This window comes from Chenopodium album, chromosome 5, assembly GCF_948465745.1.
Source record: "Chenopodium album chromosome 5, dcCheAlbu1.1, whole genome shotgun sequence".
NCBI classification, from domain to species: domain Eukaryota; kingdom Viridiplantae; phylum Streptophyta; class Magnoliopsida; order Caryophyllales; family Amaranthaceae; genus Chenopodium; species Chenopodium album.
The window spans coordinates 60,549,156-60,621,244 of NC_137838.1; the positions used below are offsets into that span (position 1 = coordinate 60,549,156).

At 34.1% G+C, this 72,089-nt stretch overlaps 5 protein-coding genes across 5 annotated transcripts; 2 read left to right on the top strand and 3 right to left on the bottom strand.

Annotated features, from left to right (window-relative positions):
- Positions 1–17,971: 17,971 nt before the first annotated feature.
- Positions 17,972–22,178, bottom strand: LOC145632962 (replication protein A 70 kDa DNA-binding subunit B-like). Its single transcript, XM_081685280.1, has 13 exons — positions 22,173–22,178; positions 21,861–21,914; positions 20,774–20,860; positions 20,495–20,587; positions 19,798–19,941; positions 19,452–19,713; positions 19,260–19,359; positions 19,044–19,174; positions 18,893–18,971; positions 18,650–18,761; positions 18,400–18,578; positions 18,256–18,319; positions 17,972–18,109 (listed from the first exon to the last, which is right to left on the bottom strand). Exons 1-13 carry the CDS (start codon positions 22,176–22,178, stop codon positions 17,972–17,974), a joined length of 1,449 nt encoding a protein of 482 aa, XP_081541406.1.
- A 9-nt stretch (positions 22,179–22,187) lies between these two features.
- On the bottom strand, positions 22,188–27,664 carry LOC145632963 (uncharacterized). Its single transcript, XM_081685281.1, has 7 exons — positions 27,627–27,664; positions 27,397–27,521; positions 27,037–27,214; positions 26,866–26,939; positions 26,572–26,631; positions 25,605–26,474; positions 22,188–25,516 (listed from the first exon to the last, which is right to left on the bottom strand). Exons 1-7 carry the CDS (start codon positions 27,662–27,664, stop codon positions 22,188–22,190), a joined length of 4,674 nt encoding a protein of 1,557 aa, XP_081541407.1.
- A 10,490-nt stretch (positions 27,665–38,154) lies between these two features.
- LOC145630810 (uncharacterized) lies at positions 38,155–45,404 on the top strand. Its single transcript, XM_081682965.1, has 13 exons — positions 38,155–38,303; positions 38,734–38,946; positions 40,166–40,242; positions 40,499–40,658; positions 40,879–40,903; positions 41,421–41,510; positions 42,133–42,304; positions 42,426–42,499; positions 43,174–43,243; positions 43,967–44,038; positions 44,239–44,372; positions 44,457–44,530; positions 44,993–45,404. Exons 2-13 carry the CDS (start codon positions 38,736–38,738, stop codon positions 45,070–45,072), a joined length of 1,239 nt encoding a protein of 412 aa, XP_081539091.1. The 5' UTR covers positions 38,155–38,303; positions 38,734–38,735; the 3' UTR covers positions 45,073–45,404.
- An 18,144-nt stretch (positions 45,405–63,548) lies between these two features.
- On the top strand, positions 63,549–64,481 carry LOC145630811 (dirigent protein 18-like). Its single transcript, XM_081682966.1, has one exon. The coding sequence runs from the start codon at positions 63,552–63,554 to the stop codon at positions 64,290–64,292; it is 741 nt and encodes a 246-aa protein (XP_081539092.1). The 5' UTR covers positions 63,549–63,551; the 3' UTR covers positions 64,293–64,481.
- Positions 64,482–65,262: 781 nt separating this feature from the next.
- LOC145630812 (hydroxyethylthiazole kinase-like) lies at positions 65,263–68,311 on the bottom strand. The gene is made up of 3 exons (XM_081682968.1): positions 67,848–68,311; positions 66,474–66,813; positions 65,263–65,902 (listed from the first exon to the last, which is right to left on the bottom strand). The coding sequence occupies exons 1-3, from the start codon at positions 68,286–68,288 to the stop codon at positions 65,850–65,852; spliced, it is 834 nt and encodes a 277-aa protein (XP_081539094.1). The 5' UTR covers positions 68,289–68,311; the 3' UTR covers positions 65,263–65,849.
- Between the last annotated feature and the right edge of the window lie 3,778 nt (positions 68,312–72,089).

The following is a 72,089-nucleotide window of genomic DNA, read 5'->3' on the forward strand; positions in this document are numbered from 1 at the left end:
TTACTTGATTGAATTTATATTGGATTGATTGTATTGTTTGCATATGAGTCATCACCAAGTCTAAACCTTTAAATCACATAAAGTGCAAGATGGTTGAGCAATAAAACTCTGGATTGGTGCACTTCTGGAGTAATGACAATAAGGGGTTGGGGTACACGGGGTATTAGCCGTGTACTTTTATCGAGGCCGTCTGATCTACGAGTCTCATATTTCAAATATTTTTCAAAACTAGGAGTTAGGTGAGATCTCATACTAACTACGGTCACGGAGTCGCGCCCGTGGTCGTTAAATGTTTATTGATGTTTCCGAAAGAAGGCATGGGGTTTTTCTTTTATTGATGTTCCAAATGGGACATGGGTTGGACAACCTTGTCTATTGCTAAATCCAATGAAATAAATAAATGAGTCAGTTAATATCAATTAGTGAGGTCTTAATAAATTGATAATTGAGTCGTGTGTTGAGTCTATAATTTAATGATGCATGATGATTGACTATTAGTAGCGTGTTAGGGATTTCTTTTATGTTTTGCAGCTTGTATGTACTCAGCTTTGCTGATTGCGTGCTTTTGTGTGTGTCTTCCTTTGGTCATGGCCTTCGCCTTTCAATGACCCTGTGACGACCCAATTTTTACACTTGTAATATTGGGGAGCAGATTAACCACAGGTTCTTACATACGCAGCATTCGCATCAGGGTTGTGGGATTTTGAGTAGAGAGTTGGTTATTATTCGCAGTTTATTTCTTTTCATAAGTTTTAATTTATTTAAACTATGGTTTTATTTATTTATTACTTGTTGACCTTAAGTTTTGATGATGACTCAAGGAACCTAAGCAAATCCATAGGTGTTTTAACCTTTGTCTATTAGCTTTGATTTGCTGACAGGTTTATGCAAAGAAGTTCTAGAGTCAGAATGGAGCATGGAACAAGGTAAAGGATGAGCTATGGATGAGTATAGAAGACAATCAGAAGCCAAGTTCCTTGAGTGAGGAACTGAATCCTCAGAGTCGAAGCTTCACAGTGTGTCAAGGAGTCTAATGTATCTTTATCTTTATCTTAGGCTTCTTGTATCTATGTTAAGTACAGTGTTAATTGATAGGGTTTAAGTGGATTTAATTTTATTTGATAAAGATTTTATTTTTCCATATTTTAACTTGTTTTTAATTTTATTTCGAAAAATATCCTTTAAGTTAAAATATCTTGTTGGTTAAAAAGATTTTCTGTTTTAATTCTATCCTATTATTTTGGAAAATCTAATTTGGAAAATATTATTTATAAACGACTGTTTTACCTAGTCAAGGAAGTTGAGAGATTTAAGGAAGCAGTAAACCACTTCCTTGGAGAGTGCTTCATCTTGTTGCCCAAGTATCCACGAACTATACTTCCTAATTTCATGGAAGTAGTGGCTTAGTGGGAATTAAGGCAAACGGCAATATTTCAACTTCCTGCCTCTAATATAAATAGGATCGGTTTTCTGTTTTAAAAGACACACTTGAGCATTACAGCCTTTAAGCTTTTGAAAAAGAGTCATAATCCACTTAAGTCCTTGAGTGTCTTTGTACTTAGCAATTTAGAGTTTAATCTTTAAGTTGTATTGGGTTAGAGTTTGGGGAAACTCTAAGAGTGTTTTATTGCTTTGAGTGAAGCAAGGAGAAAGAGAGAGAGTTTGAGAATTCGACTGATTGAGGGATCAGTTGAAGGGAGCTTAAGTTCATAGAGGAACTTGAGTTTAGAGTCTTAATTTGTAATAGGTTGTTTGCCCTATTATTATTAAGAATTGAGTTTAAAATCCCTTGTGGTCGTGTTTTTTCTTCTTGATTAGGGCCAAGAAGTTTTCCACGTAAAATCTCTCTTTGTACTTTTAGTTTTTATTCGAGTTCCTTTATAAATTCCGCAAAAATTACCCTAGTTCCTCTACAATACAATTCACCCCCACCCCCTCTTGTATTGTTCATTCGAGTCAACATTACTTTTGTGGGGTTTTGAATAAGGGCCTTAAGGGTTCCAAGATGTAAGATTTAATTTGGTTTTGATTGTTGGTTTTGAAACTTATATATACTTGATTTAGTTTTCCGCTGCTATTTTCTGATAGAGCCTTAACGTTTGAACACGTGGCGGTAGCACACCAGTAATTCTCTTGGATTTTGTTTAGGGTATTTACAGGTTTTAAGAGAGAATTATTGGGGTGTTACAAAACATATTTGCGGATGTCCATCTTGTATCACTCTAGAACTTCCTAGAGTTTAGGGTTTATTATTCTCCAAGGAAACTCTATCAATTATTGTACTATATATATATGTATACCTCTATCATATGAAATACAAGTAGAATACACATTTCAATTCCCTCTCAATCTTTATATTTCTCCTTATTTTACAACATGTTATCAGCACCAAAGCTCTAATCAATATGTAAATTTTATTATTGATTTCTTAGGTTAATGATTAATTCGTTGTATACTGAATGTGCTAAATTATATTCATTATTATCTTGTTGTGTCGCATCTTGGGAAGAAATTAGAAGGAGATTAATCTTGATCATGGGTTTTGATCTTTTAATAATGAAATCACACGTTTCAAGAATGTCATATCATTCCCAATCCTCATTAATTAATTTGGGACTAGTACAAGTAGTCTCACGGTATTAATAATTTGGAATGTTAATGGTAGTGCCGCTTTATTTAATTACACATAACTCTCGTATTATTTTTCGGTTGCATTGGTTTGTTTAGCTTGAATTATTGCTATACTTTATTTTCTTTTCATTGACTTTTTCATGAGTTACAGGCTAGCATATGACGTTGACAACATGAATTTGACGATAAGGCTGGTTTTTATAGTGGGAAAGATTTTGATATCAGGAAAATTCATTCTAAACTATCCTGTTATTGTTAATTTTAAACCTTTACATAATATGTTTATATTGTTTCCCAAATTTTCGTATTTTTATTATTCCTATAGTTCAATGAGCAATTTGGAAATAGTTGGATTTGATGCAGACAATAACTAATTAGTAGTTTTGTTTTGACTATGAGTTTTGTTTAGTTTGAATCTAAAAGGGTATTTATAATTATTATTGGTGTTAATTTTATGAACATATGGTTTTCATGAACTTGTATTACATATATTTGCTAGATTTTGGTATTACTTTTCCTATTCGTAAATGAGTTTGGTTATTTCTCTATGCTTCATAGTAAATATGAATGGTTTGATTTAGCAATTATTTACCCATATAATTTGTTTGTGAAATCCTATGTCTAATGCCTTGAATGTCTGTAAATTGTACGAAGTAAGCCTAAGGCACATGTGAAACTATTTATAACTTATGTATTGAATTATGTTTTTATATTTCAAGTATGATATGAACCATGTGGTTTTCCACTAACGTGAATGTGTTAATGTTAATTTGCGTATGATTGATTTTGTTTATATACCTATATACATGAAGTTGAATTGGATTATATGAATAATGAATAAATTAAACATGAAATACTTACACATATATATGGACCTGAAGTTCCTTAAATTTATAAAGGTTTTAAAACCCTAAAAATGATATAAAGATACGTATATGACCTAGAAAATTCTATTAGTTTCTAATAAAGTATGTTGCTAAAAAGCATCCACGATACAAATGCGTCTATATATAGGCACAATTCCATGAGAAAGAATTTACAAAAGGTTTTGAATGTATTTTAGGTATTGAACTCTAAGTGAGTATTGAAGATACATAAATTACTATATTTATTAACTCCATAATAAGTGAATGAGAGTTCATGTGATTAAAAGGAAGCATATTTTCATTATGTTTTTGTAATTACAAATCATTGAAAAGCTTAATTAGAATTGCAAAGATGATTACATATTAACTATTGGACCAAGAAGCCCATAAATATAAGAGGTTTCGTTTTTTTTAAGATGAATGTAATTGGGCATGAGGAACATGATAAGTGTTCTATAAGTATAATTTTATATAAGCATGTTTTTGCTAAAAGGAACACGTTACTTGATACATGACATTGCCAAAGGATTTTAAAGGTTGTTGGATTGATTCATTCCATACCCCCATATGCAAGGATTAGGGGGAGATCGTATGTAATTCTTGCATATAAATAATAAAATATATTGATGGTCAGTTTGGAATAAACATTAACTCAAATATTAACTATTTACTTAATAGAAGTGGCCACATGCATATTATTTAAATATTTTTAAATGATACCATATTGAAGATGGATATAAATGATTGATCATATGCTAACTATAAATGCTCCAATTAAATTATTGTCCCAGAAGGACAATATCGGTTACTAATGAACCTAAAGCACGTCTGAAGTGTTGCAGTCTAATAGAGTTAAAATATAATAACTTTTGGAAAAGGAATGGAGCATCTATTGACAATGATGACAAATTTGAGGAAATGATATCATTACATTTTTAGAATAAAATCCCTTTTAATAAGATTCATATGTTCCATGATTATGTAAAAGACTCCAGAAGAGTATGAAATGTCCAACAAGATTAACATGTATCAAGATTATTGTCAAAACTCCAGCAGAGTATATATAAGTAATTATTAGATAAAATATAATTTAGTCAATTGTCTTGCCAATTGTATAAAGAAACACATGTTGATGTTCTAATATCACATCACATTCATGGTCATGCACATAGTAAGTTTAATAAAGTGATTACTAGTGTTGAAAACTGACCAGAGTTCAAATTTAGAGAAGTGATTGGATGTGATAATTAAATTAGGCCATCCGGGTTTAATAATAATTACCCGTAATGGAAACCTGAATTTTCATTTGATAATGTGCTAATGCTTTCTCAATGTTAAATTTGAATTGAATGGCAAGACGTAACATTGAGTTTGAGTTATATTTGGATTGTGAGTTATGATAATTTGTATTGATGAAAATTTCAAGATTTAATATGTTTTGATTTTTTTTATATAAAAGAGTAATGGCTGACCAGAAGTTCACCAAAATAACTTATATATTATTGTAAACTATCAAGTGATAAGAAGCTCACCAAAATACGCTATTTAAGTCTTTAAAGATCCAGAAGATCATCACCTACTAGAATTACGAGCAAGTGATTTATGTTTGTATAACAATTCTTTTGATTGGGGCTATTATATGTCATCACATATGAAATAGGAGAAGAAAGAAAAACGTACAACTGCACAACATATGTCTCCCCATTGACATTGATCTCCAGAAGAGAAAATATTATTGAAAATTTAATAATAAATACACATGAAATATAAAGTTAATGAACAAATGATTCTTCATCGAAATTGTTCTCCAGAAGAGATAAATTTTGATTGTGATCCTCCCAATGAAATGAATTTTAATGCAAATTTATATACTAAGTTGGTATAGAATTAGACGCCCCTATAAAAGAGATATTTTACCAACTTAGGGGGAGAAGAAATAGCAAAAGTTGGGAAAATCGAAAAAAAAAATTAAATAAATAAAGAATATTTATGATCCCTATAATGGTAGTTTGAAAAGTTATATATATGCCAACTTTTGTATATATATTATCAAGATATGTTGCACATTTATGATTTGATTTGTATTCAGTTATGACTCATGTTGTATAGAGTTGAAGATACATTTTGGTCATATTAATTATGTGTATACATTGAGATAAAATCTTGCCAATTGTAGTTGAATCACTACACCTGAAGTGTAGGTTGTATATGATCAGTTCCAAAATAAAGATATGTGTAATAGATATGATATTTGGCAAGATAGTGCAGTTGAAACTAATAGTGTAATAGTATATAAATACCATAGTGTATTAAATACCCTAAAAGTGGTATAGATATCTAAGTTATTATAATAGATGGCCTATGATGTAAGAAAAGTTATGATGGTACCAATGAGAAATGTATTCAGATATCATAGTAAAATAGCATGCGGAATGTAAGTTAAAGGAATTTTATGATACTGGTACATAATGGAACCGATAAATAATATACATATGATAATGGAATAGACTAATAAATAAGCTAAGGGATCTGAAATATATGTACATTTTGATGTCGTCATAATGATAATGATCATAAGTTTATCATGGACCCGAAGTTCAATGAAATATGGAATTTTAAATCCACACTGTATAGTGTCTTGTATCATTTTGAGTCTTATATTCATGTGTATGTGAGTCATAGGTTAATGGTTTATTGCATATATAGGAAGTTAGATGCATTACTCATTGTATAATTTGTTTATATGTTATCATGTTTTATATATCTCATATTGCATGGATTAATTTCTTACAATGGCTGTGGTGTATGTGAATGTTCATTCAAAGTATAGTAAGACATATTTACAACTTTGATGAAAAATTAGAAAGAGATATATATATTCCAATGGGTTTATAATTGTAATGAAATTATCGATGACACTTATTTAATAACATGTTATGAATCATGTAAAAGGAGTTCCTGAAAAACTTATATACGACGTATTAAATGCCCAACCCTACAAATTTTTATGTCTTGAATATTGCAATTATTATCAAACTCTTGAAAAGTCTATGTGGCTACATTATTGACATCTCAACCTGAAGTTTGAGCATGTGAGAGTTAGTAAGATTTACTATTTGTATTTACAAGATAGTTATCCTGTCAATCATAAAACATCTAAATAATATCAATGGAATACTTATGAGCGAAAATGTTTTCTCATGGTCCAGAAGAACCATGATTAGCGTACATAATTACATATGTTATATTATAATTCATATGAGATTGAAGAATGACATTAATATTATCAAGTTTTGTCATCAAATTATTATTAATGAATGTTAAATCAAATAATGATCACCAATATTTATTATTAACGACTTCCAGAAGAAGTCATAACCGCATGAGTTTAGCCTTTTTAATCAACTATTAAATAGAGATTTGGAATGGTGATATTAGAGATAAACACATATATGGTGAAATGAAGACACTTTACATGTCCACATAAAGACTTGAAGATGCAATTTCAATTTAGGAGGATTGAAGATCAACAAGTGATATTTTAACCAACTTATTAGAAGATATCCAACATATTGGATTCATTGTTGCGGCACTAGAAGATCTCAAGTTATGTATTCATCAGGGGGAGAAAATACGCGCTGCACTCTTTTTCCCTTGACCATGGTTTTGTCCCACATTGGGTTTTCCTGGTAAGGTTTTTAATGAGGCAGCATCTCGAGCGTATTACGAAGAATGTTGTACTCTTTTTCCTTCATTAGGTTTTTATCCCACAGGGTTTTTCCTAATAAGGTTTTAACGAGGCACAGTCTTCGATAATGGACATCCAAGGGGAAGTGTTATGAAATATCGTGTGGATAACCATTATGCTCCTTATATCATTCCGGAATATTCTAGATATATGATTTATTCTTATCTAAACATATTTGTGGATGTCCATCTTGTATCACTCTAGAACTTTCTAGAGTTTAGGGTTTATTATTCTCCAAGCAAACTCTATCAATTATTGTACTATATATATATGTATACCTCTATCATATGAAATACAAGTAGAATACACATTTCAATTCCCTCCCAATCTTTATATTTCTCCTTATTTTACAACATTAGAACTTTTTTTTATTTAAAAATACGGATAAAAATGAAACACAATTCTTAATTAAGATGGACTTTCATTAGTTTATTGTAATTAAGATGGATTAAAGTTAACCTAAAAGTATTATTTAATGTTACCCTTATATATACAAACGTTACCATTATCCTAAACATAAATTTTATTCTTAAAAACCACTTACAATGTGTTAGAGTAATTGTATTAGCTTTCAATAGCATGCATCCATTAGAAATTACACATTAAAATACAATCAAGTTCATTATAAATTACTAAATTAGAGTTAATGTTATGTGAGTTAAAGTTACCAAAAAATTTATTAAACTTACCCTTATATTGACCGTCTTATAATAAAAGTAACGTAATCCTGACTTCCACAAAAATTATTGAATACAATAATGAGTACGTAGAAGTTAGGAAAATGAAGGACAGATGTTGCATATGGTCATGCAACTTGCCAAATTTTGGTTTGGGCATGTCTAGTTTACCTTCCCACTATACCAAATTGACAAATTGTATACTTATGTAGCTCTGACTCTCTAAAATAGTTGGGCTCATAGAGTCATAGATGGTGGTGTCAATTCGGATGTTCAAATCGATTTTAGTAAAGTCGAGTTAGGCTAGGTTAATTTGAAAATTTGAGTACAGTTATGCTAAATTATTGTGTTCACTCGAGTCGAAATCTGAATCAAATATTTTACGGGTCGATTTTAAATCGTGTCGGATCGGATATGATTTTGAGACCTTTAGTACTCACTCGTAGATGTCTTATGAATCTCACTACAAAGAAATAATGAATAATAGGCCAACACCACCAATTTCAACCAAGGATACTACACTATAAAATTGATGACAAAGGGTACTGTGACATGACTCATGACTGACATCAATAATAACCATTAATGATTCAAATTCGAGGATGAAAGATTGAATTAAGCACCAATTACACCAAATGCTACAAAAACAACAACCATCTTGACCAAAATTTTTGAGGTTTGAAGCAATACATTCACAAGGCAAGGCATTAACTAGACACGTAAATTTATTCATACTAGGCGGACGTTATTCATACTAGCAACAACAACCATCATGTCGTATGTTTTTCTTGTATATAATGAGACAATGTGGGCCTTTTACGTGTTAGTTTTTTGAATTTGTGTTGAGTTTAGATTAAAAATTTGTGTGGCTGTTTTAAATAAGTAATAATAATGATCCTTTGTGTGAAGTGAAAAGGTGATTTGGTTGAATGGACTTTGATATATTATTTAATTTATAATTGTTTGTTTTATTTAGAAAAAATTATAGCAAGATTGTATATTTTTATTTGTCATTGTGGTATGGGCCAATGTTTGGGCTTTTGCAAATTTGGAAGGTAAATTTTGAGATGAATTGCAAAGAGTGTGGTTGCCAATTGTAATGTAAGGAAGTAATCATTGTTATTTTAGTCAATTTCTGTATTTTAGTTTCGTAGGTACTAAATCATTGTTATTTTAGTCAATTTCTGTATTTGAATCAAGTGTAGACTAAAATACAGAAAGTTACGAGACGTATGCCAAATTTGTTGTTATCTAATTCTAGTCAATTTGTTGTTATCATTTTTTTTTTTTTCATTTTTGGAGTTATATAAACTATATATTATAAACATATATTTTTTTGTGATAAATTTATAGGTATGCCTTTAACAAAGTATTTGGTCAGATAGGTGTTTTTGCATACCATAAATGTAGTGGAGACTATTGTTGTCATTATAAAAAAAACCAATTATATATATCTTATATGATATACAATATGTTATGATAATATTGGTAAAAAAGCCATTTAATTACACTATGATTTTATATATGATATATGATATGTTAGACTATTTATTTTAAGTGACACAAAGTGAAGTAGTTTTGTTTTAAAAAAAATAAGCCTTTTATTGTTATGGAAAGGAGTTTTTTAAAAAAATGAGTGCTTTAAAGTTGCTGGGGAAATTATAATTTGTTTAAATATAGTTTTGTTTTTTATTTTCTTATGCGCTAAATTTATTGTAACAATTTTTAAAATCGTTGGAATTGAATTATTTATATGTAAAGTTATAATCCGAATGTATTCTCGTACACGTGGGTTGTATGAAATAGTGCAACTTATTTTGTGCTTCTGCATGTTATGATAGACAAATGAAAAGACATGTTAGGAAGAGTGAGTGACGGTTTGCAGGAAGAATTGGAAGAGTCGTCATTATCTTCATATATCCCCAAATTCATTTTCCTTTCTGTGAAAGTTGAAAAGGTTTTCTTTCCTCCTTTATTTTCTTTCTTTCATCCTCAATTGAAAATTAAGTTTTACAATGGCTGGAAATGGCGATAATGATACGATCTTTGATGATTGGTACCGTAATGTTCTGCTGAAGCGCAAAGATAGTCTCCGTGGTCAGTATGTGGCTTGGGCGGAAATGCGAGCACAAGCGTCAAAGAAGATGGATGAAATGTTGGATGCTACGAAAGATTGTGATGCACAGATAGCCAAGTGTGATGAGGTTGCTCGAAAGAAAAGCAAGGCTGAAGAGGCAAAACTCGGAAGTAAGGGTAAGGAACCTGAACTCGGAAGCAACTACGATACTCCAATTAAAGTCGATACTGACAGTGATACTGATGAAGAGCCTGTGAGAATGAGAAGGATTGAAGGGGTTCAAGGTGAGCCATCTAAGTTTAGGGGTCAATGTAGCGGCACAAAGTTGGTGTTTGGTGCTGGGGTTGAATCAGGGGATGCTGATATGGATATCAGGGATAATGAAAGCATGGTGAAGCATGTGATTGATGTTACGGTTGGTGCACTTGTTGAACCAGCAGAAGATGAGCCTGCTGTTGGGGGCGAGGGTGCTGGTGCAGGGCAGCAGGGGCAGCAACAGGTGCAAGCAAACGAGGAACATGAGTCTGAAGAGGAGCAAGAAGATGAAGAGGGAGAAGCTGAGGAGCAGGGCAATTCATCGGACTCTACTGACATTTATGGAAGCGATGATGGATATTACGGTTTTGATTCCGATTAAGCATTTTTAGTTATTTTTAAAAGTACTTTGGCTAGGTTGATATGAATGTAGGGGTTTTAAAATCTGTAAAGACAATGTTACTTGTTTTTAATTTTGATTAAGTATTCTAGCATGTTTGATTTTATGATCGTGGTGGATCATAAGTATTTTGGCTGAATATTTGTTAATATTAGAATGTATGCTTTTGGTTGCTAATCTTTGAATTTTTAATTTTTTGGTTCCTCATTTTTGCTATTTAGTTTTTGTAATTTAGTGTGAGTGACTGTGATTACTTGTTTGTGTCTAGGTGTTATTGAACAATGCAATATTGGATGTTATATGTTAGGCAAAGGTTTGTGGGTTGGCTTTGATTCAGCCTGAAAATAGGAAACACTGGCTAAAGTTTTATTGCAGAGTGTCCTTTTCATATGCAAGTATTTCAGAAGAAATGTCATTGTTTGTCCTATAGCTCTTGTTATCTCAATGGATTATTTATGTTTGGTGAAAAATCTTTCAAGTTGTATGATTTGAATTCTTGTACAACATTTGTGTCTAGAGATGTCTTCTTCTTTGAGTATACTTTTCCTTATAAGTCTGAAAAACAAGATATTCTTATGTGTCCTGTTCTTGCTCATATTGTTGATTTTGGTTTTGAGAGTGTGACTTCGCCTTCTGTCACATCTCAAGTTTCACAAAATTCTTTTCATGCTGATCTTGAGAGGGTCATGAAGAGCAGCACAAGTTCTGACAATAAGTGTCTGCCTATTGTGCAATTAAGCAGAGCACAAATGCACAGAATTGAAGGTGCTGAAAATGTTATTGTAACTAATGATAGCCAAGATGATATGTTAGCTGAGAAAGATGAAGAAGGTGGAGCTGTCAAGGGGCATTGGTGGTGGCCAGGGCTAATGAGATAGGTAGACCTTTTGATGGAGGAGACTAAGCAAGCACACTGTGCTAATATGTTGCAGTATCAGTAGTTTCTGTTAGAAGTTGGGTGTAATAACTAAGCTGTCTAGGTTCATGAAATGGAGGCTTGTTTTGAAGTGTATGTGCTGTATTGAATGGTTTAGTTGGGTAGTGTATGTTGCAATTAGGTAGCAGCTTGGCTGTATTGTTTTTTTATAATGAAAATTGTATTTTGATGTCTGGAACATTCGCCTTTGGGTAACTGGGTTTCAGATTGCTGACAAACTCGTCTTTTTAAAAGAACTCTGGTCTTTCAGCTGAAGCTAAGCTTTAGTAAGGCTTGTTCTTCAAAGACATGAGTCCATGGACAAATCTGGGATATTGCCTTAGCTGAGCCTTGTATCCTAGAAAGCCATTATCTGAAATATTGCCTTCAGTTGGCCTTGTGTTTCAGATATCTATTTTTAAGGATAGACAGAGAACTGAAAGTAACAGTTGTTAGAATTTTTTTGTTCAGAACTTGTCTGAAAATCAGAGTGGCCTATCTCAGTAATCCAAAGACTTAGGCCTTCAGATTACTGAAGGGGGGGCAAGAAGTACTATCAGTGCAAGGCTACCTTCAGCAGAACTCTTCAAGCTGAAGCTTTGTACTTAGCAAATTTTTGCGGATTTTCGAAGAAGATTAAATTTGTTTTCTAAGTTAGAAACAGCAAAGCATTCAAAAAAGACAAAGCAATTGAAGAATTGCATTAGATTTAAAAGATAAAGGCTCAGAAAACGAGCTAAAGTACATCAGATTGTTCAAAGTATAATGAAGTATCGGCAGCCGCCCACAAGCGGAAAATAAAGCTGCCGAAGTACAATACAATAACAAAAAAAGGAGTTTGTACATCAAGGCAAGCTGAAGCAAAAAACAAGGCAAAAAAATTTCAGAAGCGGCAAGTCTAAAGTTGAGCACATGATGACCCGCAAGATTCTGAAGACGACTGCCCGAGTTCCTATGCTTCAGCCCGAGGATCAGAGTGATCAGCAATGCTGGCTTCAGCTCCAGCAGCAGATGAAGCAGGCTGTGCACCCTGCTGAGCCTCTTTCTCTAGCCGTTCAGCTTCGAGTTCCCTCCTCTCTTCTTCTTCTTCAGCTTCCTCAGCTGCAAGAAGCTCAGCTTCGGCCTGAGTAGGGAACTTCATATGAGGATCTTCTGGATCCTGGACCCATTCAGCACATTGGGACCAGTCCAGATTTGGCTCAGCATGGAGACAGAGCCTTCGGCATACTCTGAACCCGTTCTTGAAACCCATCTCATACTCTTCTTGAGTATAAATGCGGGTCTTTAGCAGGGCTTCAGCATCTGCTAGCTTCTTCTGTACCTCCTCCAAGCTTTTCTTGGATTGATTTAGCTCTTCAGTGAGCTTGGAAGAGGCACTCTTCTGCTCGGTCAGCTCTTGCTGAACCTCTGAAGCTTCAGTCTTCAGCTGAGTCAACTCGTCATTTTTTATTCTTAGCTGATCCTCAGCCTCTTGGAGCTTAACTCTCTCAGCCTCAGCAGCAGTAGCAGCCTCTGAGAGTTGGACGTTCTGGGCTTGGAGCTTCTCTTCAGCAGCCATTCTACTGGCTTCCAAAGCTTCCAGCTTCTGTTGCACCTCAGCCTGTGCAGCAGCTCCATCCCTAATTCGGCTTTCAATGGCAGCCTTGAATTTGGTGACGTCCAATCCCATGTGGTCTCGGAGGAAGTTCTCCCCTTCTATCAGTGGGGGGAAAACCTCCTTTTCCATAGCTGCGCAAAAAGTTTGGAGGGCTTCAGCAGCTTTTCTTTCGTATTCCTCTCCCTCTTTCTGCTTGTCCTCAGCTGCTGCCTGCTTCAGCTGAGCAAGCTTCAGTTCTTCGAGAGCCACCTTCTTGGCGTGCTCAGCATCATCCACCTTATTTTGTAGGGTGTCTATCAGCTCTACAGTAAGAGTCTGATTGTGCACAAACTGAAACAGAGGCACAACTCAATGTTAAAAAGTAAATAAATAAATAAATAAATAAATTTGAGCTGAAGAGCTGAATAGAAAAATAAAAGCAAGTGTAAGGATTTACCTGCATCATCAGCAGTTGATTCGTCCTTACAGGGTCTGGAACAGATCTGCTGGATTCGCCCATCCCAGCAGTGGCCTTCAGCGACCAGACCCTTGCCCTGTCTACTTCGGACATCCCAGCAAAATTGCCGAAGTAGGCTTCTGCACCTTCTCGGTTCTGGCCCCATATGATGTCCCAGATGTGATCTGGAATTGGAATGCGGGAGGCCGAGAACCCCATATCTCCAGAGTGCAGCGTCTGGAATGAAGGGAAGGAAGACTCAGCAACTTCCTGAACCCTTTGAGGTTCAGCTTCTTCTTCTTCAGCTGTCTTCTCTTCCTTCTCAGCAGAGTCGATGATGATGACATCTGCTTCTTCTTCGGGGTTGAGGACGAAAGCCTCAACCTCTCTAGCAATATCAGCTGAGAAACCCTCAGTAGCGGGTTTCTCAGCACCTTCAGCACCGTGCCCCTCGGCACTAATTTCAATCCCCTCAGCTGGGACCCCTCCCTTGGGATCGGGAGTCTTTTGGTCCACCTCTATCTCAGGAGGTGGGGAAGGGGTCTTCGGCGGAGATTGTGGTAGTGGTGGGGGAACCCTCGGCAATTCGCCGCCTTCCTCGGGCTCCTTGATGCTAATGCCGACAGACCTCGGCCCCGTTTGGAAGTCGTGAGGGCCGATGATGGCCATCCGTCTCCTCCTTTTCCGAATGGGCTGTTCGTCCATATCCGATTCTTCGGAGTCTTCCCGAAGGACGAGAGTTTTCCCTTCTCTCTGTTTTTGGCTCTCTTCAGACTGCAAAAAACAGGGGGGCAAGAAGAGTGTGAGTAAAAAAAAAAAAAAAAAAAAAAAAAAAAAAAAAAAAAAAAAAAAAAGAGAGAAGAAAAAATTTTCAAAGCTAAAAAGCTAAGTGTAACTCACCGAGGTCTTCAGCAAAGCCTCGTCTTCGTCCTCAGCAGCTCTGGAGGACCCTTCTTCTCCTTCCAAAGCTTCAACAGCTCGTGCAACCTCTTCGGCAGTACGGGCAGCTTCAAGCTCTTCGTCCAAGAGCTGACTCCATAGATCTCTCTTCTTCCACCAAGGCTTCTGCCGCAGATAGTAGTCTGAAGATTCGATCTGAGAGTGAGTGTAGCTCAGATGAACGGCTCGGTCTTTGGACGGAGTAATAGAAGGGGCTCGGTCCAAGATGGTCCTTTCTTGGTCAACGCCGAGGCGATTGTAGTCAACCTTGGCAGTGACCTCGTTCAGCACTGAACAAAGAAAATGAACACGAGTTAGTTCAGCAACATCAAAACAAAGAATAAATTCTAAGTGCGAAAGCGAAAAAATAAAAAAAATAAAGGGCTTCGGCCTCAGCCGACATAGCTTACCATCTCTGAAATTTCGGCTGAGGCCGACAGCAGCGAGCATGTGCTCCTGAAAGATATAATGATAGTCAGGGAGCCAAACTGCTGGAATGGTCTTCAGGCGACCTATCCCAGCTGGGTTCTCAGTCTTCCCAAAGATGTTGGCCTGATCAAGGTTTCGATCACCTTGGCCATCGTTCTCTAAGGGACTCAGGCTGAGCATTTCTGGGTCAGGGTTGGAGAGGTATCTCGGCGCACTGAAGACATGAGGGTGGTCAGGATCTGTGGGTACCCTAACCCAAATCCATTGGCCTCTCCACTCTTTGTCTGAAGAGTCATTCGGCCACATTGTCAGATGTTCTGGCCGAGCCTCGATCCTAAACCACCCAGGGCCGTGGTCTCCACGTCCACTCTGGATGTTCGGCACCAGCTTGTGGATCTTTTTAAAACAGTGCAAGTTGGGGATGTATCTCATGAACTTGCAAACCCAGAGGTATGTCATCACCCTTCGGATGCTGACAGGAGTTAGCTGACATAAGGAAATCTTGTAGTGTATCAGCAAATCTCGGACGAATATGTCCAAGGGGAACCTCAGCCCATACTGAAGCTGTCTAGTGTACACCCCCACATACCCCGGGGGTGGACGATGAATCCTATCTGATGCAACAGGCGTTCGGCACCAGTATCCATCAGCTTCCATAATGCCGTAGTGCAGCTCAATCTGCTCTGCGAACCGATATGTTTCGGCACGCTTTACCCACCAAGAGTAAGGAGTATTCTTTATCATGGCCGAGGCAACCTCGGGGTCCTCCCACTCCTGATACCCAGGGAGAACAGGCCAAAGACTGGCGGGAACTCCTTCGTCCTGACCAGAGACGCTGGGCCCCTCCGATCCTTCGGGAGGTGCCGATGATATTGGGACCGCCGTATTCCCCTCAGCAGGGTCAGGTCCCACTCTCTCTCCGTTCCATGTTCCCGTCCCGTTCCTAGGGTCGGGAAGCTGCCGTGCCCTTCTCGGAGCACGGGTTCTACCTCTCTGTCCTCTCACCATTGTTGATGTTTTTGAAGAAAAAAGTCGAAAAAGAGGGGGAAAGAGTTCAAATCGAAGAAAAGCAAACTAAATTCGAGATAAATTACCTTGTTCTGAAGCGGAATCTGCCGATTTACAAGATGGTAGTGACGAATTTCAGTTTCCAAGTTCAATGCTCGGGGAAATTAGCGAAGTTTTGATGCGGATTTTTTGAGTTCTGTCGAGAATTTTGGGTTCGTGTTTGTGAAGAAGTGAGGAGAGATAGTGCGCTTCTTTGTTTTTATTTCCAGAAATGGGAATTTGAGGGGCCGCGCTTTTAATTTCTTCTTAAATACTTCACTAAGTAACCGTTAAACACACGTCCCAATGATTAACTACCCATTATCCGTCCAACTTCCACAATTATCCATCCAACAGCCGTTATCTCATTAATGGCAGTTTAAATTTAAATTGTTTGAATTAATTAAATCATTTACTTCCCTCCATTTTCTGATTAATTAAAAGCCCAACGTCAAGGTTCATCTCTCCAAATAGTGCTAAAGTCAAGATCATTCCACAAGGCAAGTCAATTGGGCGAAAGCCCATTTCTCCCATATATGCAAAGGTATAAATTATAAAAGCCATCAATATTACATTTGTACATTCATTCACACAAAGCCTCAAGCAATTAATTCTCTTGCATAGCTCTCTCTCTCTACACATTGTACTAACTTTAGCATCGGAGGGGCCTTCCTCGGCAACACCCCCGAGGCTAGTTTATGTGTGTTTGCTGTGCAGGAAATCCCTGGCCCAACATTACTTGGACCGAGCCTAGTCTTCACCACCTTATTGGACCTTCGGCAAGGTCCCAGTGTTTTTACCCGAACTCTCCCCTTTCTTTTTTATTTTTCTTCCTCTCTGAAATCTCAATCACTGGGTGTAGGGGATTAGCAAATTAATTTTCTATCTATTATAATTTCAGTTATAATTGCAATCTAAAAAAACGCATACTTTTTATTATCAAACTTTGTCTAAGCAACAATGGCAGATGGGATGGAGTTGCGGGATGCTGAAGCGCGCCTTGATGCGCTGTACGCAGAAATGGAGGCAATTGCAGAACAGGAAAGAGTCAAGAGAGAAGAATTGGCAAGTTTAAGGGCAGCGTATAGAAGTAAGCTTGAAGAAGCAAGAATTCTGTCTGATGAGGTTCAGAGGGTTCGTGTTCAACGAATGTCTGGGTATGTAAAACTTGCTGATGTTGAAGAAGACAGGGCCAGTGGTGTGGTTGGGAATGTTGGAGGTGGTAATGAAAGGGATGTTGGGGGGGTTGGAGGAAGACTTGCTGGTGGTGATGCAGAGATGGAGGAGCTGAAATAAGGTGGAGGTGAAGAAAAGAATACAGAGGAAGGGAATGCTGAGATTGGGGTGCAGAATGAGGAGCAAGATATTGCTTGAGTATGAGATACATAGATTCTGGAAGCAGTTGTTGTTACCTTATTCCTAATATGCATTTAGTGACAGTCATAGACAGGATATTGATGCATTTAGTGACTTAATAATCTAAATGGCTGACTAATTGAGGATAGGTGTCTAATATATGCACAAATAAAGCAATTTAAATGATAATCATAATAATCATTTTTGTGATAAGGAAACCAGCAAAATTCACACAGTAAGCAAGGCTGAACCATAAGCAGATATTGCATTCTTGCAATAATCTAAAGAACAAAGTGTTCCGTAAAAAAGGCATTAAGTTTGAATTACAGACAATTGTTTAATCCATTGAGCAAGCAAAAAAGGCATTGTTTGTAAGCCTAATTCTAAGCAGATTTAAGCTGCTCTATATGACCAACATTAGCAAAAGAAGATATAACTTCAGAGTTAAAGAGACAATGCTTGTTAAATTGCTTGAGTAGCAAATATGAGCGAGGATAATCAAGCATGCCTCAAATAAGAACACATCCAAAATGATAAGCCAAAGCTATCGCGGATGATGTGTTCTGATTTGAAGCTGCAGATCGGCAGAACAAGTGTTCAAGAAGAATGAGAAACTGATTGGACCACCCACCGCAGCACCCCTGCCCTGTTCAGTGCTTGGGATGGGTGGAGGATTATGTGCATTGGTGTGGATTTCAGAGTTGCAGCAACACGATCGAAATCTTTCCAGTCATCCTGAAATCAAAAACCAGTGCTGTTATACCCAGGATAGCTAACTGCATGGCATAATTTTATGTAGGGTTATGATAGGTGTGGATGAGAACCTTTATCTTTCTTTCAAAAATTTCAAGTGTTGTGAGCTTGAATATCTGCTCACATACTTGGCCAAAGGCAGTGAGGCGACATGTTCCAGTGTCATCTTCAGCATCAAAGCTAAAGTTGACCCTGCATTTGTGGTATGAAATCATGGTAAGTGACATTACGACTTGGTTAGTTGGCTGTCAACATAAGAATGCAGAACGAACCTCTCATTGGAGGTGCATTTTTTGTCAGGGCAATGTGGGCAAAAGAAGGCCACATTTGCAGCAACGCCACAACGCTTCCCACAATTATCGCAGCCAATATAAGCAATAATATTGTCTAGCTGTGCATCTGGAATTGTGACTGTTACTGTGTATATTTCTTCCTGGATAGTATTGTCAACCTGAATGAACCTGTGTTAGTATATAAAACCAGATAGCAAGTAAAAGGATTTGTGTGTGTGTGTGCACTCACAGTTTTGCCATTGATGTTGTCAAGTGTGGTTGGAACCGGTTCAGCACCAATAGTCATGAATTCGAGTTGCCTTGACATGTAATCACTAATTATGTCTGGATGTGCATGAGCCCTAGCAATATACACAAAGGAAGACATAGCTGATTAAGCATAGGAGTTTAGACTAAGCTTGAATTAGGTACAATAAAGTGTGAATGTGTATTGGTGTAAATGGTCTTTAGCTATTAAAAGTTGTTGGATTACCAAGCTCGCAAAGCTTCAGCTTTTTCACCATTGGGGGCTGGGTCAATTGTTGTGGACATGCTTGATTGCAATGAGAAACCTGTGAAAAGTTGCATAAGGATACTTGATTTTCACATGATGTAAACAATGATCAAGGGTGAACAAATTATACCTCTGTGGGTAGCAGGCTTCAGTGAAGTTAAGCTAACAACTAAGAAAGTGGTTGCCCAGTCTTTGAGCTTCTCACAGTCAGAAAGGGCCAATTGTCCCCATGCAGAGATGATCATTGGGCGAGAACCAGTGCTGCAAAACAAAATGTAAGTCAGTGAATGCAGGTTTTGATAATAATGCAGGCAACATTTGGGAGCCTTAAAAGAGTAGTAGCAACCTTTCATCGACTATGCTGATATCACGTACATCAGCTACTCTACCTGACTTGTATTCCACTTGTCGGGGGTCTTCCATGTGGACTACTACTCCAAGCAAATCTGTCAGTTAAGTGATGGATAGGCACATTATTGTCAAGAGGCAGATGTGTTTTTAATTATTATGTGTAGATTAGATAAGGTTTAGATGATACCAAACCGGTCTGATGGTCCACTTGTCTTTGGTACATCAGCTATGGAGATGTATTCAGGTAAAACAGGTCCCTCTGTTCGATCAATAGGTTGAATTTTAGTCATTCCGCCGAAAGTAAGTTCACATTCTCCTGGGAATGAACTAAATTTCGGGTTGATTGTTCGCACTGGAGCATTAGCTATCTCATACTTCTTCTTGTGTTCAAAGACTTTCTGAAAGTGGTCGCATTCAACTCCGAACAAAGTAGCTTTCATGTTGTTACCCTGTATTATGTAAATGTAAAAATCATGTATAGGATTTGTAAGCATTCAATAACTATGAAATGATGAAGAGTGGTAAGGTTGCACCTCTTCATCTTCAAAAACCAGCTTTTGAAATTTTTTCTTGTTTGGAGGAGTTCGGATAGGAGACTTTTCTTTCACTGTCACACGTACTTTGTATGCTTTGCTTACAGGTGACAGCTTGTTCAAAGGCGTGTAGTCGGGTTTCATCTATAGTATACAAAGACAATTAGTTTAGTCATTTGTGCTTAAACTTGATTACAACAAATTTGGCATAAGTCTATGCATGTAACTGACCTGTATAATATTATAATATTATATAAACAAAAAAGCATAATATTATTATTTTATGATATTATAAACAACCTTGGCATAAGTCTATGCATAATTATAGTATTATATGGTGTACATGCATTTAGAATTCAATATAATAAAATATTAAAAGGAATCTTCAATGAAGTGACTTGTAATTACAAATTAAGTTTAGTGCTAATATAGTTAATAACAGTAGGTCAACCACAGATTCTACCAAAGTCCCTTTATAATTTTATGTCCATGTACCAATTTTTTCAAAGACATGTTTTTTGTCATATAATATACTGAACATGGTCCTTTCAACTCATGGGTAACAAATATAAGGGCATAAGTCAAAATAACTGCTGTACATGTGGCCTAGTAACTGGTAAGATGATAATAACCTTAAAAAGATAAGAATTTTCTATATAGGCAACAATATAAGGCATAATACAAAATAAGTGTGTACATGTGGCTTAACTACTGGCAAGATGATAGTAAATTTTAAAGGATGAGATTTTTCTGTGTAAAGAACTGCATGTAAAATAGCTATATAGGTTGTCTGAATGCAAAGCAAGCACAAATAAATAGCTAATTAAAACATGTGTGATATGCAATTCAGATTAACAGAAGGCCACATGAAAAGCAATTCAGATAGTTTTATTGCATGCAGGTAAATAAATGAGAAGAAAAGAAGTTAATGCATAAGTAGATGTTAAGTTCAGCAAAGCATCATTAAAGTGCTTACCTTCTTCAACTGGAATGGCAGGCAGAATTTGGGGGTAGACGGGAACAACAGAGCAAAACAGCAGAGAATAGAAGGAGAGTAAATGCTCTGTTGAAGTATAAGAATCTTAAATAGCAAATAGCCTATCGACAAGTTAAAGCTGAAGGGCCTTTATAATTTAGTGGTTATTAGAATGTCCTGATACAGCTTACTGTCTATTGAATAAAAAGATGTAGTAAGTAATCTCTCCCAAGGAAATCTGCAGAGTAATAATTATACAAGCAAAATCTAAAGTGATATTATAAGTAATAAAAGCATAGGCACTAAAACATAGTTGTGTCTAGTGGTTAATAGGCTGTTTGTAGTGAAATAAACTAAGGTTACATGTGCAAGTAGATAATAGAGCAATCAATCACTGATCTAATTTAGCTATAAAAAGAAAGATGTTATGTGAATTTAAAATAGGAGAAGTTTCTTTTTGGAAATCATCATTGTGGGCCACATATAAACCTAGGATTTAAGTATTATTTGTTGTTATTGTGATGCTTGATGGGTGCAGCTGAAAAAGAAGTGTTGTTATAATTATAGTTATCTAGGGAAAAAGCATTTTTTTAAAGCTTGAGGATGACTCGTTTGAAAGACTAAGAAAGGGTTGCACTAAAAGTATTCATGATTTGAATCAATGTATTGTCCACCAGTTAATAAGGTTATTCTGTTAAGTTGAAAGTATGTTTCTTTACTGTCTTGAGGGTGATAGAATGAAGGGGCACTATATACAACAATGTAATAAGGGGAAAAAAAAAAGGGGTTTTCAACAAATGAGATTGTAGTAGCTATTCTAGGCCTACTGTAAAAAAAATTGAAATAAGACAGTATTTGATCCTGCTGTTTTTTTTTTCCCTAGTATTTGTAATTTCATAGAAAATTTTAGCTCATTATTTACTACATCAGCTCAACATCTAGTTTAATAACAATTATATCCAAATTATTTTTAAATTCTTGGTAGTATGTTTTGTTTGCGCTGAGCATTATACAATAGATGTGCATTGAATATCATTTTTTTGCTTAGTCAAAGCATGTTTGTGAATCAATAATTGCAACAGAAAACAGAAATGTACATGTAAAGTATGTTCCTACCAAGTAACCCTGTCCAATAGTGTTGCTGCAATTTGAATAGAAGCATGTAAATTAACAGAACAATAGTGGTTCTAACACACTGCAAGGCATTTCAATAATATTGCATATTTATATATCAATAATGATTGTAAAATAAATATTTAAAAAAAAAAGCTTTATATACCAAAATGATGTTCTAAAGATCTACAACATCAAATCTGCATAATAGGATAGCAAAATTAAATTAGTAAAAAGAAAAAGCTGTTTGTTTTTATGAATAAGTATAGAAGCAATCCCAGAATACCTGCATTATATTATATCATGTTATGCCAGATAGTCGCAAGACATCATAAGCCACAATGTTTTTCAGAACTGGTGTGTTGTGAACTTCAGCAGGCTGGGGTGTGATCACAGTCACTTTCTCCGATTTCTTAGCCCTTGACAATGCAACATACAATTGACCATGTGAAAAACATGGTTGTGGGAGATAAATCATAACTTGGCTTAGTGTTTGCCCTTGAGACTTGTTGATAGTCATTGCAAAACTGAGCTTCAGAGGAAATTGTATACGCTCAAACTGAATCGGATATTTTGCTGATGATGGAGGCCGGAGGTTGACACGATGGATGAATACAAGCTCTCCTTTACGATGACCAATTGCTATTGAACAAACAATAACATTTCTTCTGAAATACTTGCATATGAGACGTGTGCCATTACACAGGCCATCAGCCGGATCAATATTCCTCAGCAAGATTACTGGACTGTTAACTTTTAGGACCAACTCGTGTGGTGTCATACCACCTGGGGCAAGCTGGTTCAAGAACTCTGTTGGGTAGATAGCACAATTATCATCTAGAATGCTATCAAAACTTTTATAAACAACTGCTTCTCCTGGGAATTTGTCAATCAGGAAATTGTTGATTGAGTCTACTGCATCATTTAATGGGGTTAGGATTGCTCTTTCTGTGAAAATATCTGGTGTAAAGGCAGGATGTTGCAATTCAGGGAAAGCAGCAGCAGCTAGATAACCAATAGGTTCCTCGGTTTTTTGATAATAATTGACAATGTGAGGAGGAACCTTCACAAAAGCATTCTCAGTTGCCTGAAGCTCGCCATTTCCCAAACCCAGCAAAAAAGATGCATATGGGGGATCTGCTTTGGCTCTAATGTTTTCAGTCAGATGTAGCTTTTGTAACCAGGGCCAAATATGTGAAGTAACCAGGCTTGTTGCAACAGCTTCTCTTTGAGTCTTGTGAGGAACAACTGGTAAAACCTGCCTGAAATCTCCACCAAAGACTACAACTTTTCCACCAAATGGCTGATCTGGATCACAGAGATCGCGGAGCAGGAGCTCAACAGATTCAATGTTCTCTTTTCTTGCCATTGAAGCTTCATCCCAGATAATCAATGTTGTCTCTTTAATCAAAGCAGCTAAGCTGCCTTGTTTAGGAACATCACAAGCGAGCGATGTTTCTGAATCAAGTGGAATTTTAAATCGTGAGTGTGCTGTCCTGCCAGAAGGTATATTTGCTGCAGCTATTCCTGATGTTGCCGTCGGAAGCACAATTTTCCCTGCCAAGCGCACTTCTGCATACAGAGCATTGTACAGAAAGGTCTTTCCAGTCCCTCCAGGGCCATCAACAAAGAAACAACCAGGCTTTTGTGCTTGAACATGAGAAATGATTTTGTCAAAGGCAATTTGTTGAGCTGAATTTAGCTGATCTCTACAATCAATTGATTCTTGAGGAATAGGTGCATCCAAAGCATCAATAATATCTTTTGTCCTCTGTAGTTCTTCTGGCATTTCTTCTTGTAGATGTTCAAGCTGAAAATGAGCCAATGACTTGCCCATTGACTCTAAGTGTTTCTCAACTGACTGTACTGTCTGCAGCAAAACTTGCCTTTCATTTTGTGGAAAGGTATACCTAAAGTCATCAGATAAATCATTATAGAAGTGCTGCCATAGTGTACGTGGGTTGCTCGGAGCGCAGAAGACCAACACAGCTGCAAATAGCCGACGTAAGGCTCCTGGCATATGAATTTCTGCAGCTTCAGACAAACAAGCATAGACAACATTGTCTTCTTCAAAGAGCCCTCTTTTAATAGCTGCTTCATGGAAAGTGGCACATAGCACTCCATTCACATTCCGGAGGTCAGAAAACGATTTAGGGCTGCGTATATTGCCAAGAAGCAGCCGCAAAAAGAAACGCTCTCCTTCTGCAGGTGTAACACATGCCAGCCGACCGATGACCAGTTTCTTGTTCTGTCTCTGAAACCATGACTTTGCAGTGGCATCCCACCTGTAATGTTCAATGAATTCACTATAGAGATATCCTGTACCTCGAGGTGAGGCTGCATTTGCTTTGAAGAATTCTGTTAGTTGAGTTCTCGATCTTCGTTCATTCAACACCACAGAATCAAGCTGCTCATGACTTCTTAATTGAACTGTTTGCATGTTTTCCAAATGCACTGCAAGGTGCTGTACAGGGGGGTGCATCTCAAATAAGTCAAAGCCAAAAATCCTCCAAGCTGCCTCACATGGTGAAACCCATCGTCCAGACTGAAATCGTTGAATTTCATCTACGGCTTGAGTTTCTTCACCAACAACATTAAAAGATACTCTGTCATGCCCTTTGTAAACATATTTGTATAAGTACTTAACAGCCTGAATAGATGAGCAAACTTCTACATTGAGGTGACAGTCAAACAACGCGGAAAGGTATGGGTTGTATGGAATAACCCAGCGACTATCAAGGTTTGAACCTCGAATTCGTACACTTTCTCCTGTATCTTGTCTCTTGTACACTGGATATCCATCATTATGGTTTGTTGTTTCTTCTAAGAATTGTTTTGGGTAGCCATATTTGCATGAGGCAGAGTTATCATCTTTCGCAACCATACATGCACATTTAGGGTTTGCTTCTCCACAGGGGCCATGCATCATATGGCGCACTATTATTTTCCGAAGATCTGGGGAGCTGTGGGGTGGTAGCTCAGCAGATACAAATCGATCAAAATCAGAAGGTGTTTTCAATTTGTAATCAGGTTTCAAGATAATAAGGAAATGTGCATGTGGAAGACCTCTTTTTTGAAATTCAATGACATATATCATAGCAGCCACTTTCCCGAAAATTTCTTTCTTCATGATTTGTTTTTTTAAACAGATTAATTTTGATCGAAATATACGGGCAACAAGTTCTGGTCGGTTCTGAGCTGCTTCTCCAGGAGCTAGTTCTGCTTTGATCTCTGGCCAGTTTGCATTACAAGTGATGGTGAGAAACAAATCAGGCTTGCCAAAGCGTTGAACCAAAGCCATGGCATTCAGGTAACGCCGCTTCATGTCTCGTGGACCACCAATAAAGGTTGGGGGCAGAATAACTCGCCGTCCGACATTTGTGGGATTTGTTTCACCACTTTCAATGGAATCCAAAATCCCCTGATACAAATCAGCTCTGATTGTTTGCTGATTGTGGCGAAAGTAGTCTAAGCGTGTATTCTCAATCTTCACATACATGTCAACTATATATTGCTGCAAACATCGGCCTGCACGCAGGAGCATATTGTTTGGGCGGCATTGCAATTTGTAAGCATAGTACTCACGGGCAGAAATATGCCGAGTTGAAGCACCACCTGCATCCGCTAAACCTGCATTTATAGAAGCATGATGTGTGTGAACAGCAACATAAAATGAAAAAGACACTCTGCAATAAAACTTCAGGCAGACGAAACTCACGGTTAGCTTCCTGTGCAAGGGCATCTTCCTCTGTATGCACTGCTGAAGATGTAATGGGGTCTGTTTGCTGCTCTCCTGAACCGCTGTCTTTGGCAAGACCCTGACCCCAGCCACAATCACCATGTGGGAATAGAAGTGGATACTGCAAGGGATCATAGCATCCATAATTATGGTATATGCGATGAGAATCTGTTGCCTTTCCTCTGACTGTGATGTACGGGCCATTGGACTCGCTTGATGAACTGTTTTCAGGCCAAATCGCAGCCACTTCATCTGTTGTGGGTGCATTATAAACCCGCTGGTCTAAAACAGTGTTTTTATTGATAGTAATTTGTGTATCTTCTTGAATGTCAAGGTCTTTTAATGATCTGAAAAAGCGAGCATAAGGATTTTGAGCAGATACTTCCATAAGTATGTCTATAATATCTTGTCTTACTTGTTTAAAGCAATCTACTCTAGCAGCTGACTCAAATTGGCCATCATAAAAATAGAGCTGTAAATATCTAGGGCCTAGTTCATCAGGGATTAAATCAGGCAAGTTATGATAAATTTGTCCATGCAATTTAAAAACATATATTCCTTTGTGTATGCTGCCATCATATCTACCACCTAATGAGCTAAATGCAAATAAGTTGTTATATAATCGAATGTATTGTCTGAAGTGTAATGCATCTTCCTCATCAGATGTTAAAAGTCTATACAGTGCAGGGGGGTATTCATTAGTGGCTAGTTTAACAGATCCATTTCCACAGCAGAAATGAAGCGATTCATGTTCAAATTTTTTTGCACTGCAATGTGGGCAAATGGAAGGGGATTTCAGTTTCAGAGGTGCTGCAGGCAATTTCAAGCCAACAACAGCTGCTGGAGGTTCTGATATTCAACCAAGCATGCCAAGCCAATCGATCAGCATAGTACATTACAGAAAATAAGCAAATAACTCAGTAAAAATATGCATAGGAAAACGTACTGGGCTTTTTAACCGTGGCTTGCTTGACTCCTTTTTTTTGAGAAGCTGCAGTATTTTTCTCTGTGATATGAAAATGACATGTTGAGTTAAAGAAACACTAAACATTTAGTGGTTAAGTTGGTCTAATGTAATTAGGCATCATATAATATTCACTTAATCTGTCTCATATAACTGAGTAAGTTTTCTGTATGCAATGAGCTGACTATTTTAGTAACAAATAAACCTGACCATTAACCTGCTTTCAAATGGGCAAAGAAGCTTTAAAAAACAAAGTTTGATTTAAGGAAGCCTTACTGTTGTTTTTTGCCTGTGTTTGTTTTGTTCCCTGGGTTTTTTTGCTGGCCTGGGTACTTGTTCCACCTATTTCTCTGTATAGCAAACGAAAAAACAGCATAACACCAACATCAGTAGAAACACAGAAATATAGCAAGTCATGTGTTCTTGTGGTAAGCAAAAGTAAAGCACCTCACTGACACAGGTTCTTGTTCCGTAGCTGATAGTGCTCGCTTACGTTTGCTAGACCTTGAATTCTCAGGAAGTTGCCTATACAACATGAACCGCTCTGAGGGAGCGCTGCTAATATCTGTCCTCACAGCCTGTGCTATGTTAGCTACAGTTGAATCAGCAGCCAAAAGGTGTGGGCCTGTAAACGAAAAATTTGCTATTCAAATGCAGAGCTAAATAATCTTAGCTACAATGAACTTTACCTTAATGCTATCTAAACACAGGCAGCTTGCGTAGTTGTTTTACCTAGCTCAGTCTCTAACCTCACTCAGTTAATTCTGCCAAATATTGCAAATACCAAACATAAACAACTTTGCTTACTGTTAAACTGGACAGCTGAATTTCCAGCCACTATGTTGGTAGAATGCCCTACATAAGCAACTTCAGGCTCAATCTGTCCAGCCTCTTGCTGCTGATGTGTGCCAGAACTTGTTTCATCCAACTCCCTACATTGAACAATTGGAAAATCTTGCTAAAAACAAGCAAAGACCTAAAAATTCAGAGCAACAAAAATATCTATTTAGCATGCAATAAGGAAAACAAGCTAACACCTCATAGGAGCAGGGGTCTGAGACATAGCTTGTATCATCTGTAAACGTTTGCTAACCCGTTTTTTTTTGCAAGGGTTTTTTTTTAACCAAAGCACGATCTGGATACCAAGAAAACATACTTATTTAAAAAAAACAAAACACAATGATTGCAGCCTAATAGTAATAGTTAATCTATAAGCTGCTTCTAATAGCATGAAAGACAAATGAAACATGCAAAGGAACTCGGATGTACGCATAGTGAGAATATAAACTGAGCTAGTGACAGCAAGAAGTTGCAAATAGGCGTTGTAGAGGCTTTTGAAAAATGGAACAATGTTACAATGCATCTGCAGCTATATAACCTGTAAAGGGAAATTTGAACTCTGATCAAATTGAAAAAATCTAATCCTTAACCATGCTGTGCATACTTAACAATAGAACAAGAATTTTCATAAAATACGATCAATGGCAAGAAAATTAGACTTCATTAATCAAAGCTCAAAAGGCTGAAGTACATTAAATTTTGGGGAAACATCCACTATGTCTTGCCAATAAAACTAACACATAAAGCAGCACAAAATAAGCTGGAATACAAGAAGCACACTAAGCTAATATGCCATATCTAAGGCCCTACAGGAACAGACAAACAAAACATGTAAGCCAGCAAAACAAGGTCTTATGCAGCTTCAGTCTGATGCCTAATCAAACTTCCTCCGCTTAAATAAGGTGTCCAACTCAAGAGGAACTGCAAATGGTTCATGAGTGAAGCGGCCCCCAAAAGATGGCCTAGCTTTTGGCCTGCGAGGTGGAGGTGGAGGAAGAGCAGGTGTTGGAATCCTGTGCACAGCAGACTTAGGTGTTATGCAGCCATCTTCACCTAAAAAAGGAGCTAAGTGCAGAGCACCTTGAATCCCCAATACACGTTCTTTAGCCGCTAAGTAACTTTCCCTAGCCAAGGAACACTTAATACCAGCATAAACCCCATTGCCATAGTTCAAATCAACTATGTCAAGATTGAATGCAGTGCACAGGAAATCTACAGCTCTCCTAGCAGCCTCTTGTTTGGTAGCCTTGCAGTCAGCACGAGTACCACTAAAAACACACTCCATTCCAGTAGCAATTGTAGGAGCATAAATCGTAAGCCATGAAATAAACTTTTCTGGTCCAAACTTGAAAGTGTTCACAGCTGAAACACGTGCTTTAGTCTCCACAGTTAGAGTGCGCAGAACATCCATGTAATCAATGCACACATATTTCTTGCAACGCTTGTGGTTTGGCACATCTGGCCACTTGACTGGCACCTTCCCTGCCCCCCTTTCCATTGACTCGAGCTCAATGCGTTTCATCTGGTAGAGAAATTCACAGCGTTGGAGCTTCTTAATTTTCTTAGAAGTCAAATCCTCAACCTGAATGCTGTACTCCATCCGGAGTGAACGAACGCCTTTTTCAGCAGCTATTTCACGCGATTCTCCTACTGTTTTAGCTGGGCCACCCTCGTAAACATAGAAACCCAAGCCTGGGTCAGTCTCCACGACAACCTTCACAGCATTCTTCCTTGCATCAACCAAGTAGTAAGCTGGCTGAGGAATTTTCAGATACTCCACAACTTGCTGGAGCAGGCAGGAAAAAGAAATAGACACTTTCCGAGTGGCAGGACCACCCACCTGTGTGCATACCATAACATAAGAAACATGCTGTTGCAGCTAACACTGGTGCAGGGACATCTAATCACTTGAGCTACAGGTGTAAGGTAGTGAAACATGTGTTGTTGGAAGATAGAGACAGAAGCAAGGCTAATGCATGGTAAACATAAAAACAAGCTAAATAGTTCTTGCAATTACATCACATAAGAACAACAAAGCTGATTACCAAAGCACGCAAGACATTACCCTGAACAAAGCTGGTTACATCACAAAATGGAAGACACAGACAGAGGCTAATTTAAATCAAGCGCACACAACAAAATCATCTAAATAGCTAATGCGATTATATCACAAAAGAACAACACAGATGGTTACTAAAGCATACAAAACATACCCCATTTAAAACAACAAAGGATTCTCCACATACTAACTAATACAGCAACTTACCAAGCCAAGCCACACATAATACACAAAACAGCAAATCAATATAGCTGGTCCTTTGATAAGGCAACAAAAACAAAAACAAACAAACCCACCAAAGCATGTAACACATGATATAGATAACACAACAAAATCATCACATACTAACTAAAACCATCCAAACCAACACTTGAACAAAAACAGCAATGCAATACAATTCTCCAAACCCCCTTTCCAGAAAAAACAAAGCAAATCAACATAACTGTAAATAATAGAGTACTTACAGGAGAACCTGCACCTCCACCCATTGCAAGCTCATAACTCTGCAACAGAAATAGCAAAAAGCAAAATTAATAACCAATATCTTCACCAAAAACTGATCCTTTTTACAATCACAATTGCATGATTTATCATCAACAATATAAACATGTAAACCATAGCTTAAGGTAGCCCATGTTACAAATTCCAGATTCCACACTCACTTTACGAAAGAAGAATAAAAAAGACAGCCCACACACAAAAATGCCAGGCTAATTAGCCATCCTTTACCGACACAAATGCACTAAATCTTTACTTCATAACTAATATATGCACTATACTTAAACTAACTGCTGTTCAATAAATCACACGAAGTTTGTTAAGCAACCAAGCTAGTGAAATATTGTGTGCACAGAAGCCAATTAATTTTAATAATGGCTTCCAATTTAACCATGCCAAGTAAATCCAAACAATGTAATCAATTTGTCAAGTTTAAAAATGTCACGATTCTGAAGAAATCCTTCAAGCAAGTGCATATATGTTTTGTGTTCATGGTCAGTGACTAAAAATGTCATGATTCTGAAGAAATCTTTCAAGCAAGTTCATATATGTTCTGTGTTCATGGTCAGTGATGTCAAAGATTAGTTTTCCAGAGATGTAATGTCATTACTACAGCAAAGAAGCCTCTATCCAATTCCATGATTACCTCTAATGTAACCTCCTCCATGGGAATATGCTATGATGTGTGTAGGCTTTTTTTTTTTTTTTTTTTGTGTTTGCTGCAAAATGAAGATGAGGGAGACCAGATGAACTGGCTTCTATCCTTAATTTATGCTAACACAAAGCAGTAGAAGACAAACAAATGCAAACAAACTAAGCCATGCATAGCAGGTAATTAGATGAGCCTTGTATCAATATTGGCTTAGAAGAGAAAAGCATTTACCCATTGGTATGAAACTGTTAGACCGATGGCTAATAAAGTTCACCATCTTAAAACCACTGGGTAAAAGCCTGAGCTGCAGCCAGCATAAAAGAAACAGCTGTAAAAGCAAAAATTGTGTGAAAGGCCTTAGCAAAAATCAAATAAAGCAATCATGACACCCCAAACTAAATATACAGAATCTAATGTAGTTCACAAAAAGGAAAAATGAACAATCTGCTTTTTTCAAAAAATAGAAAGGTATTTTTTTTACATATCTTAATCCCACTTCCCAACACTTGAACAACAGCTGCAACCACAAATTAAAATGATTTAATTTTGATTTGAAAAGCCAAACAGCAAATTAATCCTCTCAAAACTAAAACATTAACCGCACTTCCCAACACTTAAGCAAACCAAACAATATCCTAATCTCTTTTAAACCCGGTCACACATCATGCAAAGCAATAGATCAATGGATAACTAAGAAGCTCACCATAAAAAGGATCAAACAATTAAGTCCTCCCAAATCCATTTTCACAATAGATGAACTGCTGTAAATCCCACAAAAGTACATTAATCAATAGTTAAACAAAGAAATAACCATAGACAAAAAGTAATCAGCTAAGCAAACAAATAAATAAAATCGAGGAATTAACCTTACAATTCATGCAAATCGCAAGCAAGTTCTAATTGAATCACTAATCAGCACTGTAGATAAGAAAATGGTAGTACAAATATAGGGGCAAATTGGACACCACACTGTTCATAAGGAAACCCATTTTTTTGAGTGGACGAAAGCCTCAACCTCTCTAACAATATCAGCTGAGAAACCCTCAGCAGCGGGTTTCTCAGCACCTTCAGCACCGTGCCCTTCGGCACTATCTTCAATCCCCTCAGCTGGGACCCCTCCCTTGGGATCGGGAGTCTTTTGTTCCACCTCTATCTCAGGAGGTGGGGAAGGGGTCTTCGGCGGAGATTGTGGTGGTGGTGGGGGAACCCTCGGCAATTCGCCGCCTTCCTCGGGCTCCCTGATGCTAATAGATGAACTGCTGTAAATCCCACAAAAATACATTAATCAATAGTTGAACAAGAAATAACCATAGGCAAAAAATAATCAGCTAAAAGTAATCAGCTAAGCAAACAAATAAATAAAATCGAGGAATTAACCTTACAATTCATGCAAATCGCAAGCAAGTTCTAATTGAATCACTAATCAGCAACGGTAAGTGTCCAGAAATCAAACTAAGCTCTAATCGAGCCTTAGATTCATGCAAATCGCAAGTAAGCTCGAATTGAATCATCGATTAGCAACGGTAAGCGTCCAAAAATCAAGCAAGGCTCAAATTGGATCAATGATTAGCAACGGTAACTGTCCAGAATCAAGCAAAGATGAAACCGCACGTTATACCCACCCCTACACGTGGCCAGTGAGTTGCCAGGTACTTGCACATGCATTTTTTCGAGGGCAAAGCAGTCACAGCACTGTAGATAAGGAAATGGTAGTACAAATATAGGGGCAAATTGGACAGCACACTGTTCATAAGGAAACCCATTTTTTTGAGTGTTGGTGCTTTTATAGGGTAAGGATAAATGCTCTTAAGGCTTGAACTGTTCACCATATAAAAATAAGTTTGAGGACTAATAAGTTTCATCAGTTCAAATAAGTTATATAATAAAGTCCTATAAGTTTAATAAGATCTACTAATAAGTTTTAATAAGTTCACTAAGATTTAAGGGTATGTTCTGTCACCTTATTTTCATTTATTTCAGGTCTAATAAGTTCAGATAAGTTCATATAAATTTAGTTCATCAAGAAAGACAAGTTCAGATAAGTTCAATTTAGGAAAAATAAATTTTGATAAGGGTTACCCAAGTTCAAATATAATTGCAACTAAATAAGTTTTTTTTTTTTTTTAAATAAATTAAGCTATGATAAGCCATATAAATTCAGTTAAGTTCAGATAATCTATCTCTGATAAATTTAGTTCAGATAAGTGAAATTCAAGTGAATAGAACACACCCTTAATAAGTAAATAATGTCTAATAAGTTTCAATAACTTAAATAAGGTCTAAGGGTCTGTTCTCATACGTTGAAATTCAGTCAGCAGTTCAGCTCAGTTCAATTCAGTTCAGCTCAGTTCAATTCAGTTCAGCTCAGTTCAGTCAATGAGAACAGGCCCTAACAAGGCCTTTTCAAATTTACTGAACTGAGTTGAATTGAGCTGAATTGAACGGATTAGAGCTAAACTAAACTAAACTAAGCTGAAATGAATATTTTATGAGAGAAGGAAATTAGGAGCTGAACTGAACTGAACTAAACTAAACTTAACTGATTGAAGCTGAACTGAACTGAACTAAATCGAGCTGATTGGAGCTGAACTAAAATTAAGCTGAAGTGAACAGACCCTAAATTCCAATAAGTTCTAATAATGTTCAATGATAATGTCTAATAAGGTCCAATAAGGATGTGTTCTATTCACCTAATTTTTATTTATCTGAACTTATCTTTAACTTATCAGATTTTATCTGAACTTATCTTAACTAATCTGAACTTATCTGATCATGTTAGAACTTATTTTATTTATAAATTAAACTTGGTACCCTTGATTAAACCTTATCACAAATTCTCTGAACTTATTTTTGTAGAACTTATCTTATTTGAACTTATCTAAAGTTATTAACCATTATCTGAACTTATTAACCCTGAAATAAGTGAAAATAAAGTGGACAACACAGGGCCTAAGTTTCAATAACGTCGGTGTGTTCGATTCACCTAATTTTCACTTATCTGAACTTGTTTGAACTAAACTGAACTTATCTAAACTTAATTTATCTAAACTGATTAAAACTTATTTTAGTTGTAATTCGAACTTGGATTATCCTTATAAGAATTTTATTTTTTTCTTTTCTGAATTGAAATTATCTAAACTTATTTTTGAACTTATTTTAACTTATTAGACTTGAAATAAGTGAAAATAAAGTATACATAATAAACTCTTACTCCAAAATTTTTGGAAATTCCCATACATTTGATTATAGGAATTTAATTTCCATAAATTTGCAATTCATGGAAAGTTCTAATAATCATGTGAAACAAATGACACCTAATTATATAAATTAAAAATAATAAGGTTATCATTCAATTAATTATAAAAATGACCTCGAGCACCGCAAACAATGAGTCATTTAGCAACGAATAGTAAATTTAGGGCCCACTTTATAGTTTATAGTTTAAAGAGGAGCCAAATAGTTTAATTTGTCTTGATTTATTTGGCTCATATGGAAATTTGGCCCTTTAATCCATCTTTTTGGTTAACGAAATTTTACTTGCCCTTAAATCAATCTTTTTTGGTTAACGAAATTTTATTTGCAAGGAACGTTGTGAGTCTTACATCTTGCGTGTTATGCTTAATAATTTTTAACCTTGATCTAGTGATTCATGGTTAATATTTTACTGAATCATTTCTACATGCATTTAATCGAGATTGATCACTTTTTCAATAAAAGGACTGTAGAAGTATCTTGCGGACAAAGGTAACGACTAATGATTAAGAGTATTAAATAAGTTAAACTAATACTCCCTCCGTCTCCGAAAGAACAACCCATTTGGGTTGATTACGCGGGTATTAAGAAAGTTAAATAAAAAGAAGTAAAAGTATATTGAAAAGATAAATTTACATGGGGGTTGTAAAAAAATAGAGAGAGAAAGTAATAAAATTACATGGAAAATCATATTTTTATATGGGGAAGCTAATTTTGCACAAATATTGTTGCAAATTGGTGGGTGTTTTAATACAAATGGGTCATTCCTTTTGGGACTAAAATTAGACCAAATGGGTCGTTCTTTCGGGGACGGAGGGAGTACTAGTCTTGATGGATCAGAATTTGTAAGAGCTACCAAATACTTTCTTCCCCGGTATTAGAATAATTGTATCACTTTTGCCATTAATTTGTACTATTAACAAAAAAATAACTTTGACTTGATTATTTAGTAATTGGGGATTTCGGGCCTGTTAATTTCACCTTAATTTCAGTTCAGTTCAGCTTCAATCAGTTCAGCTCAGTTCATTTCAGTTTAGTTCAGCTCCAATGAGTTCAGTTCAGTTCAGTTTAGTTCAGCTCCAATAAGTTCAGTTCAGTTCAGTTCAGTTTAGCTCCTAATTTCCTTCTTTTACAAAATATTCATTTCAACTCTATTCAGTTCAATTCAACTTAGTTCAGAACAGGCCCTTCATTGTGTGTCTGACCACACTGTGAGGTCGAGGTTACTCGAGTTACTCAGTTAGAGATTACTCGAGTTATTTTTGACCGGGTAACCCATCAAGTAACTCTTGATCGAGTAACCCCTCAAGTAACCCTTGATTGAGTAACCCCTCAAGTAACCCACGACCGAGTAACCCCTAACCAAGTAAACCCCATCCGAGTAATCCCTGACCGAACCCCTCAGGTAATCCATGATCGAGTAATCCCTGATCGAACCCCTCAAATAACCCCTGACTGAGTAACTCGAGTAACCCGACTAAATAAGTTGAGTAACCCTAACCAATAAAACTTTGTGTTTAGCAATAATGATTATATGACTAGCCATAATGCATTTATTTATAATATGAAAATTTTAAAAAGTTAAATTAACATGAAGAACAAAATTAAAGATTTAAATGATTTTTGTTGTGAATTAGCATGCTTGCCATATATAGAGTGATGCACTTATTTAGGGCATGTTCACATTTACTGAACTGAACTGATTGGAGCTGAACTGAACTGAACTGAACTGAAGTGAACTTTAGTAAATGTGAACAGACCCTTACTATTTTTAGCAAAATTTAATAATGCTCCATTTGAAAATAAAGACAATATAAAAGATTTGGAATTATATTATTATAGAATCAAAATCAAATATTAACAAAAACAATTGTCATAAAGATAACATAAAATATTTAGAATGATATTATTATAGAATTAAATGTTAATAAAAAAAAAAGTTAAAAAGGGAAGGGGGGTTTTGGAGGGAAAGTACAGCACCAGGATGTGACACGTGTTTAGCTGAAAAAAATAAGTTCATTTTAATAACAACCAAGCAACTAACCATTTGGGCAAATTATAATGTAAAAATTGATAATGTCCTAAGTAGGGAACAGAATACTGGACTTATTTCAATTTGGAAATAGCACATGAACTTTATTACAAATATAGCAATATATTAACAAATTATAATCTAAGAATTGGTAATGTCCAAAATATTTTATGATGACCATATCCAATAATTATTTAATTTGTTTTCGCAGGTAAGTCCCTATTTGATGTTTCGTGAATTCCTTTTTCATAAATAAGGTTTATATTTCAATATACGTTTTTTAGGATCAAATAAGGGAGTACAATAAAAAATAATAAAAAAATTGTTAGTTTCTCTAAAATGATTTAATATAATATTGAAGTATATGCATACATAAAGTAAACCACAATAATAAATATATATTAGTTACCATTTATACCAAACTTGGTTAACATGATACTGTAGTTGTCCAGTGAAGACCACATTCATATTTACTACTCCGTACCAATAAAAAACATAATAAAATGTAAGTGAATTATAAATCAGTAATTGGTAATGTAAAAAAGAACCTAATGTCATATGTTGTTAATAATTACACTTTTAAAAACATGTAATCTCCTATCCTTTTTTGGGTTAAACATTTACACAAACAAGATTTTAAATTCGTTTTCCGTGTTTTTTGGATCAAACAAGGTTTCGACCAAAGAATGATGCAGTTTCTTTTTCAGATGTTCATGACAAACCCCGATTACCGTAAAACTTAAAAATTATGATTTCGATTACATAAAATCATCGTTTTGGCAAACTTTGACATTGTAAATCCAAACCTATTATTTAGGGATTTCAATCGCTGCCCAAAACCGCAACGATCCCAACTTTTTTGTAAGTTAATTAAAATTTCGCGTTTGCTTTTTAGATCGAGTCATATTGTAAATTGCTTTCGATGCGCGAGTGAATGGTAATGGACATAGATCACGTGTTCATGTTTAATCTCCCCATGGATGAAAAAAGTTGAAGAACATTAATGAACTATGAAGAACATGATGAACAATTTTTTGATTTTGATTTTTTTTAATTTAATCATTTTTTTGATTTAATTTTATTTTTTTATTTAATTAAAATCTGATTTTGACAAATAAATTTCGAAAATATAATAAAATGATTTTTGTAAATTTAGTAATAATATTTTGTAAAATAAAAAATGAATTAAATAAGGAAAATACCAAATTTAAGGTTGACTGACGTTAAAAAAAAAAAAAAAAAAAAAAAAACCAACCAATGATAATTAAGAATAGTGGTGGTCCAAATAAAAGGGACCATAGTAGAATTTTCGTAGGTTAAATGATACTGGTCAAGCAAAAATTACTGGTCACAAAAAATGTGTCAAGTAGCTAGTAGCTCCTACTAATGGTTTTCCACAGTCAAAATACTACCCACTTTATCTTTAAAAAAAAAAATCAAAGAAAAATAATCAAATAATCTTTGCCCATCTTCATTAACATAACAAAAGATACATACTATACATTAGCGGTTAGCGCCAATCCACACTTACAATTTTACATTCTACTCCCTCCATCCCAAAAATAACGACCCATTTGGCCAAAACTTTGTCCCAAAAAGAATGACCCATTTGCATTAAAACACCACCAATTTGCAACAATATTTGTGCAAAATTAGCTTCCCCATATAAAAATTTCATTTTTCATGTTATTTTATTACTTTCTCTCTCTATTTTTTTACAAACCCCATATAAATTTATCTTTCCAATATACTTTTACTTCTTTTTACTTAACTTCCTTAATACCCGCGTAATCAACCCAAATGGGTCGTTCTTTTTGGGACGGAGGGAGTAGTTTACTAAATGATAAAGGATTAAAGGTTTGCCATCTATTCTATTTTACTCATATAGTCATATGAAAGGCATCCTCATTTTATTGGCATTCACAACACAAAATTTACAAATTTTTATGTAAAGATTAATTATTCCCATAAGTTAATTGTTCCCGTCAAAAATTAATTGTTTAAACTTTCTAATTGATTTTATGGAGTACATTATATCACGCCCCTTATATAAAAGCCTTTTAAATAGATGGTATTTAAGCCTAAGATTATTTTTGTCCAAAACAAAGTAAATAAAAAATTTACGCTCCAACATTAATTTTATATTCTACTTTTACGGAGTAGTATTTATTTGAACCATTTTCGAACTTTCCGATTTGTGGGGACTACAAAACATACAAAATACGAGTAACCAAACAATTCCTTTATTATAAGAGAGAGAAAGCGCCATGTGAAATGTGAATGGTTTGGTAATTGTAATTGGTAGTCTTTTACTCTTTCAAACTAGTAGTCATACTAACTACAAAGACCCGACACAAAGACAGAGGAAGATCCAACCAAAGGTATGAATGTTTGATATTCCTTTCAAATTCTTACTCTGATTTGTTGCAGCGTCTGGTCTCATGATCACAATGTTCTACTCATATAATATTGTTCGGAATTAGTTGTCATGTCAATAATCCCGAAATCACTTCATATTAAGTGAAACAACTAAATCCGAACAGAGGGGAGTAGAATATCAGTAAATGTTTTCTCAGTTTATCTTCAAAGACAGTTGTAAGTTGTAATATGTCAGTTCATAAAATTTTCAAAATTGTGATAAGTTACCGTTAGAATGTAGATTGAACAATAATTGCAACTAATAATTTCAACAAACTTAGAATGGGGTAATATGATTGTGGATTTGTGGTTGAATTTGGCTGAAATTTTTTTATTATTATTTTTTTTAAAGAAGAATTTGGCTGAAATTTTGGTAATTGGTCAATATTGCAGGAATGACAGGGGAAAATACAGGTATAAGGGTGTCTGAGGCAGTTTACTTGCAAGAATTGTCTAGAAATCAGCAGAAGAAAACGGTTGATATTTCTGTAGAGAGGAGTAAGTCCTTAAGAGTTCGGTATTACTATGGAGTTATATTCTTGATCACGAATTTCGTCGCGTGGATTATTCGTGATTATATTCAAAGGGTTATCCCTGAAGATCATTGTAAGCTCTCAAAACTATTTTTGTTTTCAAATTATTTTATTTTTCTTTGAAAAAATTTGATACTTGTACAATAGTTGGTTATGAACATAATTTTTAAGGAGATGGCAATGTCATCCTTAGTGCTAATAATGGGAGTAAATTAAGTTTTGTTGTATATGTTCTTTTAATTTGTTTCTACCAAATTATATAAATAGTTGAGTAAGGGGTTGATATAAATACTTAATTATATAAATTGTAGATTATTAAACAATTAGTTGAACAAGGGGTTGATACAAATATAATACTACCTCTGGTCCAAATTACTCGCAACTTTTGGGTATTATTTGTGAGATATAAAATATTCTAAAGTTGCGAATAATTTGGACCAGAGTAATACTTAATTTAAATCGAAACTGCTAATTGTTTGTACGAATTGTGTTTTCTTTTTTTAATTTATTTTTGTTTATTTATTTATTTATCTAAATTTTACAAAGGCCCTATATTCTGCTGCCATGGGTGGGGGATTGAGAATTACATTAGAATTTAGAAAGGTGCGAAGTTTGTGAAAATTTGACATCTATTCTAACATTGTCTATAGATAAAGATCAAGATATACTAGGTAAATTTTTCACATCTTCGAAAATGCAAGTGTTAGAGGTGTAGTTGAAAGTGGGGGGTGGATGAGATTCGAATTCGTGACCTTTGCGTCACGCTGGCTCCGATATAATGTTAGAGGACCAACTCAACCAAAAGCTTAAGCTAAGCTGATGGTTGAAGCCCAAGAATATGTTTTATACTCTATCAGCAAGAGTCATTATTGAACCGATCATTGATTCATGAGTGATCAGATTGTCTATTCGATTACATATAATTATAGGATATTGCCGAATTCACCATACCAGGTCACCTTTGGTATTGATCTTCAAATGTATTTGAAGTGCTCTTTGAGCTGTTGTAGATTATTATAAAATATTTTCGACTGAGGATTTATGTGACTATTAGTGTTGATTTCAAAACTTACATAAGAGATTGTTCAATGTTTAAGGAATTTATCTGATCTAGATTGACATCAATATGTTTAGCTCCTGAACAAGCTAAGTGATGTTTGCTGATGAGCTAAACTTACATAAGAGATTGTTCAATGTTTAAGGAATTTATCTGATCTAGATTGACATCAATATGTTTAGCTCCTGAACAAGCTAAGTGATGTTTGCTGATGATGCTTTTTGTTCTCGTGCAGTTCTTAGAAGTTGTGGAATTGGAGGTCATGACTGCATTCAAACAATTGGAGTCCTTCGGATCAGCTTTGGATGCTTCGTATCCATTTTCAATTATAACAAATTGATTTCTGCAATATTATCAACTTGTCAACCATAACATCAGACTTTTCCTGGTAGTAAAGTGAAGTAGTATACTCGTATAATTCTTGCAATTTCAGTGCAGTAGTCAAAGACTTTCAATCTTAAAATCGCGTAAAAAATAAAGAGTATATCTCTTTCAGGCTGTCACCAGTCTTGAAATTTATGTTTTAAGAGGTTAAAATTCTTTGCTAGAACCCTTAACCTTTAATCAGATATTTTTCGCTCTGATGTTTTTAACAACAGTAAAAACAGCCAAGCTACAAGAAGTTCGTAATGCTTGGCATTCTGGTTGGTGGCCAGCAAAATGTGTTCTGTTAGTTATATCAATGGTGTCTCCTTTCTTTCTCCCTTCAGAATTCATTCACTTCTATGGTAAGTATTAATCAGGAAATTTCATTCCAGCCTTTAATCCGGCTGTCAAAAATCTCAGGATTTGAGTAGAAATGTAGAATTTAGAGCTTATCTCTTCCTCCGAGAGCTGGAAGTGTATTATGTTAACAAAAATATGAATTTCATCCCTTTAACTGCTACATGCTTTCATCGCTGATAAAAATATTAATCAAAGCCTTTGTTTGGTTTTTTCTTTTTGCAGGCGAGTTTGCCCGTATTGGTGCAGGGTATCTTTCTAAATTTACCCTACTCGTTTTATTTGACAATGCTAGAGTATATTCACAACATAAAAACCATCAAATATTGATCTAGTTGACGTATTTTGCTCAATCAAAAAATTTTCTCCTACAAAGTTTTCATTCTTTTTCATCATGTTATTTTGTTTTTCTTCTTTTACTAGCATTGTGGCCAGATTCTGTTGTTCAACTAAATTTATCGATGTGTTAATAAGTAGATAAATAGAACATCATTGCATTCTTTATGCAATTTGGTTTCATTATCGATTAGCAAATTAGCATAGCTCTTTTTTCCTAATAGGTGAACAACCATTAGTGACTCTAGGCTACAATGGTCTTTGCACCAAAACAGATACAATTCTTAAGTTGCAACAGCTATAAGATAAATCTTAAATTTTTCTTGGTATTTTGGTTTAAAGAACATTTTCTGATTTGCTTCTTATATATTTTCTTATTGACCAATTTCTTAATTATGATATTTTTTTTTTTTTTTTTTTTTTTTTTGTAGGATTTTTCTTGCTCTCCAACTCATTAGTGTGATTCAATTTATAGCATGGTGGAATAATTACTGGATGCCTGATGTGAAATTGAAACAAAGGTGTGACTTAAAGTTTCTTAAATTTAGGCTCACATATCATTCAATCCAGAATTCTAGCTTCAGAAAACAAACATCATTCTCTTAAAAAACTCTATGTTCTTGTAAAAAACTTGTCTATGCTCTGCTGTCATTAACTTTTGCGAATGAAGAAACATTACATTAGTTCTGAGATTTATGCTCCCTTTGTCGGAAAAGTGTAGTATAGATTTATGGGATATCCACAACAATGTCTTACTTGCTAAGTAGTAGTTGATCATGAGTGCATCCCACATTTGCAACTTTCATTACAACAAAGTATTCAAACAATGATGCTCCTTTTGATCGTTGCATGTCAAGATGGAGCGTACTAACAATTGTGAACTCCTTTATTCTTCATTAATATCTTTTTCACTGGAGAAGAGGACGTTGATTCACAAAAAAATTTGCTCTAGCTTTGTTCACGCGGTAGTTAATTAATTCTATCTCAAGCACATGTGTCATACATAGAACATACCTTTCTTTTTTACTTTTGCTTATTTGTTTATTTTAATGTATGGCCTATTCTTAGTCAGTTTTCTGTATAATTTGCGATATAAGCTTAATGCTATAAAACTTGCTGATAATGGTTCTTTTTTTGTGCTAGCTGCTCCCTTGGATTGTTTATGTCAACACTTTTTTATGTAGCTTCGATATGTGGAGTTGTTGCCCTATATATCTTGTATGTTCCAAGACCTTCCTGCACACTAAACATATTTTTTATCACGTGGACGGCAGTTTTGCTTATTGTAATGATGCTTATCTCATTACATTCGAAGGTGCAGATCATTTGCTACAAATATTACTTTTTTTTCCCGATGACATTGTTCATATATATTTGCAACTCTTTTGACTGTGGATGTAACATTTGTGGATTATATGCTTCAATTGTTGTATTAGGTCAACAGAGGTCTTCTATCTTCAGGAATCATGGCTGCTTATGTTGTCTTTCTTTGTTGGTCTGCTATCAGGAGGTAAGATGCTTATGCTGGTTGCGATTGAGAACAAGTAAACTACCTATGGAAAGTGAAAATGTCAATTATCTTCAAGACTATATAATTCTCACTTTGTTTTGGCTCTACTCCAGTAATCTTCTTATCCTTTGTTATCTGGTCTAAAATTGAAATGTTTATATCCTCACCATCGAAAACTATTCTAGGGACTTAAAATGATGTTACTTGGACTCGGGGTACTCATGACTAGACTTGCTTGGACCTCTTTAGATTGCCCTTATAACTAGATATATTTTATGTTCTGATCCTTTGTCGTTTGCTTTAAATATAAAAGGTCATATCCTCACCATCAAAGACTATACAAGGGCATATTTCACTTGTTGAATCCAGCTATTTTATTATTTCAACGATGTTAGTCCAAAATGACGTGTCAAGTATCCATGCCTTGGATACTTAAGGTGAAATGATGAGTCCAAGGGCATAGAGAAGTAAAATGTCTAGAAAAGTGTATAATATGTTTGTTCATAAGTAAAATTAGGCCTTCACCCACTGCATTGTCTTGATTGAGTAGTTTTTCTCAAACCGAGCTATATGCTTGTTATCTTTCTGTTGCTTTCAAACTCAACTTTGTTTACGAATGTAAAGTTCCATGAATCTAATATTAATCTTATTACTGAGAGAAAATACGTTTGCAGTGAGCCTGCTGGAGACAAGTGCAGTCCACAGAAACAAGCAGATGGGCATCACGATTGGATGACTGTGTTTGTATGACTTCTTCTGCTTCCTGAAGTTATTCGATAGAACTTGTATTAAAACTGTCCTGTTTTCCTGTTTTCCTGTATTTTAACTTCCCTGCTTAAATTTTACCTTCTTTTTTTCTTTGGCTAAGTTAGGAATGATGAAAAGTCATTAGCCTTTTAAACATGGTTGGGATTTGCTCCTTTCATATTTTTGTCATATGCATGTTCTCTTTTCCTGGAAACCATGGTGTATGACTTTGATCTTTGACTCTTTGAGCTGTTGAATTTCTGTGACTGCTAATAAGGAAGAAATACAACATGTTTGTTTGACAGTTTGAGCATAAGGCTGCTAAAAAAAAGTTAGAACACTAGCTGTAAACACTCCAACCCCTAATACTGTATGATTTTCGTCTGAAGTATCCTTGGCTGATACTGGAATTTTGATAGGATAGACTTTAGTTTTGATACATTGTCACAAAAACATTTAGATGGTGGTATACTGGTATATGTAGTAAATGGTTGAGTAATCTTTGACATATATATTGCATTTCCTAAGTTTTAGCAGTTGTTGGAGCTGCAAGCTGTGCTAGACAATAGGTATCTTTAGTGCATCTGCTTGTCTTGCAGTTAGCTCTAACTTTGTTTAGAATAATATTACGAGACAAGATGACCTTCGTTTTGTTTACTGGTTGCCGTTATGATTCCTAGTTTTGGCTCTTGGTATCTTACATCATTCTATCTTCTCCAGAGCTTCTTCATCGGAATTTGTGCAATAGTAATGGCAACCTTCTCAACAGGGATAGATTCCGAATCATTTCAGGTAAATCATAATTCCCTTTCTTCAAACAAGCCAAGTCGAGTGTCCAATTCTTTCTGTTATACTGAATATATGCCTATAATTCTACGAACTAACTGGCTGAATCAGAGCGGCTTTGAAAATATGTCTTTGAGCTTGTGTGATACAGTCATGTGCAATCAGCTGACAGGGAATATTCTCTCTTGCAATTTTTTTTCCCACAGTTTCGTAAAGTTGAAGTTCAAGAAGAGGATGATATTCCGTATAAGTATGGATTCTTCCATCTGGTGTTTTCCTTAGGAGCCATGTATTTTGCAATGCTATTCATAAGTTGGGACCTCAACAGCTCTACTAAAAAGTAAATACTCAATCATATTTGTTCGTTAAGTTAGCCAACCGCCTCATCTTTTTATTGACTGCATAATTTTCTTGTCGCGATCAGATGGAGTATTGATGTTGGATGGGCAAGCACTTGGGTGAAAATTATCAACGAGTGGTTTGCAGCCACCATATACAGTAAGTGCTCATAAACTCTTGATAGACTTTGAAAGCGATTTTTCATTTTAGTTTGCAATCAACTTGTCACCAAGAAATTTCAGCATCTTTACCGGAAAACGCCTATTAGAGTATTAGCTTTGTTCATGCAGGAAATATTATTTACTGTTACTGTCTAACAACTATTTATAACTGACTTCTAAATTTCTAATACTTCGTATGAGAAAATATCTTCCATTAGACCAATTTTTAAATTGATTTTCCACATTTGAACTAACTAAAGCCATACACAAGTCTCGAACAACAAAGAAAATATAGTAATCTTTAGTGAACTTGCCTCGTAGTTGTATAAATTTGAGGTAATTAGAGGTGTAGAAGTTAATAAAACAGTCTAAAGTTCAAACTTGCAGAAGCTGGCAAGCTGCTAATTTTAACTAATCATTTCCTGCCTCCGTCATTTTTCTTTATAATTTTTGTATACAGTGTGGAAGTTGATATCACCTGTTGTAAGACAAGCCAAGATCATGGATGACGGAGCTATGCAACCAAATCAGAGATGCTAACAGCTTCATCATAGACAACACTTTTGTAAGTTTGGAAAGATATGTTATTTGGGAGGAATCTGAGCTATGTGGCTTCGGAGGTTGAACCTGAATTTCCAGGGATGCAGGAAGCAATAGGACATTCTTAGCGCGAGTGCCAGTAGATATTTATCAATTCTTTGTTCTTATTTTTCTCTTAGTCAGTTATTCATCAGCTAAGAGAAAATTCATTTTTTTTTCATGCCATTGATATTGATTTGTGCCAAAATACTCCAATGAAATAGAATTAGATCAGGCTATGCATTTTGTCTATTTGACTTCCACTTGCCAGCATTTCTGGTAACTTTCACAGATATATTATATACATAACATTCATGAATGCAGATAATATGTATTTCTGTATCTCAATCTTGTAACAAATCAAGTTTAAACATTTTTTTTTATAAAGTCATGTTTGAGTGTTATACGTTGTTCTATTGATCTCTATCGTAAATGTTACAAAAATATCATCACATTGATTTGGTATGACAAAACCTAAGTGAGTTACTATTTTCACATAACTAACTGCAAAGTGTTCAATTGTTCATATGTGCAGATAATGTAGAGCGATTTAAATTATTGGACACAAGGTGAGTTTAAGTTATGGTCATATATAGAGTTGTCAAAAATTGACCCAATCCAATCATATTTCAATAAGGTTAAAAAATTAAATTACATTTTGACCCGGATGAACCATTTTCCAGTATGACCCGGATTGGTTAGACTCCATCCATAATCGAACCCAAATTTGATTTGACAATTTATTATTACTAATTAATCACCAAATATAGTCATTAGGGCTGTACACAGTTTGGTCTGGACCGTAACCAAACCAGACCAAACCGTATTTTAGCGGTTTGGTTTGGTTTACGGTTTATAAAATTACGGTTTGGTCTCGATTTTTTTGTAAATATGGTTTATGGTTTGGTTTGATTTTGCAAAAATTATAAACCAAACCAAACCGTAAACCAATAAACCGTATTTTAATATTTATATGATTTTTCAATAATTTTTTTTTTATATTATATAAAAAAAATTAAAGAATAAATAAAAAACCATGAAAAATAGATAAAAACTATACCGTCAATACTCTATAATTAATGACTATAATGTAGTACTCATATGAATATCTTTTATTGTTATGTATTATTTTTATTATGTGTTAGCACTTGATATTTTTATTGTAACTTTGTAATACAATTTAATCCGTTTGGGCTACTTATTTAAACATTATTATAAATTAGTGAAGTATTATTTGACAATTTTTGGGAAAAAAATATCATCTCATCATAAACCGCAAACCAAACCGCACCAAACCGTATTATTACGGTTTGGTTTGGTTTGATTTCAATACTAATATGGTTTGGTTTGGTTTGAAAAATTTACCAAACTGTATTTTGCGGTTTGGTTTGGTTTGGACTCAAACCGCACCAAACCAAACCATGTTCACCCCTAATAGTTATATAGATATACTTAATAATTCATTGTTTATAGTAACTAGATGTTAAAGGGCAAATTTGAACGAGTTGTAGGTTGTAAATGATTAAATGGGTTGTACATTTTGCTTAAAAAAGGGTCATGGGTTATAAACAGTTCAGGATTCAAGGATTATGAGTTATATACACAACAAGGTACTAAACTTTGGCAAATGTATCAATTAAGGTACTGAACTTTCATTTGTATCAAATAGAGTACTATAACCTTAACTGAAGGTAAACTTTCCGTTTGCCACTGATTGTAATCGGTTAAATACTATTTCCTTAAAAAAAAAATTATTTCTGAAAATTAAAAAAAAAAAAACCTCACACATGGACATGAACCCAGCTCGTTCAACTTTCTCTTTCTTTCCTTTAATGGTGGACAAGCCATTCCTAATACCATACTTCATAATCTCACAACCACCCACAATGATATAAAATTGAAAACATTAAATTCGAAAATTAACAAGAAATTACCCACAAAATAAAACATTAGATCTGAAAATAAACCAGATTACAAAGAAAAAAAATCTAAAAATATGCCCATTGCAAACCAGCCCCGCCCCGCCCCACCCCCACTCACCGCATGAACTACGTACAACCGCCGGCCCTAACCACCGAAATTTCACCCCATATCTACCCAAAACCCAACCTTAACCACCGAAACTCACCCCAGTCATTCCCAATCAGCCCAAAACCCTAAAACTCGTAAAATATAATTAGAAAGAGAGAGGAGTAGAAGCGACGGCGGTGTACACGGTCAGTAGGGTGGCGTTGTTCTACAGTGGGGGAGGCCGTCTTTTTAATTTTATATAAAGGAGAGTGGATTTGAAGTTGATGATGAATGAAGATGAAAACCCAGAAGTTAGAAGAGAGAGAAATTAAAAAGATTTCATTTTTTTATTTTATTTACAATGTTAAGTGGTTAAAGAGAGAGAAATTAAAAAATTTTGTTTTCTTTTATTTTTTTACAATGTTAACCGGTAATATTAGGTAAAAGGGAGAGTTCACCTGTTTCAGTACTCAAACTGGTACAAATGTAACTTTAGTACCTTATCTGATACATTTGCCAAAGTTCAGTACTCTCTAGTGATATTAACTCTAGGGATTATAGGTCAATTTATACAAGTTAACCTTGGGTGGAAACAATATTGGGTTTACACGTGTCAAGTTAATTTTAAACATTAACACAAAATAGTTCATAATATGTTAAATATGGGCTTGGGCCACACTCGCAATCAAGAAAGAGCCTATTTTAAAAGTTCAAGGAGGTTCCATCCTAAAATCATATGACAATAAGAGAAGTAGTCCCTTATCCTTAAGGGGGTGTTTGATAAGTGGGAATTGGGGCTTGGGAATGGGAATTGAGAAAATGGGAGTATGTATTGTCTTGATTGTTTTGTGGGAAGGGGAATTCTATGTGGGATTAGGAATGGGAATAAAATTGCTTTATTCCCATGATTTTATTACTTGGGGGGGGGGGGGGGGGGGGGGGCCGCAAGTAATAGAGATGGGGATTGGGAATATATAGGAAAAGACCATTTTGGCATTGGTGAAAGCATAAGGATATCATATTAGTAAGGGTGTTATTGTAAATTTGTTATTTATTACCAATTAATTCCCTTCACACCCCAAAACAAGGGATTGTAAATATTTTATTAAATTCCCAACTATAAATCCCAATCTCATTCCACTAGTAGAAAAATACAAATAGGCACCCCCCTAATGGCACCGGTTTAGGCCAAACCGGTGCCAAAAACCGGCCTAAAAATGAGCAAGTTTTTGAACAAAGAGAAATGGCACCGGTTCAGCTCAAACCGGTGCCAAAAATAAAAAGGGCACCGGTTTGAACCGGTGCCTAACCAAACCGGTGCCTAACTGAACCGGTTTTTATTTATTAAAAAAAAAAAACCCGCCCATTTATATACCCCAAACCCTAAATAATGACCCTATTCTCTCTCTCCTCTCCTCTCCTCTCCTCTCCTCCGTCTCTTTCTCTCTCCTCTCCTCCTCTTTCCTTCTTGCTCAGGCCAATTCACCATCGATCTTGCTTCTTCATTTCTATGTATTTCTGAAACTCCTCCTCCTTTCTATCACTTGAAGATGAAAAAGAAATGGAAGATAACAACAAATCGAAGACCAAAAACCGTGGTTTGATGTTGTTTTCGACTTTGATATTTTTCGATTTTAATTTCAATTTAGATTTTGATTTTGTTTTTCAAGTTGCATGCGGTTTTGGGGTTTTGATTTCGTGATTTTCAGGTTTTTTTTCGATTTTCAAGTAATTTCGATGTTTTATTTTCGTTTTTCAATTTTTTTTTTCAATTTCTGGGTTTTGTTTTTCGATTTTTTTTTTCAATTTCTGGGTTTTGTTTTTCAATTTCTGGATTTTTTTTTTCAATTTCTGGGTTTTGTTTTTCGTGATTTTCTGGGTTTTGTTTTTCAATTTCAAATTTGATTGTGTTGTTTTCGATTTTGATTTTGTTTTTCGATTTCAATTTCAATTTCGATTTTGATTTTGTTTTTCAAGTTGCATGCGGTTTTGGGGTTTTATTTTCGTGATTTTAAGGTTTTTTCGATTTTCATTATTTTTTCAATCTCTGGGTTTATTTTATTTTTGTTTTCAAGTTTGTTTTAATCAAATTTTTAATCAATTTCGATTTTGATTTTTTTTTTTTCAGATTTTGATTTTTTTTTTTCGATTACAATTTTTTTTGTTTTCTGGGTTTTTGTTCGATTTTAATTTTTTTGTCGATTTCTAATTTTTTTTCTGGGTTTATTCGAATGTTGTTAGATTTTTTTTTTGGGGTTTTTTTTAATCGAATTTAATTATATTTATTTTCTGGGTTTTTTTATATCGAATTTAATTTTATTTATTTTGTGGGTTTAATTCTTTTTTTAACTGTTCTGGGTTTTTTTTATTTTTTTCGCAGCTTGTTCATTTTAATCAATTTATTGTTGATGTTTTAATTTGCGCAGGTATACATAATCCAAGAATCAAGAATCAAGAATATGGGGATTTTTAGATTGTGATGTTGTAATATTTTTTTTTTATTTATATTGTAGTTTTTTTTTTTATTTATATGTGTAATTGTTTTTGATTTATAAGTAATTTTTTTTTATTGATCTATGCTGTAAAATTTTATTGATTATATGTTAAACAGAATCGTTTATATTGATTGTGATGTTTGATTTATATTTTGTGTTTTTATTTAATTTAGTGTATTTAATTTTTAAGCAAAAAAAACAAAAAAAAAAAAAAAAAAAAAAAATTGATTTTTGGGGGTTTTTTGGCACCGGTTAACCGGTGCCAAAAACTTTGAAAAATAATTTAGTGGGCCTTTTTGGCACCGGTTAACCGGTGCCTATTCCACCCTATGGCACCGGTTTTGAACCGGTGCCAAAAACTTGGTTTTTGGCACCCCTCACATAGGCAGCGGTTCAAACCGGTGCCTTAGACCGGGTTTGAACCGCTGCCAAATGCATTTTTTCACCTAGTGTTCCCAACCCTCTAATCCCCAAATTTCTATTCCCACTTGCCAAACGCCCCGTTAAGTGTTTAACTCTTTGATCTTTCATCAATATGGAGACACTTACCTGTGTTGTTTGGGAAGGTTATGCCTCAAAGTCTCAAACACTTCCCCTAACATCTAAGATCACATGTGATGTTTCATGGGGTCATATTGCATTTTCACACTCTCCCTCACATGGACCCATTCAATTTGGCCCAAAGTACATTACAACCATTAAGGTTCCAACCGTGGACCAAATTGAGTGGGTCCTAAGACTCCTAACATGTGAGGGGGAGTAAAAGAATGCGCTATAGCCCCATGAAACATCACATGAGACCAAATTTAAGGGATTTTACATGCGAGGAGGAGTATTGAAGTACTCCCTCCGTCCCTAATTGTTTGCTCCACTTGCTTTTTTGGTTGTCCCTAAAAGATTGCCCCATACTATTTTTGGCATCTTTTTCCACTTGTTCATTCTCTATCTCTCTCCTCATTGATATTTGTGTCAACCCATGTGCACTTTTTTTGCCCAAAGCCTTAATAAAGTGATTTTTGTGGTTGGGGCAAATAATTAGGGACTAAGGGAGTATAAGCTTTCAAAACAACACATATTATAGAGACTTCTATTCGTAATTTATAGTGTTATTAAAAATCAAAGGGATAACATGTTATTGACATGTCACCCTTCATTCATTACGACTTAGGGCTTGTTCTCATTGACTGAAATGAGTTGAGCTGAACTGAACTTATTAGAACTGAACTTATTAAAGTTGAATTGAACTAAACTGAACTTATTAGAGCTGAACTGAACTTATTAGAGCTAAACTAAACTGATCTGAACTTTCAGTTCAGTTCAGCTTTAATAAGTTCAGTTCATTTCAGTTCAGCTCAGTTCAGTCAATCAGAACAGAAGAGCACTCACGACAGTAAGCAATAAAATGCTCATGAACATTTTGTTAAGAAAAAAGCATAAAATTATTCATCCCATCAATGAGCAAAAGTTAAAATGCTCATGAGCATTTTATAATTTGCTCATCAGATGAAAATTGTGGATGAATAGTAAGTATTGGGCCTATATTGAAATTGCAAGTGTAGCTATTAAATTGTAAGAGAGAGAAATGTTGACGGGTATTAAAAGAGGTAGGAGAGAGAATGGTGAATACATTTATTTATTTATTAATAATTGATGGGATAAAATATGATCATAAAAAATGCTCATGAGGAAAATAAGATTGGAAGAGAGAAAAAGTGGATAGAGAGAGAATGAGGAAACAAAAAAATGTTCACTGTTGTGAGTGCTCTTAGTGTCACATGATTAATGACATGACAAGTCTATAAAACCTAAACAACTTATCTTCTGACCTCTATTATTATTATGCCAATTCAATCACCTTAACATAATAATTACCTTATTATCGATGCGTTCTATTCATCTGATTTTCTCTAATTTGAACTTAACTGAACTTATCCGAACTTATTAAAACTTGTTTTAGTTGTAATTTGAACTTGGATAACACTTATCAAAAATTATTTTTCCCGAACTGAACTTATTAGACCTGAAATAAGTGAAAATAAGGTGAACAAAACAGACCCTTATTAATCTATTAACTATTACTAATATAGAAGTTGCTGACATCATCATTACCCACGTGTCACTTTCTCAATAAAAAATTTCACGCCTAAATGCAATGATGATGTCACCTTTTTTTTTTTTTTTTTTTGTAGAGCTATCATATTTAACATTTTTGAAATTTAAATATTAGAAGCTTCTACATTACAACTAAAACATATCAATTTATCGTTGGAAATTGAAATAATTTTTATTAGCACACTAATAAATGACCTCCAACATTGAACTATAAATTAGACAACGTTGAACAGATACTATATAATAATTTTGATTAACATAAAAAATTTAAAATTATAAAATATAAGTAATTCTTATTTATATTCATGTATAATAGCGATTTTTTTTAAAGTGTACAAATTAAAAATAGGCTTTATATAAACCGTGCATCGTACGGGTTCTAACCTAGTATATTAATAAAATAAACAATAAGTCGAATCCAACAAGATCTCACATGATTCTATTATTTGTTTTATTAAGAATATTTTACAATAAAAGATTATGAAGTTTGACCCAAATTTTTACAAAGGAGCTTTGTAAAATTTTTTGTAAAAATTTAGGGACAAAGAAAATATTACTCCGTAGTTACTCGGACAAATTGACAACTCAACAAACTACAAAATCAGCAACATGCATGGTATCAACCAAGCCAGTATTAAATTTGTGGGTAAAGCCAAATACGGAGTATGAGTTAGCCACAAAACATGAATAGGCCAATGTTAGAGCGAGTTTAAAAACGACCATACTTTGAAGTTTAAACCACAAGTTAAGCATATAGTACTTGGTACCATTTATGGCACCATCTTGGTCCTTAGGACATCAAATGGGTCATAAATATTCGCATCATGAGATCAACATTTTTCAATTGTCAATTTGTCATACATACTCATTTGATTTACTAATTTTTCTCATAACAAATTAGGAGTGAACAAGGTCAATCTGTTTTTCCATTTCAATAGCTCTGCTTGTTTAATCTTGAATGATAACCTTTTAGGTATTTGAAAGTATGTTTTAAGGAAGGTGTAATTGAAAATATATAGGAAATGATAAGGGCTTACATAGCTAAAATCTAATTATATGAAAAGGATCGGATACAATTTAAGAATTTTGGTAAACGCAATTTACTATCTTATCTCTCATATGTGATTCTTTATTGACTGTGTTAAGTTAAAAATTGAAAACTTAAAAGCTAAAACGGATCATGTTAGCTAATTTTGACTAGCGGATTATATTAACTGATTATATTAGCTGATTGTATAAAAGTACTTTAATTCAGTTAAGCTCAGTTCAGTTCCTAATTTCTTCTTTTATAAACAATTCAATTTAGCCCAATTTATTTCAATTCAACTTCAATCAGTTCAATTCAGTTCAGCTAAGTAAATCAGATTAGACCCTTAATAAACCTAAAAGTATAAAAAAAGAAATTATATATTGAGTATTAAAATTTAGGCAAGGTAGTAGTGTTAATTTTGTTTATTTCAATAGAAATAGTGATTTAAAAAGAATTTCAACAAAAATAAAACAATATTTTGTTTTGTCTTATTTAATCGACATTAAGGCGGCTCTCACACTCACGCGACAACCTCTTTTCGGTCGTTCGAATTTTGGACTACGACGGTTAGGCATACCATGGTTCAGACATACATCAGGGCAGACTCCGTATATACCCCGACGCAACCTTTTCTCATTCGCCTAATACGACTTGGTTTCACCTTTTTTGTACCTAGATGGTTAGTCGTACCACGTTCTGGGCAAAAACTAGCACAGACATGTCTGGCCTCAGCTGCTACGCGGTTTTTTCTTCGTTTGTTACGACCAAAATAATTTTTTGGTACTATGCAGTAGCCCTACAATTACATAAATATTATCATCGCCATTTAATTGTCTATCATTTTAAGGTAAATTTTTACACTTTATTGATTTTTTCTCTCAAAGATTTTTTTTTTATTTGTAATTGATAAAATTTATTTGCGGTCAATTTTCCAAAAATTTGAATAGTTAGTAGTTGTTGAATCGAGAAAGCGTGAAGAATTGAGTTATTGCAGCCATGACGGTTATTGAAAACAGCGTCACACCGAGTGAAAACCATTTCAAAACGATTGATAGCAACATGATTATTTTAGTGTCTTACCAATTGTCGGGTGAGTCTTTCAATTCGATACTTTGTTTTAACTAATTTAAAGCATTATTTTAAATTTGTTTCTATTAAATCTAAACAAATTTTATATACACTCTAATTCAAGTTTTATGTCGAAATATTTATCAAGAAAATACGTAGTATTGGATAGGATATAAAACAATATTTATGTTCGACAACTACCAAAATCATAAATTAATATATGAGTAAATAATACACATAAAAAATATTGTCTTTTATTGCGATACTTTATTTTTCAACATTGATGTGATCCTTGATTGAGATATATACTAAAATAAACACATAATATAGTAACAAGTGGCATCTCTTGATGTACCTTTAATTTATTTATTTTTGGTAAATATCTACATATAAACTTTTAAGGCGGTGTTAAGTACTAAACGGAGTACAAATAACCTAAATGCAGAAATTTATTATTAATGTAAAAATAATAAAAGAATAAAACACCCTTGTATAACTTTCAAATCCCAATATTCCATTTCACCTCACATACAATATTTATACTATTCACCTTCAATAACGTTTTCCCCAAAATCAACCCAACAATTCTCTAATGTACCTCTCCTATTCCATGAAATTCTCTTAGTTTTCAAGGAAAACTATTCAAAAATTTGTTTAACGACAAGAAATTTATAACAAGTACAAAAAAAAAACTAATATCATATAACTAATATATAAAGCTAAACTTTTAGCCAGGTCACGAGACAACGAGACTTGACATTCGAACTTTTGCCAAGTGTCGCGTCACGTCATATAACTAATATATAAAGCTAAACTTTTAGCCAGATCACGAGACAACGACACTTGGCGTTCTAAGTTTTTTCCAAGTGTCGCGTCACGTGGATTAATTTAAATAGATTTCATAAGATTAAAAAAAAAAAAAAAAAAAAAAAAAAAAAAAAAAAAAAAAAACTAGTTTAAAATTCTATTTGGATAGAATTTTAGGATAAAACTATTAGTTATTTTAAAATTTGATACATAAATTAAAATATTATCTTAAAATTCAATAAACAATCTGGGCATTGCACTGGGCACAAAACTAGTATATACTTCCTCCGTTCTGTTAATATTGCAACAAGGAGGAAATTACGCATCCCAAAACACATTTTGTATGCTAAATATCTATAATTGTGTAAGAGTAAAAATTATAAAAAGTTGATATTATGAAAGTATTTTATGAGACGAATCCAACAAGCTAGGTCCCACTTGACTATATTTTTCTTAACGTATAACTCATATTATATGGTCAACACAAGAGTGGTGAATAGTGTAAAAAGTCCATTGTTGCAATATTAATATAACGGAGGAAGTATATATATAGGGGAGTTTTTCTCGAGTTTTTAGAGAGTCACGTAGTATTTTATTTTTTCAGAGCGCCATGTAGGATAATAAATTTTAGTGGTAGCCAATTAAATACGAGGTTACTAAGTTCTTTTAGAATTAAATAATTTAAATGACACGTAAGCAAAATTAGCAAATGAGATTTCCCAGTTTAAATTTATTAAATATAAAATATTACTCCATCCGTTTCATAATGTTAGTCCCATATAGAATCAATCATATAAAATAAGAAAACAAATATATTTGGAATCTAACATTAAAGTGCAACATAATTCATAATTAGTTTACCTTATTTAACTTTTTTGATTTTTTATTAGGAAAGCACAAGTCATGATTGCATAATTTAAGGTAAAAATTTCCTTATTTAGAGTTATGTCATTAATCCACAATCAATTAATTACATAAAAAAAATCAAGATATAAATGAATTATATCAATATGTGTAGATCTTTTTGAAACGCCCAAAATATTATATGAGACTAACATTATGAAACAGAGAGAGTATATTTTTTTTGATATTAGGAATTTTATCTAAATATATATAAAAAAAAATAAAAATTTGTTATGAAATATTTGTGGATATCCATTATCCTCCTTTGTATCATTCCGGAACAATCAAGATCTAGGGTTATCCAATCAAACCCTAATATATTGTATGTATATATACACCTTATCATATGGAATAAGATACACAGATTTATTCTCTCCTCAATTCTTCTCTTATTCCCTTTATTTCACAACACGTTATCAGCACCAAATCTAACCAAATGAGCATAATATCAAGGGAAGTCTTAGATTGTTAATCTCGATATTGGCAATCAAAGTAACCGTAAAATTCAATACGATGGACTCGTTTGATTGATTAACCGCAAATATTAATGCTGCCAAAGGTACGCTTATTTCTGTTTTTGACGACATGCTAAAATCATACTCTAGTAGTTATACACCTTTTGTATGTAAGCCACAATTAGAATTTAGAATTAGATTATTGATGATTAATCGATTGAATGGATTACCTAGAGTATTAGATCTGATAGTCAAAGGTCCACATATGATTTATTATTTCATCAATTAATTTGTTCTGAATAATTTCTTGATTGATAATAATTTCTTGAGTGATAGTATTCTTGAAGATAAAATTTTGGATCAGGTTTAATTTGGGCAATATTATATGCTGACAATGGTTTTCATCCATTTAAATTGCATAATTAATAATAATGACCATTACGCCTCCTCATAATCTATGTATGTTTGTTGTTTCGTTTTGCCAGAGTATATTATATAGTTAAGCACAAATTTCATCTACTATATCTAATTGGATCCATGTTTAAGAATATATATATATATATATATATATATATATATATATATATATATATATATATATATATATATATATATATATATATATATATTAGTCCGTGTCGCTTGCCTTTAGCCTCATATTAGACAATGTTTATTTACTGTATTTGTTTGGTATCTTTCAAATCATGTCATGATTTTGATGATAGGATTGACATAATCTTAGTGATAATATCTTTTTATTATCCTCCTTAATTATCTCCTATAAACTAGATGTACATATCTACCATACTCCCTAGATTGACGTTGACTTATATTCTCAAGCTTTATGAAGGAAATCATCAATAAAACATTCTCTACACTTGTATCATATGTTGCTCGTACTTGATTATTCTTTAATTCACACACATGTATCATGAACTATATCCCAACACTGTTGCAATTATTAATCCTTTATGGATGTCATTATGTGTCAATTTTATTCTATGTCTAATGACTCGTGATGGCTACTTATGGCTACTTAGCATTGCTCTCATGATCTTATGTACCTGATGTGGTTAATTATTCGATTTGTTTATAATTCTACCATGTATGCAGTAGCATTATACTTATAGTACTCTATTAAACCTATTACTTTCATTCATGATTATGTGATTGGAGAGAGAGAAATGATTGAAAAAAAAATTAGATAAATAAAACCGAGCAAGTATATTGTTTGCGGAATAGATAGTTTTATAAGCATGATTAAGTTATTATATGATGTTTCTTATATATGACATCAGATTCTTATATATGATAATTAATTATAATGGTTAATAACCATGACACCGCTATTATATGAGATACTTATGATTTACTTTGAAGTGGATAATAAGACAAGGAGTGTATTACTAGTAATTTTATTTCCTTAAGTATAATATGAAAACATACATGTACATGATGACTTACAAATGTCCAACAATAGTTTCTAAGGTATGTTGTTGGCTATATTATCCTCCGTAAGCAAAACCAATGTATGTAAAGTGAAAATAAATACATAAATAAATACTTTGAACAATCGATATATTATTATATGGTCTTTGAGTAGATATCCTTGATTCCAACTTTGGGTTAAAAGTGGAGATCCTTGATCCCAACTAGACTATTAGCTCATTCCCAGAAGTTAATGAGCAATCTCAAGATTGAAACAATAATAATACTATAAGCATGTTTGCATGATGTTATTTTGATATAATTCATTGAAAATTCATGAGAATTACCAAAACGATTACATATATTAGCTATTTGAGCAAGAAATAGTGTTATGAGTTCAAGAAATTAATCCACGACATTACTTGTGAGCAACTTTTTTAAAAGTATATTTATTATGCCCACACTTATAAGAGATTAATATGATTAATATAATTGGGCTAGAGAAAAATAATAACTTTGCTTTGTTTGATACATGCATTGCTAAAAGAATTTATGGCTTGAGAAGAAGATGAATTTAAAGATTGTTGGACTAGTTTTATACCCCCATATGCAAGGAGTAGGGGGAGATAGTGTTTATTCCACTGTTTTTATGTAATCCTTGCACATGAATAATTAAATATGTTAATGGTCAGTTTGGTACATACACTAGCCTAAACATCAATAATTTATTTAATAGAGGTGGCCACATGATAATCAAATATTTAGCATGATACCATCCTGAAGATGGATATGAATAAATGTCATTACCTATATAATAGCTATAAATGTACATATTAAGTTGATGTCCTAGGTGGACAAGATCAGTTGCTATTGAACTAGCACACCTGAAGTGTGGTAATGCAAAAGGTTACAACGATAAGAATCCTTGGAACAGGAAAGAAGCACTAATTGACAATGACAAATTTGCGAAAGCTAAGTGACACATTTTATGTATATCCTGAAGAGATCATTTCTAATACATTAAAATGTGATATGATTATATAAAGTACTCTAGAAGAGTATAAAATGTTGTCCAACAAGGTTAACATGTATCAAGATTACAATCAATGCTCCAGTGGAGTATGAGTATTAGTTAATTGTCTTGCCAATTGTAGAAAGAAACACACTGGTGTACTTATATCACATCATTTTCATGGCCATGCATAAAGTATCTCTAATAAGGTGATCACCAATATTATAAAACTGATCATAATTTAAATACTAAAGCAAAAGTGATTGGATGTGATAATTAATAATTAGGCCATCCGGGGTTTAATAAATTCCCGTTATGAAAACCTAAAGTTTCATTTGATATGAAAGAAATAATGTGCTGACGCTCTCTCATGTTAAATATATGAAATAAATTGAATGGCAAGACATAACATTGAGATTGAGCTATATTTAGATTGTGATTTTTAATAGTTTGTGTAAAAAGAAAAGTTCAAGAGATAATATATTGGTCAATCTGAATAATTGGTGACCAGAAGTTCACTAGAATAATTTATATGTTGACAAATATTAGGTGACCAAAAGCTCACCACGTACAAATTACATGTGAAAATTTTAAGTAACTAGTGTTACTATCAACGTTTCTACTGATCCCGAAGATCACCACCTAGTGAAATTACAAAAAAAAAAAAAAAAAAAAAAAAAAGTTTATATTTGTATAACAATTCTCTTGATTGGGGCTATTGTATGTCAGCACATAAGAAATAGAAAAGAATGAAATTCAACTGCACAACATATTTCTCCCCATTGATGCTGAATTATTGATCTCCTGAAGAGAACAAATTGTGAAAGATTTAATAATAAATACATATGTATTATGCAATGTATAGTTAATGAAGAAATAATTTAAAATTGCTCTCTAGAAGAGATAAAAGATTGTTTTAATATAATTATTCTGAGAGATAAATTTTGTTGATTATGATCCTCCCATGAAATGAATTTTATTGTAAATTTGTATACTAAGTTGGTGAAGAACTGTGATGCCCCTATATATGAGATATTTTACCAACTTAGGGGGAGAATTGGAGTAAGTTGGCAAAAATTAATTAAACTGATGATCCCTATATAAATAATGGTAATTTGAAATGTTTTCTAGCCAACTTTCGTCCATATGCTATCAAGATATGTTGCACATTTATGATTTGATTTGTATTCAGTTATGACTCATGTTGCATAGCGTTGAAGATACATTTTGGTCATATTAATTATGTGTATACATTGAGATAAAATCTTGCCAATTGTACTTGAATCACTACACCTGAAGTGTAGGTTGTATATGATCGGTTCCAAAATAAAGATATGTTTAATAGATATGATATTTGGCAAGATAGTGCAGTTAACACTAATAGTGTAATAGTATATAAATACCAAAGTGAATGAAATACCCTAAAAGTGGTATAGATATCTGAATTATTATTATAGATGGCCTATGATGTAAGAAAAATTATGATGGTACCAATGAAAAATGTATTCAGATATCATTGTCAAAATAGCATGCAAATTAAAATTGTACTTTAAGGAATTATATGATGATACCGGTATATGATGGAACCGATAAATAATGCATATGCGTGATATAATGGATTAGTGAATAAGGGATCTGGAATATATGTCCATTTTAATGTCGACATAATGATAATAATAAAAGTTTATCATGGACCAGAAGTCCAAAGAAATATGGATTTTTAAAATCCACACTGTACAGTGTCTTGCATTATTTCGAGTCTTATTTATGTTCATATGCATGTGTGATTCTTAGGTTTTTGGATTATTCATTGCATATGTTTGAAGTTGTAAATGCATTACTCATTGTATAAGTTGTTTATCATATTTTTATATATCATATTGCATGCTTTATTTTCTATATAATAATTGTGGTGTATGTCAATGTTTATTCAAAGTATAGTAAGACATATTTACAACTTTGATGGAAAATTAGAAAGAAATACTTATGTTCCTATGGGCTTATACTTGTGATGAAAATATTGAAAACGTCGATTTAATAACATGTTGTGAATCATGTAAGAAGAGTTCTTGAAGAACTTATATACGACGTTTTTAAATAATCAGCCCTACAAATTTTGAATATTACAATTATCAAACTCTTGAAAATTTTATGTGACTACATCATTGACATCTCAACCTGAAGTTTGGGTATATAAGAGTTAGTGAGATTTACTATTTCTATACGTAGAAAAATTATCGTGTAGTTAATTATGAAACTTCTAAAGAAACGGGATACTTATGCGTGAGACTGTTTCTTATGGTCCAGAAGAACCATGATTAATGTATATAATTGCATATGTTATATTATAATTCATATGAGATTGAAGAACGACATTAATAATGTCAAGTTTTGTCTATTAATGAATGTTTGATCAAATAATAATTATAAATTTCTATTATTAACGACTTCCAGAAGAAGTCATAACTGCATAAGTTTAATTTTTAGAGATAAACACAAGTATGGTGAAATGAAGACACTTCACATGTTCACGTGAAGACCTGAAGAATTGAAGATGCAACTTCAACTTAGGAGAGTCGAAGATCAACGGATGATACTTTACTTACTACATATTAGAAGATATCCAAACATATTGGATTCATCGTTGCGGTACTAGAAGATCTCAAGTACAGTTATGTATTCAACAGGGGGGAAAATACGCGTTGCACTCTTTTTCCCTTAACCATGGTTTTGTCCCAAATTGGGTTTTCCTGGTAAGGTTTTTAATGAGGCGGCATCTCGAGCGTATTACGAAGAATGATGTACTCTTTTTCCTTCACTATATTTTTATCCCACAGGGTTTTTCTTAGTAAGGTTTTAATGAGGCACAGTCTTCGATAATGGACATCCAAGGGGGAGTGTTATGAAATATTTGTGGATATCCATTATCCTCCTTTGTATCATCCCGGAACAATCTAGATCTAGGGTTATCCAATCAAACCCTAATATATTGTATGTATATATACACCTTATCATATGGAATAAGATACATAGATTTATTCTCTCCTCAATTCTTCTCTTATTCCCTTTATTTCACAACAAAATTAGCACATAAATATATTTATAAAGAAAATTATTTTAAAAAATTTAAACAAACACGGGCTTCATCTAGTAAATTAATAACTAATTTCTATTTTTTATTTTTATTTTATAAAGCAATAATTATGTTAAATGAACTAATACTTCATCATTTCTTTCCGTTACATGTTATTTCTTACCGAGTTCCGATTTATTTTTAACGTATCATGTACAAATTTTTATGTTAAAAGCTTGGTTCCTGCAATACGCGATTATAATGTTATATTATAATGATACAGGATATTGTTTGGGCCAAAAGCTAGTTAAAAAAAAAAAAAAAAAAAAAAACATCCAATCCATGACCAACTTTTAAGAGGTTTCGGACTAGAGCAAACTAAAGAGTGTAAATTTAAATTTTTCTACCCGAAAATCAAATTAGTTCTCTTTGGTCTGATCCGTTTTATTTTCGATTCAGCCTGGTTTATCAAAAATTCAAAACCCCTAGCTCTACTAAAAGGGTGATGAACGTCAAAACACTTAAAATGGTGATTAACGTCAAAACACTTAAAATGGTGATTAACGTCAAAACACTCTTTAACATATTTGCGTAAAAAGTTACAATTCAAACGTATTTTGATAATAACCAAAAATAATAGAATTTTTTTTTAAATTACCACCCAAAAATTTATCCATTTTTAAAATAACTATCCGTTTAATTTTTTAATTTTATTTTACCACCCTTTAAATTAAAAACAGATTACCACCCATTTCTAAATTTCGGTGGATTTTTCTTATGTGGGCCCCACCCAACGACTCTTAGTGGTGACCGGAGGAAAATGATCACTAATAGTGGCAATTTAGACAACAAGCTCTTGGTTTTTTTAGTTGTTTTCTTTTGGTTTTAAGTTGTCTTATACTCAATAAACTGGTTTAAGGGGGGTGGAGTGATGTGAAGACATGGTTGATTGTAATGCTTAGACATAACCGTTACTAGCCGTTGGATCGGTCCTCATAACATAATTCCACCAAAACTTTGAAATGGGTGGTATTCTAAGTAGAATTTTAATTTAAGAGTGGTAAAATAAAATAAAAAATTAAACGGGTGGTTATTTTGAAAATGGATACAATTTTTGGTGGTAATTTAAAAAAATTTCAAAATAATATTCTAATTAAAATTTGTATACACATGTTGACCCGTCATAAGCAATTTAAAAAAATGCCTCTAATCAGTTAGACTTAATTTGTAAATTAACAACTTTAAGTCTTATAATGGAACACAATTAAGTTTGAATTACCATATTAATATAAAAATAATAAATAGTTTGCCAAATTCGACAAATTTAAGGTTTGTTCTGATTGACTGAACTGAGCTGAACTGAACTTATTGGAGCTAAACTGAACTAAATATTTTATGAGGAAAGGAAATTAAGAACTGAATTGAGTTGAAGTGAACTGAAGTGAAAATAATCTAAAGAGAACAGACCCTTGGATACACTTTTATTTTGCTTTCAACTCCCCAGTATAAAATTGGTTTTGGTTGATGTATCAAATAATTTTATTTTGCTTTCAGTTCCCCAGCTCCATAATAATTTGACTTCTATCAGAGTAAAGATTACGATCTTTCTTTGTTGATTATTTTATTATTTTTTTTTTTATTAGTATCACAGTATTTTATTTTCTCTTTTGTTCACTACCTTCCAAAATTGAGTAATTCTTGTTAATAAAATTAATGTATGAATGGTTTTGTTGTACTGCACACATTTAGCCCTCAATATCACCTAAAGAAAAAAGCCTCTTCAAATTTCGCACTAAAATGCGCTGTATATATTCTTTTGTGATACAAGTTTAACAACTGCACTTCATTTTGGGTTATATACCAACTCCATAATCATCTCATAACCCCCACCCCCCCCCCCCCCCCCCCCCCTCTTACCTTACCTATATAATCTCCTCTTTCGATACCAATCTCATTCAACCAATAATCCTTTAAAGCATACATTCGAGTGATCATCGATCCCGCACACAAAATTTCTCTCGAACGACAACGTATTGGTCTGGAAAACATGATCAAGAAATCAACCATGTCATTGTTTGTTATGATGCTACTACTAGCAACTATGCACACAGCAAAAGCTGTTGCTTCCCCTGAAACTCCGGTCATTGAGTTGTACATGCACGACATTCTTGGAGGGAGTAGCCCTACAGCGCGGCCAATCACAGGGCTTCTTGGAAACATCTACAGTGGGCAGGTTCCTTTTGCTAGACCACTTGGGTTTTTTACTCCCAAAAATGGTGTGGCCATCCCTAACAGTGATGGGTCGATGCCAAACATGAACGGCGGTGTCCCATTGGGAACGGGGTTGGCTGGCACTGCCTTTGCTGGATCTAACAACAACAACAACAACCAGAAGAACATCAACACAGCACAGCTTTTACCTGACGGTTTAGGCCTTGGGTTTGGAACTATTACAGTTATTGATGATATTCTGACAACTTCTCCTGACTTGGGTTCACAGACAGTTGGAACTGCTCAGGGTGTTTATGTTGCAAGTTCGGCTATGGGAAATACACAAATGATGGCATTCACTGCTATGCTGGAGGGAGGCGAATATGGGGACAGCATCAATTTCTATGGTATTTACCGGATCGGAAGCCCATATTCTAGGTTATCAGTGACAGGAGGCACAGGAAAGTTCAAGAACGCTTGTGGGTTCGCTGAGCTTCGCCCATTGATACCATCTGGACAGCATGTTACAGACGGAGCAGAGGCGTTGCTCAGGCTTCTTGTCCATCTCAAGTACTAAAACTAAGGAAGGAGCTACTAAAGGTCATCTTGTATCTATTTGTGCTTTGGTTTTGTTTGTGTTATGGTCTCTAGTTTTCCTGTCTTTACAGTAAGAATGAGAGTCAAAGAAAGTGTGTAATTCATTCTACTTGTGTAATATAATATAACTTTCCCACATGAATGGAATTTAATTATTCAAAAATTTAAAGTCTATCTCAGACCACCTAGTCAATAGAAACAACCACGATTACCATCACCACCACCCAAAACTCGTTTGTTTGCTGGGTTTTAGAGAGGTTCAGAGGTACACTTTCTAGTAACTTACAGCCAAATATTTTCGAAAAATCAAAGTCAAAATGAACAAAAGGGGGCATCAATGCTGAAACCCTACAGAAGGAAAAGCATTTAACAATTTTTCAGGCTTTAATCTACAATGCTAGCAAACCTATGATCAGTAACTATCAAAGGATATACAATCAAAAAACACCACTAAAGTTTATTACCGTAGATAATAACACATACATGCTGGTCATGCCAACAAACAGAAATGAAACAGTTTGAAGTCTCAGACTATAAAATGAAAATTAAAATCTCAGTTTGAATTAAAAAGATTTGTCTTTAAAATCAGTAGTCAAAATAAGACAGCTGACTAGGCTATCCGATGACTTCATAAGACACGTATCACACTCGTTGCATACATCATATCAAAAAAGATAGGGCTATCGTCACAATAAGTTCACTATCTTCAAATTCATGATATGTTCCGATTCATTTTATGCCAAGAGATATACCAAGGACAAAGATCATTTGTTTTGTTGCAGTTTACAAATTTTTTACCTCCTAGACTAGCTCATAGAGATATCGCCATTTTATTAACAAGAAAACAGATAACAAGACATATAAGCTATGAGGTCAAATATCATGATAAAAATTACAGAAATATAATGCATAAAGCATATGCACTCCCAAATAAACAAATGTCATCACCCAACTCATCAGATATTTATCATACTATCGGAATACCAACATACACAATGTGATAAAACATGCGTACTAAGCTTTGACCTTCATATTGTATGCTGTAGATAAAAATTTGCTACACATATATGCAACATTATTATTGTGTAGATAGAATAGGAGAATTAATAAAAATAAAAAAAAATCACCCTGGAGTGAATGATCTATTCCCAAACCATCCTGATCCTACAGAATAGAAAAGATGAAAAAAAAAAAAAGAAAGAAAGAAAAACAAACAAACCAACTTACTTACAAACACACACGTCTAACTTTGATTGTATGTTCACAGCTCCCACAACCAGTCATATCATAATGTCACTTAAGGTTTGTTATCTGAATAAAACCTCATTCTTATGAATAGGTTATCAGGAAAAATTATAAATACATATGCTATTTAATTAACTTTGCAGTTTCCTACAAAATGATCTTGGGTGGTTTTGTGAGAACAAAACAAAAGTTAGAAATGGTTTCGATTAACTTTATTTTGATAGGACAGGCTTTCTTAGCTAAGGATATAAATAATCTGAAAAAATATTACCAATTAAAATCTCTTTCCACATCAAGATAATGAGGATATTTTAGCATGCTGAATTATGCTCTCTTGATCAAGCCCATATAATTAGGGGTGGCAATATCATCCAAACCCGATGGATAACCATCCACCCGATCCAAATATATGGATGAAAACCCGAACTTAAGCGGATGACGGATGGATGATGGATGGGTTGGGTGACGGATCGGGTCGGATACGGATGATGATACATCCAACCCAGCACCCGATCCATCACCCGACCCATCCATCCACCCGTTAAATTTATATATAAAAAAAATAAAAATAAATATTTTTTTAATAAATTATTGTCTATTGTAGTGTTAGGAATTGACATTTGTTTTTAATTTAGTAAAAAGGAACGAGTATTAGAAGGATGTATAAAAGTTTTATTTATTGATCATTTTGTTTTTTCAAATCTCAATTTTAATTATTAAAGTGCAAAGTTGTATTTATATATATATTTCACCCGAATTATCACCCGATCCACCCGATTCATCCATGGATGACGGATGGATCGGATGTGGATGAAGGAAAATTAGGTGATGGATGGGTCGGGTGATGGATGGATTTTTGGCGGATGGAGGCGGATGACGCATCACCCGACCCACCTCCGATCCATTGCCACCCCTACATATAATGAATCAATCAAGTTAACACGCAATGAAGCTGGACCTTTTGCATCCTGCATACCCAGCTCACCAGCAATGCCGAACACAGATAATGCTGCAACTGTAGCTTCAAATGCATGAGATGGATCGGCAGCAACAAAGGCAGCAATTAGAGCAGTGACAGAGCAACCCGTTGCTGTTATCTTTTGCAACATCTGCACTCCGTTGCGTGCACCAATTACTTGTTGCCCATCTGTAACAATATCTACAGCTCCAGTCACGGCAACAACAGCACCAGTTCTTAGAGCCAGTGATTTTGCAGCTTCTAGAGCATCCATCGATTCATGCACACTATCTGCACCCTATGACATGTAGCAAACCGTATGAGCTATTACCTAAGCGGAAGACATGTATTCACATTTAAAACAAAAAAAAAAAAAAAAAAAAAAAAGAAAGACTATTACTTTTCTAATGTTAAATTCAAAAATCCAAATTAAACTAATACTGTATGGCAAGGAAAGCTAAAACCAAATGCAATTTTCAAAAAAAGTATGAAGCAGCTGGAAAATTTTTACAGAGTTCACCAAACAGTCCATAATCCACAGAGCAGAAGAGCAATATATCCATTTGATTCTCAAAATAAAACCAGTATTGTCCGAGTAACACTTTAGTGATATATTACAAGTATATGCATCTCTTCGTCAAACATAGATTCACCCTAATATCTAAATCCTACATGTTTGGCAATGCCATACTCAAATTAGATTCCAACACCAATAAAGAGTTGAACACGTATGAACGGCATCAAACTAACATATTCTCATCAGTAAACATAAGGTCATATAGACACTTACATGATTGTGCTACTATTCTCTGCCCATACATAATAGGCCACAATATATAATTCCCAAATTGAATTAGAATACCATAAGCATCCTTCTCTGATAAAGGTTTTACATCCTTAGGTGCCACTAATATCCTTGTAATGCATATATAAACCATAAGTAAGACTGTAAATTTATAGAGTGACTTATTGATTCGAGACATTCCAATATAGTATTGAGGTCGATTATTAGGGACATTCAAGATAAAATTGTCTTAGCATTTTGTGTTCGAAATATGCTAATTCAAATGACTAAACATTTACTTGTATATGTCACTTCTCATGGTGTAAAACTTATCTAAGTTAAACTAAAAGTTCCTAATAATGAATTCAAAACCATTAATTAAAAACACAAAACAACATGCAATAATAATTCAATGAAATTAAACAAATCCAATATTCCATCAACAATAATCGATACAAACAATTACTACCTCCTTCCCTAAAAGTTCTTCATCATCCCACAAAAAATTCAAAACACGAAAAACTTTCAAACACGAGCAATAATAATACCTTAGTATCACCAAAAGAAGCACGAGAAAGAGCAATAATCTCAGACCCATTACCCCTAACAACAGTAGGCTTCAACAAAAGCAAGTCCAAACAAGCCCTTAACCGGAAACGGGAACAACCGGCAGCAACAGGGTCAAACACCCAAGGCTTCCCATTTTTCACAGCAATTTCTGCGGCGGACTTCATCGCCGGCAAAGTAGATGCGGTGAGTGTGCCGACGTTGATGTAAAGGGCGGCAATTTGAGGGGTGAAATCAGGGATTTCGTCGATTGAGTGAAGCATAGCTGGCGAAGCTCCGGCTGCTAAAAGAGTGTTTGCTGCTAAATCCATTGATACGAAGTTTGTTATGCATTGGATTAATGGTGAGTTTTGGCGTACTTTTGAGAGGATTTCCCATGATTTTTGGGACCATTCTTTTGGTTGTGTTTCTTGTTTCTCCATTGGAATGGATCTCTTTCTTTGCTTCTTCCACCTTACTCTTTTGGTTGGTTGTGGGCCTGTGCTTTTATAGAGGGAAAAAGGCTACGGCTTATTTGGGAAATGACGGTTAGCGGTTGACTACTTCACTTGACTAATTTGACCGGTTGAAATCAATATACTACCTCCGCTTCGGATTACTCGCAACAGTTTCCTAAAATGGCTGTTTCACATTACTCGCAACAAATTGTTTTCTTTCCTTTTTTAGTAAGTTTTTGACCATAAAATGACAATTTTACCCTTACTTTTTTTTATAAACGTCCTAATTAAATTATAAGTTTGTTCTTATTACCTTAATCTCTAAGGTTAATTAATTTCACCTTATCAACATATTTTCTTTCCTTTTTTAGTAAGTCTTTGACCATAAAATGACAATTTTACCCTTACTTTTTTTTATAAACATCCTAATTAAATTATAAGTTTGTTCTTATTACCTTAATCTCTAAGGTTAATTAATTTCACCTTATCAACATATTCATCCTAATTCATTCCCCTCCATCTACATCCAACATCTTCTTTCATAAGTTTTCTCTCTCTTCCTTCATAATCACCACCTTCAATGACAACCACCACCTTCAATGGAAACCACCACCATCACCACCGCCACTACCACCGACCACCACCACCAACATCTTCAATGGAAACCACCACCTACATTGCCGCCTTTGTTTTCTCTCTCTTCCTTTGCCTTTTGTTTCCTCATTTGGCTATGAAACCCAAATTCGAAGGTTTTTTTTGTCAAATTTAACCATCAAAACTCTAGATCTAGAGTTTTGATGGTTAAATTTGACCAATTAATGTTGTAATCGATGATAGAGAAGGGTTTGTGGGTTCGTGGTAAGTTTGTTCATGGTTGCTAGATTCGTGGGTTGCGGTGGCGTCATGGTTTCGTGGGTTGGTGGTGGGTTCAAGGTTGAGTGGTTTTGTTGGGTTGGTGGTGGTGGGTTTTAGGATAATCGCGGTTTGTGGGTTGGTGGTGGTGGTGGGTTCTAGGATTTTCATGGTTTGTGGGTTGGTGGTGGTGGGTTTTAGGATTTTTGTGTTGGTGGGTTCAAGATTGTGTGGTTTCACTTGGTTGGTGGTGGTGGTGGGGGGGGGGGGGTTCTACGGTTTTCGTGGTTGTGTGGGTTTTCAAGGATGGTATGGTGGGTTGCGACGGCTGGGTTTTGATCAGTTCGTGGTGGTGCTGGGGGTGTGTCGGTGGTGGTTGTGGTGTCGGGTTCGTCGTGGTGGGTGGTTTCGGTGATGTTGAGTAGTGGTGGTGGGTGGTTTTGGTGATCCTGGGGTAGTGGTGGGTGGTTTCGGTGATGCTGGGGTGGTGGTGGGTGGCTTGGGTTGCTGCTTGGTGGTGTGGGTGGTGGTGGGGTATTTAATTTAATTAAGGTTGAATTTGTTTTTCCTTTTTTTTTGGGTTTGATTAATAGTTAAACATATACCCTTATATTTCCATAATCAAGCTTTCAATCTTTTGCCTCGGCCTCCGCAAACATGTCCTTTGTTGCGAGTAACATGAAGCGGAGGTAGTATATACTTTCTCCGTTCTATTAATATTGCAAGAAGGAGAAATATCTATAATTGTGTAAGAGTAAAAATTATAAAAAGTTGATATCGTGAAAATATTTTATGAGACGAATCCAACAAGATCACACATGAATATATTTTGCTTAACGTATAAATCATATTATATGGTCAAACAAGAGTGATGAATAGTGCAAAAAGTCCATTGTTGCAATATTAATAGATCGGAGGAATCTATCTATATACTATACTAAAAGACAAGCGCCTCAATGTGAGGATGACAAATGTCACTCTCTCATTGGCTTATCTTAAGTATAAAATATATCTATATAATTATTGTTTACACATTCAAGCATGTTAAACTTCAAACAATAAAAGCAAGTTTCTATACATGCATAAGATTTTCATGATTTCCTAACATAAATATTGATTTAATTTTTTTTATAATAAATATATACTTTCCAATTCTACAAATAATTCATAAAGTCTTTCCAATCTTTATTTATAGTCAAGTTAAAGAATAATAACTAATTTGAAGCAATATGATTAAAGTGACATAATTAAGGAAACAAATATTTCGTATTTTGAAAGGCTAATATTGTTTTTTTTTTTTTATGAAAATTAAATAAAATCGATAGAATTTGGTTTGACGTCAATTATGAAATCAATACAAACATTTAAAAAAAATCAGATGTACAATAAAATATTGTGCACCTATTATAAAAACTACCCTGTAATGAATGAAAGTTATTTATGCTTTATTGATAAAAGTTACCCAAAATAGTCTACAAGTTATCCTAAATTCAATTCAAGTAATCGGATGAATACAAAAGTTTTTGATAAAGATACAAAATAGTTTAAAAATTACTTTTATTGTTTGTTGTACTCCTTGACAAATACTGAATGCTGAGCCAAAATGTTGTCTTGGAAAAAAATACATAATCTTGAACATAAATTTTATTTTAATCGGCCTTTTATTTTCTATACAATGTCTTTAATTTTACAATGACCTTTTGTTTTTCTTGCATAAAAAAAAAAAAAAAAAAAAAAAAAGAACCAATAACCAATCTAAACAAGAAGAATAAAAGTTAAATTGAATTAGACATTTGACGGAAAAGGGATAGATATAAAATGTATTATAACTATTACTCGTGTTTTAAATTGTAATATTCGTATTAACAATGCTATTACTTATGAATTTTTTTTAGAAAAACTTTACATTTTGATTTAAAAATCGTGCATTATTCATGTACTATACTAGATATACAACAATCATGTGCAATAATTTATATCGAATATAACACCCAAAACTCAACGCATATATGACGGGAATTAACCTATCCTTTATCTATCTTATACAAAACTCCAAAGTCTAATTTTTTTTTCAAAATATAATAATAACATTTGTAAATTTTTGTTAATATGAAAGATATAAACCTATCAAAATGTATATATAGTTAAATTGTTTAATAACTTATATCGAATGCGTTGTTTTATTAAAATTATTTGCATGTAATCATTAAATGTCTTGAATGTTGTGTAGCTATGCAATGTCCAAAACTTTAGTTGAGCGACTTTGATTTAGTGATTGTACGGTAAAAAGATATTGACTTCGATCTTGAAACCTAATAGTCTAATAAATTCTAAATAGAAAAAATTAAAACAAAAGGAAATGAAAATAGTAAATGGCTTTAAATATTGAAATAAACATAACCTTTTAAATCAATTTAGCGAATTCAAGAGACAATTTTAAGGCTTTTAAAATTAAATGGGGGAAAATATATGTAAAAAGAACATTATTAGATATATGAATGTCCATGCACTATTATTAGAGTTTTGTTAACCATTTTATAATTAAGGTAGGGATAAATCTTAGTAATATATACTCCGTATATTTTATTTATATAAAATTATCAGTATCCATACCTATATACGAAGTATTTGTGTTGTATACTATATTTAATTACCTATTGGTTATATATATGACTATTATATAATACTACGTATATAGTTTTTGGCACAATGCTAACTTAGGAAAATATATGTTCTGGTAGGTCAAATATAAGGTTATTATTGTGTCTATAGATTTAATGAGTGCGATGGGTAAATAAAACATGTATATATTAGATTGATTGTAGCTACTGATGCGGATGGTATGATAAGAAAATTTAAGTTTTTTCTCAACGGGAGATATAAATAAATTAGTCCACTTCTTATATAGCTATGTGGGGTATTATTCAATTATTT

What these genes read in the sequence shown, in the direction of transcription:
- LOC145632963 (XM_081685281.1), bottom strand. Translation starts at nt 27,664, where the DNA reads ATGATACAAGCTATGTCTCAGACCCCTGCTCCTATGAG. An exon ending in TTCAGCTGTCCAGTTTAACA is followed by an intron (nt 27,215 to 27,396) that starts GTAAGCAAAGTT and finishes TTTCGTTTACAG; the next exon opens with GCCCACACCTTTTGGCTGCT. An exon ending in CCTTGCACAGGAAGCTAACC is followed by an intron (nt 25,517 to 25,604) that starts GTGAGTTTCGTC and finishes CTATAAATGCAG; the next exon opens with GTTTAGCGGATGCAGGTGGT.
- LOC145630810 (XM_081682965.1), top strand. Translation starts at nt 38,736, where the DNA reads ATGACAGGGGAAAATACAGGTATAAGGGTGTCTGAGGCAGTTTACTTG. An exon ending in GATGTGAAATTGAAACAAAG is followed by an intron (nt 41,511 to 42,132) that starts GTGTGACTTAAA and finishes TTTTTGTGCTAG; the next exon opens with CTGCTCCCTTGGATTGTTTA. An exon ending in TAGATTCCGAATCATTTCAG is followed by an intron (nt 44,039 to 44,238) that starts GTAAATCATAAT and finishes TTTTTCCCACAG; the next exon opens with TTTCGTAAAGTTGAAGTTCA.
- LOC145632962 (XM_081685280.1), bottom strand. An exon ending in TGCCAGTAGTTAAGCCACAT is followed by an intron (nt 19,942 to 20,494) that starts GTACACACTTAT and finishes TGTATACTATAG; the next exon opens with ATGAAACCCGACTACACGCC. An exon ending in ATCAGCATAGTCGATGAAAG is followed by an intron (nt 19,175 to 19,259) that starts GTTGCTACTACT and finishes TTTGTTTTGCAG; the next exon opens with CACTGGTTCTCGCCCAATGA.
- LOC145630811 (XM_081682966.1), top strand. Translation starts at nt 63,552, where the DNA reads ATGATCAAGAAATCAACCATGTCATTGTTTGTTATGATGCTACTACTA.
- LOC145630812 (XM_081682968.1), bottom strand. Translation starts at nt 68,288, where the DNA reads ATGGAGAAACAAGAAACACAACCAAAAGAATGGTCCCAAAAATCATGG. An exon ending in CTTCTTTTGGTGATACTAAG is followed by an intron (nt 66,814 to 67,847) that starts GTATTATTATTG and finishes TACATGTCATAG; the next exon opens with GGTGCAGATAGTGTGCATGA. An exon ending in CTTGATTGATTCATTATATG is followed by an intron (nt 65,903 to 66,473) that starts TAGGGGTGGCAA and finishes CCTAATTATATG; the next exon opens with GGCTTGATCAAGAGAGCATA.